Below are 72089 nucleotides of genomic sequence, written 5' to 3'. Positions count from 1 at the left end.
AAGACCAACGCTACTTACCAAACAACAAAAATACCCAGGACGCATCAGCGGATAGAAACAGAGTCTACAAACCTTGGTGTAACAAATATAAGCGTCCCAAGACAAAGAATGGCGCCCGAGGAACGACGATCAACACAGGAGCCCGTAATCCTCAAAATGTTGAGAGGGAGAAGAGACTTCAACATCTTAATCCAGGCCCCTCCAGCTTGAACCGCATACTTGACCGACCATGTCAAATCCATGGTACCCCAGGAGCAGCAGCCAATCATACAAATAGAGAATGCTGGGTCTTTAAACAAATCGACAGGACGGCACCAGATGGAGCGTGAAGAAGCCCGGATCATCAAGTCCAGGGACTAGTAACTTGAGGATCAGACTCACAAAATAACTCATTATAGAGTATCATAGATAGGCGCGATGGCCATCCAGGCCCCGCCACCCCGGAGCTGGTCTCCGGATAGCCAAAAGCGTCATACCCATTTTCGGTCTAACACCCCTAGGCAGGAGCTACTCAGCACCGCCAGGATACACTGCGACTCGACACATTACCACTCAAGACCCACGTGACGAAGTCACCAATGCGGCCAAGACCGAGCTTCACCTTGGTGCCGAAGAATATTCGGCTACTTTCATCACTGAAGCAGCGAGTCACGGTTTTTTCTCAATCGAACTTAGATTCGACAGCCGAACTCCCGGACACCGATAAGGGAGTCTGAACTACTTTAGGATACCCCAACATAATCATAGCTCATATAGACCCTTCAACATAAGCTGGATGGATCACATCCACGGCTCAGCTAATGCTCACACATGCCTCTTAAGCACTATTTGCAGGTTTACCCTGGCGCACAACCAGGCCGGCGGCTTGGAACCAGCTCGGACGCATATAGGGGGGATGCCCACCCCACCTGAACACAATCCGGATATTCCTCCGGACCCGTGCACATCCAACTGCCTCCCGACCCCAACAGGTTCTGCCGTCATGCCTCTCTTTTATAACATGCACCGTACCCATACACATAGACATATTACTTAAATACAGCATGTGGAGTCATTTGATGCTTATCTGCTATTTTTTAACGACATTTTGTCACAACGGCATCCGAACATCTTGTTATGCCTTCAAAACGTTAGGGGCTTCCTCGCACCCGTACTACGACGTTTAAAGTCCAAACACCTTCTCGGTCGTTCGACACCCCAAACTAATAGCATTATATGCATCAACTCCGAATCATGTCTTGGGTCATTGGTTGGGTTTGCCCGGCTCCCATGTTTTGGTACCTTACGTTCCACAATATCGGCTAAGGTAGCGCTGGGAGAACTACTGGGATTGTGTCCCGGTTTTGCCAGACGAACACCTCAGTAGAGAAAGCCGAAAACCGACTGTCATGATAAGGCGAGAGCTGGTCGGCTGTTCAAGAGGTTGTCAAATCTTTAAAGTTTCATTCCACATAATGCCATAATAAAATGCAGCATGCGAAGGATCGGTCCACCGATCAGGCGCTATTAGAGCTCCCGTGCGGTCTTCCGAACACCAGGGGTTGCACCGCCCATACTCGAAATCCTATGGCTAAGTGAGAGTAATAAAGCATTATAGTCCGATTGCCTGGTTCGTTGTGCTGAACACCTCCTTCATGGACCCAAGAATGGGGCAAAGAGTGTTCAGGTGTATCCCGAACACCCCCATAGTTCCTACGTGGGGGCAGAAGCCGACGACTAGCCAACTCTCAAGACTAACATGTTAAACGGCCGCACAGGAATGAAATTTACACATAACAGGCACCTACATACAAGTGACTCTGTTTTGCCTTACAAAGCTTAGCACAATTGCTTTGAGGGAAAAATAATGTCTTTCGTACATTCCTCGGCCACGAGGCGGGCGCCTTTCAGGACGCCATCATAATATAGTTCGGGCTTGCGGTGCTCCTTCCCCTCCGGCGGCCCCTCGGTCATCAGCTTCTCAGCATCAAGCTTCCCCCAGTGCACTTTTGCACGGGAAAATGCCATTTGTGCCCCTTCTATGCAAACTGACCGCTTAATAACGTCCAGCCGAGGGCACGCACCCCCAATCCGCTTCACGAGCGCAAAGAAACTGCTGGGTATGGGCTCGGCAGGCCACAGCCGGATAACTAAATCCTTCATGGCTAGTTTGGCCGCCTGATGCAGCCCGATCAGCTGTTTTAGCTGGTCGACAAATGACACTAGATAGTTCGGTGCCAAATACTGCGACCAGAAGAGCTTCTCCACAGTTTCCTTCTTCTCAGCTCGGCAGAATTGGGCAGCATCAGATATGCTGCGCGGCAAGTCCACAAATGCTCCTAAAAATTAGGATTCAATGGGTCACCATGAATCTTCCCTGTGAAAGCGCAAGGCACCTTAAAAACAACAACCCCCCTTACCAGCCGCAATCTTCTGCGCCTCCTGAATATCCTTCAGCGCGGCCTGGGCTTCCTCTCGAGCCTCACTCGCGGTCCGGAGAGCTTGGGCAAGTTCGGATTATTTCAATGATAGACTCTGCTCCAAGCTCTCGTTTCTCCCTACGGCCTCCTGAAGCTCTCGTTCAGCTTCCATGACCCTCGCCTCGTGTTTCTCACAGAGTGTCCGCTCCACGGCCGCATTCTTTTCGGCTAAGGCAACAACCTTCTTGAGCGCCTCAATTTCGGAATCCGCCCCTGGAGCGTGCAATAAACATACTTTAAGATAGTCACAACTACTTACTTGTGGCAAAACTTGCTATCATACATACCATGTTTCTCCTCCAGCCGCTTTCTCACTCGGCCGAGTTCTTCTTCGGCCTGCACCAGACTCTGCTTGAGTCTGGACACTTCTGCAGCATGGGAGGAAGCAGTCGCTGCAGATATCTGATTCACAAATATATATATATATATATATATATATATATGTCATTAGCTAAGTCTCCTGCGGACGGGAAGTTGATCCCCTGTCCGGTTCCTGTCCTCTCCGAACAGTGTATCAGGGGCTACTATCTATACTATGATAGTCTTTTACACATACCTCCAAGCCTTTTATAAGGCTGACGCAGGATTCATTCAGTCCGCTCTCGGCGGCCTGAATCTTTTCTATCACCACACCCATAAGGGCGCGGTGTTCATCAATAACGGACGCACTCTCTAGTGCTGTCGATAGGCCGCCTGACGCCTTCGGTTGGACGAAGGCCGTAGGCGGAGGAGGATCGCCCCCTCCAGTCAAGAGGGGCTGCTTGCCTGATCCCGGAGCCGTCTGGGTCTCCGGGACCATGTCCGGCTGTGGGCCGGATCCACGATCGCCCCCGCCATCGATATTCATGGGAACCGCCACTCCCGCGCGTTCGGCCTCCAAGGTGCGCCCCCCTGGCTCAGGTCCTTTTTCGATGACACCTCGGTGTCGCAGCCAGGCTTCGGGGAAGGGGCCCTAGGAGGGGTCTCACTTTGCAAAGCATCGGAACTCAACGAGTCCTCCGATGAGTCCTGTTGGGCCGGAGACCTCGCCGGACTGCAAAAGGTATGGTGCGAATTAAAAAACTACACTATAGTAAGTTCTGGATACATGGATGTGTCCGGATTTCGGGCACTTACGATTTTTCCCAGGGCTGGGCCCTGGGATCCCACTCCGGGCTGCGGTCGGTAGCCGTGGTGGATGCCTCAGGGACGGATGTTCTTCCCCTCTTAGGCGAATCTGCCTCTAAGGATGAGGAGGCTGCCCTTTTCTTCCTCCCCCTCGCAGGGGACTCGGGCTCTTCTTCCTCTTCCTCCTCATCCTCATCTTCCTCCTCCTCATTCTCTTTGGAGGAGGGAGGGTCGCTGGAGTCTTTGGACTTCGTATCCTAAGCGCCCCGATGACGGAGACCGCTCCTGGTCTCCTTGGCCTTCTTGTTGGCCTCTTTCTTCGGTGCCTTGTAAGGCGCTGGGACCAGCATCTTCGTCAGAAGAGGTCATGCCGGTTCTTCCAGCAGCAGGGCCGGACAATGAATCCGCTCCGTCACCTTCATCCATTCCTGAAGGCGATCGTGGAAAGACACGTTAAAAACAACTCCTTCGGGACGTATCAATGAAACATACGAATAACCAAGATGTGAGGGCGACTTACCGGACTGGCGGGGTGGGACAATTGATGCCCGCGGTTTGCGGCCGAGTCCGGCCATGGTTTGGCGGACTTAAAGAGTACCTTCCAAATGTCCTTGTGTGAGGAGCCAAAAAGCTCCCGCAGGGTCCGGTGTTCGGTCGGGTCATACTCCCACAAGTTGCAACCTCTGTGCTGACAAGAAGGATCAGGCAGACCAGCATCACCTGGACCACGTCAACAAGCCTGACGCCCTTGTCCTCCATACCTTTGACACGCGCCTGGATCACTGACAGTTCGTCGGACGACAACCAGTTTATGCCCTTCTTGGGCCAGGATGTGAGCCGCAAAGGGGCTCCAGATCGAAACTCAGGAGCAGCGGCCCACTTTTCGCCGCGCAGCTCGGTGATATAGAACGACTGTTGCTGCCACTCCTTGACGGAGTCGTTGAAAGTACTCGTCGGCCATGTGACCTTGGGCATCCTGCTCACCATTGCGCCTCCGCATTTGGCGTGTTCGCCGCTCACCACTTTGGGCTTCACATTGAAGATCTTGAGCCATAGCCCGAAGTGCGGCAAGATACAAAGAAAGGCCTCACACACGATGATAAATGTCGAGATATTGAGGAAAGAATTGGGAGATAAATCGTGGAAATCGATCCCATAGTAATACATGGTACCGCGAACAAAAGGGTGGAGGGGAAACCCGATCCCGCGGATGAAATGGGGGAGGAAAACAACTCTCTCATGGTGCCGTTGGAAGATGATGGCTGATTTTCTTGGCCAGATATCCGGCCGCTTGCAACTTTTTGATATCCTTCTCCTGGACGGAGGAGGCCATCCACTTGCCCCCTACTCCGGATCCGTACATTTTTGGAGGACCTTTTTTGGTGAGGAGGATGAATGCATGGGCGCTAGGGCTCAGACGAAAGGAAAGGGGCGAGCAGAAGTAGAAGAAGGCGTGGGTAGAAAGGAGGAGGCTTCTCCCCTTTATACAGGCGATAAACTTTACACCTCCCCGCTTGCCTAATGGAGCCTGCTCATTCCCCACTTACCGTAATTGATGGTACGGTTAGGCTACCCACGCTCGTATTGAAGAGGATCCCGCGATAAGGGGACACGATCTCCGCTTTGACAAGACGTGCCAAAGAAACCGCCTCGTGATGTGTGCAGGAGCAGGTTGTGGGAAACGGTTCGAATAAAAACCGGACCGCGGCGTGATGTCACTTCTCGAAGAATTGTCAGCATATTAGATTCGTGGATTATTAATCTCTCTACGGTAGTATGTGGAATGTTATCTCGCAGAGCCGGACACGGACCTTGTGTTTGGAATTAACTTTGGAGTATTCGGAGATGGAACCCACCTCGCAATGCCGAAGACAATCTACGCGCCGGACTCATCGTCATTGAAGCCTGGTTCAAGGGCTACTGAGGGAATCCTGGATAAGGGGGTATCTGGACTGCCGAACTATATACTTTGGCTGGACTGTTGGACTATGAAGATACAAGACAGAAGACTTCGTCCCGTGTCCGGATGGGACTCTCCTTGGCGTGGAAGGCAAGCTTGGCGATTTGGATGTAGATCTCCTTCTTTGTAAACCGACTCTATGTAACCCTAGCCCCCTCCAGTGTCTATATAAACTGGAGGGTTTAGTCCGTAGGACAAGGATCATCAATCATACCATAGGCTAGCTTCAAGGGTTTAGCCTCTCTGATCTCGTGGTAGATCAACTCTTGTAATATTCATATCATCAAGATCAATCAAGCAGGAAGTAGGGTATTACCTCCATCGAGAAGGCCCGAACCTGGGTAAACATCGTGTCCCCAGTCTCCTGTTACCATTAGCCTTAGACGCATAGTTCGGGACCCCCTACCCTAGATCCGCCGGTTTTGACACTGTCAACAGGGCCTTCTCTCCTAACCGGCTTATGAACCGACTTAGGGCAGCGATACGACCCGCCAAACGTTGAACGTCATTGATACATGCTGGTTTGGCCAGAGAAGTGATGGCTTTAATCTTCTCCGGGTTAGCCTTGATGCCCCTGTTAGAAACCAGAAAACCCAAAAGTTTGCCTGTAGGCACACCAGAAACACACTTGGACGGGTTAAGCATCATCTTGTAAACCCGAAGATTGTCAAAGGTTTCCTTGAGATCATCAATCAAGGTCTCCTTCTCTCGGGATTTAACCACTATGTCATCCACATAAGCATGAACATTGGGCCCAATTTGATTATGAAGACAATTCTGTACACATAGCTGGTAAGTCGCCTGGGCACTCTTAAGCCCAAAAGGCATTGAAACATAGCAGAAGGCTCCAAACGGAGTAATGAATGCCGTCTTCTCTTGGTCTTTAACCGCCATCTTGATCTGATGATAACCAGAGTAAGCATCCAAAAAGCTCAAACGCTCACAACCCGCTGTAGCATCAATGATTTGATCAATACAAGGGAAAGCAAAAGGATCAGCTGGACAAGCTTTATTTAAGTCCGTGTAATCCACACACATACGCCAAGTGCCGTTTTTCTTAAGCACAAGCACTGGGTTATCCAGCCACTCAGGGTGAAAGGCTTCGATGATAAATCCTGCTGCCAGGAGCCGGGCTACTTCTTCACCAATGGCCTTCCGCCTCTCTTCATTTAACCACCGTAGAAACTGCTTGACTGGCTTAAATTTTGGATCAATGTTAAGAGTGTGCTCAGCGAGTTATCTCAGTACACCCGGCATGTCAGAAGGTTTCCATGCAAAGATGTCCTGGTTCTCACGGATGAACTCGATGAGCGCGCCTTCCTATTTGGGATCCAAATTAGCATTGATACTGAACTGCTTAGAAGAGTTGCCAGGCACAAAATCAACGAGCTTAGTATCATCTGCCGACTTAACCTTCATGATCGGCTCATGCTCTGTGGTTGGCTTCTTTAAAGATGTCATGTCTTCCGGGTCGACATTGTCCTTGTAGAATTTTAACTCTTCCGTCGCACAGACCGACTCAACATAAGTCGCGTCACCTTCTTCACATTCCAGGGCTACCTTCCGGCTTCCGTGAACCGTAATGGTTCCCTTATGACCCGGCATCTTGAGCTGCAAGTACACATAACACGGCCGGGCCATGAATTTGGCGTAAGCCGGCCGCCCGAACAGAGCATGATACGGGCTCTGGATCTTGACCACTTCAAATGTCAATTTCTCAGCTCTGGAGTCATATTCATCCCCAAAGGCTACCTCCAATTCAATCTTGCCGACTGGATATGCCGACTTACCGGGCACAACTCCATGGAAGACAGTGTTGGACTGCTTAAGATTCTTATCAGTCAACCCCATGCGACGGAAGGTCTCATAGTAGAGGATATTGATGTTGTTGCCTCCATCCATAAGTACTTTAGTGAATTTGTATCCACCCACTTGAGGGGCCACTACCAGGGCTAAGTGATCCAGATTGTCAACCCGGGGAGGGTGATCCTCTCTGCTCCATACGATAGGCTGCTCAGACTACCTCAAATATCGAGGAATTGCCGGCTCAACTGTATTCACAAGCCTCTTATGAAGCTTCTGGTCTCGTTTACATAAATTGGTGGTGAACACATGATACTGCCCACTGTTCAGCTGCTTTAGATGGCTCTGGTATCCACCTTGCTGTTGTTGCTGACCGCCCTAGCCAAACTGCTGGTTATATCCACCTTGGTTGCCTTGGGAACCCTGGAAATTGGGATTTGACTCGCTGCCCGGGCCATGAAACCCACAGCCACCTGAGCCGCCGCCCTGCCCATTGTTACTATCATACATGTTGGAATTTTTAAACGCCTTCATGATCGTACAGTCCTTCCACAAGTGGGTAGCTGGCTTCTGCTGAGTGTCGTGTCTCGGACAGGGCTCATTCAACAATTGCTCAAGTGTGGGGCCTGACCCGCTAGATCGGGGAGGTGGCCTCCCTTTGCGCCGCTGGTTATTACACTGCGAGCTAGTGTTAGCCACGAAATCCAAGCTGTCGTCAACCTTACATTTATTACCTCCTTGATTTGCCGGGTTGTGCCGAGGGCCCTTGCCATTGCCGTTCTTCTTTCCCTTCCCTGCCATGTCATCATCAGACTCGGGATCCTTGGTACTATCAGAATCAACGTACTTAACTAGAGCCGCCATCAGCGTGCCCATATCATTACACTCACGTTTGAGCCGGCCCAGCTTTTGTTTCAGAGGCAAGAAACGACAATTTTTCTCCAACATTAAGACTGCAGAGCCGGCATCCATCTTATCAGATGAATGTATTATTGCTTTAACTCGGCGCACCCAATGGGTTGTAGACTTTCCCTCCTCTTGCTTGCAATTCGTTAGATCCACGATTGACTTGGGATGCTTGCACGTGTCTTTCAAGTTTTGGATGAACTGGGCCTTTAACTCCGCCCAAGAGCTGATTGAATTAGGTGGCAGGCCTTTCAACCAGGTGCGGGAAGTTCCATCCAACATCATGGTGAAGTATTTAGCCATTGCAGCATCACTAAACTCCAACAACTCCATAGCCATCTCATAACTCTCAATCCACGCCCCATGTTGTAAGTCAGCCGTGTAATTTGGCACCTTCCTAGGTCCCTTAAAATCCTTGGGCACACGCTCGTTACGTAGAGCCGGCACCAGACAAGGGACTCCTCCGGTCCTGGTGGCTATACCTGCCTCCAGAGAAGTCATCGGATAAACTGGATACGGCTGGTAAGCTGTCAGCTGAGCCGCCTGCTCAGCTGCCTGTTGAGCCGCCTGCTGAGCCGCCCGCTCGACCTCTTGCTATATTCTGTCTTGATCCACCAAGTTGACAGCCTCATGACGCGCCGGGTTAAGCCCACCTGGTTGGTCACGGCGTCTGACGTTTCTTGAAACGGCCACCGAATCCTTGTGCCTGCTGTAACTCGGGTTTCGGCTTGGACGAGGAGTCGAGTGGATCCTGTCCCGACTGTATGAGTACGCCTCCTACTGTGCCAAAGCTGTCTGAAGAAGTTCCCTGACCCGGCGGGTTTCAACCGCCGCCGGAGAGTCACCATCAATTGGGAGAGCCGCCAATCGTGTGGCTGCCGCTATCATGTTCTCCAACGGGTTAGAATAGTGACCCGGGGGTGCGGGTACATACTGAGGCGGTGCCATGTTTATGCGAGGGGGTCCCATCACCTGCGGTTGAACCGGTGCATCGTCTCCGGGTGTCGCAACATGATCTGCTCCTGCACGTGGAGAGAGCCACGGCGGGTTGCCTGTACGCGGAGAAAGCCATAGCAGGTTACTGGGCCCTGCCCCTGGCATGTGAAAAAGATTCCGAGGATCATAAACTGGGGGGAGTCTAGACTGAGTCTTCTGATGCCTCCTCCTCATGACCTCATTAGCCGCGTTCTGGTCCTGCGTAAGCCAGAAGGTATGTGCCTGGATCTGCTGAGCCTAGAGATCCAGAGCCGCCTTCTCTGCGGTGATCCTGACATCTTCCGCTGCTAGGTCTTCTTTAGCCTGTGCCATATCCAATTTTAGCTGTGCCACCTCTGCATCATGACGAGCCTGATCCACCGGGTTAACAACGGTGGTTAACAGGGTGGTCAGCTTGTCTGTGAGATCCATCAACACCTGAGCCGGTGAGCGCACAGGGCCTCCTGCCCCAGCTGCTGCTAACCCGGAGGTTATGGCTGCTGCAGCTGTGGAATCTTGGACAGGTTGGGTGCCGGCCATGAAGATCCCAACCCTGCTCGGCGGCTTGAGGCAGTCCGGAATACTGCTGCCATCGGAACAGCCCCCGAGCTCACCATCTTGTAGTTGATACAACGAACCCGTCTCACCTGTGGAAGATTCATCATCAGAGTAGATGGCCGTCTCACCACCAGAGGCAGATCCTTCAGAAGGTCCTCCATGGATGCATCCCACGAAGGCACGATTCACAGCCGGCGGAGCCCGGGCGGGTCTTGAACACTGAGCCGTCTCGACGAGGTCGGTGCAGATGTCCGGCTCAGGGTCTGGCTCGCCAATTTTGCTGATGAAGACATGGATTCCGCCAAAGGGGACCCGGTACCCGTACTCAATCGAGCCGGCATTGGGGCCCCAGCCTGCATCGTCAATGTAGAGCTTGCCGCGACGACTCTTGGTCATCCGGCCCACAGCATATCCCTTGAGCCCTTCAAAGCTGCCCTTCAAGAACTTGAATCCACCGTGCGCTGACCCCACGGTGGGCGCCAACTATCATGGAATTGTCACGTCCAATTTCCTAAGGAACGGACTTCATCGTGGAGCCATCGCAACCAGGAAGCTTAAAGGGGTTAATCGGGACAAGAGACACAAGAGTTTTATACTAGTTCGACCCCTTACGATGAAGGTAAAAGCCTACGTCTAGTTGTGATGGAATTATCGGGGTTTCGATGACCAGAGAGCAAATATGCTTGCCTGAGTCTCGAGTTATTGTTACTTGTCCTAAACCGCCGCCGGGTTGTCCCTTTATATAAGAGGTCGACGCCCAGCGACTCTACAGAGTCCCGACCGGCTTATAAACAATATCCGACTCGGTCTCTTAATCTTTCTTGTCTTACAATACAAGTCACATTTATACGGCGGTTTATCACTACGGGCCTTAAGTCGCCTCTGGGCCTTGGGCCCTTACTAAGCCGCCTTCTTCAACCTTGAGCATTGGGCTTCAAGAATGCTTATAGGTATAACCCGGCCCCTCATGGCGGGTCATACCTAATAGTTATATCCCCAACACCTTCCTTCCTTCTTCTCATAGTAGGAATGGGAAAGGGGGGAGTCCTACTCCTACTAGGAGGAGGATTCCTCCTCCTTGGCACGCCCTAGAGGGCCGGCCGGCCTTCCCCTTGCTCCTTTATATACGGGGGTAGGGGGCACCCTAGAACACACAAGTTGACAATTATTTTAGCCGTGTGTGGTGCCCCCTCTACAGTTACACACCTCGGTCATATTGTCGTAGTGCTTAGGCGAAGCCCTGCGTCGGTAGCTTCATCATAACCGTCACCACGCCGTCATGATGATGAAAATCTCCCTCGGCCTCAACTGGATCAAGAGTACGAGGGACTTCCCCAAGCTAAACGTGTGCTAAACGCGAAGGTGCCATATGTTTAGTACTTGGATCGGTTGGATCGCGAAGACGTTCGACTACATCAACCGTGTTAACTAAACGCTTCCGCTTTCGGTCTACGAGGGTACGTGGACACACTCTCCCCTCTCGTTGCTATGCATCACCTAGATAGATCTTGCGTGATCGTAGGATTTTTTTGAAATTACCGCGTTCCCCGATAGTGGTATCAAAGCCAGGTCTATGCGTAGATGTTATATGCACGAGTAGAACACAATTACACAAAGTGTTGTGGGCGATAATAGTCATACTGCTTACCAGCATGTCATACTTTGATTCGATGGTATTGTTGGATGAAGCGGCTCAGACCGACATTACGTGTACGCTTACATGAGACTGGTTTTACTGACATGCTTTGCACATAGGTGGCTGGTGAGTGTATGTTTCTCCAACTTTAGTTGAATTGAGTGTGTCTACGCCCGGTCCTTGCTGAAGGTTAAAACAACACACTTGACGAAAAATCATTGTGGTTTTGATGCGTAGGTAAGAACGGTTCTTGCTAGAAGCCCGTAGAAGCCACGTAAAACTTGCAACAACAAAGTAGAGGACGTCTAACTTGTTTTTGCAGGGCTTGCTGTGATGTGATATGGTCAAGCATGATGTGATATAAATGTTTGTATGAGATGACCATGTTTTGTAACAAAGTTATCAACAACTGGCAGGAGCCATATGGTTGTCGCTTTATTGTATGCAATGCAATCACCATGTAATTGTTTTACTTTATCTCTAAGCGGTAGCGATAGTCGTAGTAACAATAGTTGGCGAGATGACAACGATGCTACGATGGAGATCAAGGTGTCGCGCCAGTGATGTTGGAGATCATGACGATGCTTCGGTGATGGAGATCATGAGCACAACATGATGATGTCCATATCATGTCACATATTATGATTGCATGTGATGTTTATCCTTTATCATCTTATTTTGCTTAGAACGTCGGTATCATTATAAGATGATACCTTACTAAATTTCAAGGTACAAGTATTCTCCCTGAGTATGCACCATTTCTATAGTTTGTCGTGCCGAGACACCAAGTGATGATCGGGTGTGATAAGCTCTACGTTCACATACAACGGGTGCAAGCCAGTTACACATGCATAATACTCGGGTTAAACTTGACGAGCCTAGCATATGCAGATATGGCCTCGGAACACTGAGACCGAAAGGTCGAGCGTGAATCATATAGTAGATATGATCAACATAGTGATGTTCACCATTGAAAACTACTTCATCTCACGTGATGGTCGTACATGGTTTACTTGATTTGGATCACGTGATCACTTAGATGATTAGAGGGATGTCTATCTAAGTGGGAGTTCTTAAGTAATATGATTAATTGAACTTTAATTTATCATGAACTTAGTACCTGATAGTATTTTGCATGTCTATGTTGTTGTAGATCAATGGCCCGTGCTACCATTCCTTTGAATTTTAATGCGTTCCTAGAGAAAGCTAAGTTGAAAGAGGATGGCAGCAACTACATGGACTAGGTCCGTAACTTGAGGATTATCCTCATTGCTGCATAGAAGAATTACGTCCTGGAAGCACCATTGGGTGCCAGGCCTACTGCAGATGCTACTGATGACGTTAAGAATGTATGGCAGAGCAAAGCTGATGACTACTTGATAGTTCAGTGTGCCATGCTTTACGGCTTAGAATCGGGACTTCAAAGACGTTTTGAACGTCATGGAGCATATGAGACGTTCCAAGAGTTGAAGTTAATATTTCAAGCAAATGCCCAAGTTGAGAGATATGAAGTCTCCAACAAGTTCTATAGCTGCAAAATGGAGGAGAATAGTTCTGTTAGTGAACACATACTCAAAATGTTTGGGTATCATAATCACTTGACCCAACTGGGAGTTGATCTTCCAGTTGATTGTGTCATTGACAAAGTTCTTCAATCACTACCACCAAGCTATAAAGGCTTCGTGATGAACTATAATATGCAAGGGATGGATAAGACTATTCCCGAGCTCTTCGCGATGCTAAAGGCCGCGGAGGTAGAAATCAAAAAGGAGCATCAAGTGTTGATGGTCAATAAGACCACTAGTTTCAAGAAAAAGGGCAAAGGGAAGAAAGGGAACTTCAAGAAGAACAGCAAAAAGGTTGCTGCTCAAGAGAAGAAACCCAAGTCTGGACCTAATCCCAAAACTGAGTGCTTCTATTGCATAGGGACTGGTCACTAGAAGCAGAACTGCCCCAAGTATTTGGCAGATAAGAAGCATGGCAAAGTGAAAGGTATATTTGATATACATATTATTGATGTGTACTTAACTAATGCTCACAGTAGTGCATGGGTATTTGATACTAGTTCTATTGCTCATATTTGCAACTCGAAACAGGGGCTACAGATTAAGCGAAGATTGGCTAAGGACGAGGTGACGATGCGCGTGGGAAATGGTTCCAAAGTCGATGTGATCACGGTCGGCACACTACCTCTACATCTACCTTCGAGATTAGTTTTAGACCTGAATAATTGTTATTTGGTGCCAGCGTTGAGCATGAACATTATATCTGGATCTTTTTTGATACGAGACGGTTATTCATTTAAATCAGAGAATAATGGTTGTTCTATTTATATGAGTAATATCTTTTATGGTCATGCACCCCTGCTGAGTGGTCTATTTTTGTTGAATCTCGATAGTAGTGATACACATATTCATAGGGTTGAAGCCAAAATATTGAAGTTTAATAATGATAGTGCAACTTATTTGTGACACTGCCATGTAGGTCATATCGGTATAAAGCGCATGAAGAAACTCCATATTGATGGACTTTTGGAACACTTGGTGCTTGCGAACCGTACCTTATGGGCAAGATGACTAAAACTCCGTTCTCTAGAACAATGGAACGAGCTACTGACTTGTTGGAAATAATACATACTGATGTATGCGGTCCAATGAGTATTGATGCTCGTGGTGGGTATTGTTATTTTCTCACCTTCATAGATGATTTGAGCAGATATGGTTATATCTACTAAATGAAGCATAAGTCTGAAACATTTGAAAAGTTCAAAGAATTTCAGAGTGAAGTGAAAAATCATTGTAACAAGAAAATAAAGTTTCTATGATCTGATCGTGGAGGAGAATATTTGATTTACGAGTTTGGTCTTCATTTGAAACAACATGGGATAGTTTCACAATTAACGCCATCTAGAACACCACAGCGAAATGGTGTGTCCGAACGTCGTAACCATACTTTATTGGACATGGTGCGATCTATGATGTCTCTTACCGATTTACCGCTATCGTTTTGGGGTTATGCTTTAGAGACGGCTGCATTCACTTTAAATAGGGCACCATCAAAATCCGTTGATATGACGCCTTATGAATTGTGGTTTGGCAAGAAACCAAAGTTGTCGTTTCTTAAAGTTTGGGGCCGTGATGCTTATGTGAAAAAGCTTCAACCTGATAAGCTCGAACCCAAATCGGAGAAGTGCGTCTTCATAGGATACCCAAAGGAAACTGTTGGGTACACCTTCTATCACAGATCCGAAGGCAAAATCTTTGTTGCTAGAATGGATCCTTTCTAGAGAAGGAGTTTCTCTTGAAAGAAGTGAGTGGGACGAAAGTAGAAGTTGATGAGGTAACTATACCTTCTCCCTTATTGGAAAGTAGTTCATCATAGAAATCAGTTCCCGTGATTCCTACACCAATTAGTGAGGAAGCTAATTATGATGATCATGAAGCTTCAGATCAAGTTACTACTGAACCTTGTAGGTCTTCCAGAGTAAGATCCGCACTAGAGTGGTACGGTAATCCTGTTCTGGAAGTCATGTTACTAGACTATGATGAACCTACGAACTATGAGGAAGCAATGATGAGCCTAGATTCTGCAAAATGGCTTGAGGCCATGAAATCTGAGATGGGGTCCATGTATGAGAACAAAGTGTGGACTTTGGTGGACTTGCCCGATGATCGGCAAGCCATAGAAAATAAATGGATCTTTAAGAAGAAGACCGACGCAGACGGTAATGTTACTGTTTACAAAGCTCGACTTGTTGCGAAAGGTTTTCGACAAGTTCAAGGAGTTGACTACGACGAGACTTTCTCACCCGTAGCGATGCTTAAGTCTGTCTGAATCATGTTAGCAATTGCTGCATTTTATGATTATGAAATTTGGCAAATGGATGTCAAAACTGCATTCCTGAATGGATTTCTGGAAGAAGAGTTGTATATGATGCAACCGGAAGGTTTTGTCGATCCAAAGGGTGCTAGCAAAGTGTGCAAGCTCCAACGATCCATTTATGGACTGGTGCAAGCCTCTCGGAGTTGGAATAAACGCTTTGATAGTGTGATCAAAGCATATGGTTTTATACAGACTTTCGGAGAAGCCTGTATTTACAAGAAATTCAGTGGGAGCTCTGTAGCATTTCTAATCTTATATGTAGACGACATATTGTTGATTGGAAATGATATAGAATTTCTGGATAGCATAAAGGGATACCAGAATAAGAGTTTTTCTATGAAAGACCTTGGAGAAGCTGCTTACATATTGGGCATCAAGATCTATAGAGATAGATCAAGACGCTTAATTGGACTTTCACAAAGCACATACCTTGATAAAGTTTTGAAAAAGTTCAAAATGGATCAATCAAATAAAGGGTTCTTGTCTGTGTTACAAGGTGTGAAGTTGAGCCAGACTCAAAGCCCGACCACTGCAGAAGATAGAGAAAAAATGAAAGTCGTTCCCTATGCTTTAGGCATAGGTTCTATCATGTATGCAATGCTGTGTACCAGACCTGATGTATGTCTTGCTATAAGCATAGCAGGGAGGTACCAAAGTAATCCCGGAGTGGAGCACTGGACAGCGGTCAAGAACATCCTAAAATACCTGAAAAGGACTAAGGATATGTTTCTCATTTATGGAGGTGAAAAAGAGCTCGTCGTAAACGGTTGTGTCGATGCAAGCTTTGACACTGATCCGGATGACTCTAAGTCGCAAACCAGATACGTGTTTTTATTGAATGGAGGATCTGTCAGTTGGTGTAGTTCCAAGCAGAGCATCGTGGCGAGATCTACGTGTGAAGCGGAGTACATTGCTGCTTCGGAAGCAACAAATGAAGGAGTTTTGATGAAGGAGTTCATATCCAATCTAGGTGTCATACCTAGTGCATCGGGTCTAATGAAAATCTTTTGTGACAATACTGGTGCAATTGCCTTGACAAAGGAATCCAGATTTCACAAGAGAACCAAGCACATCAAGAGACACTTCAATTCCATCAGTCATCAAGTGTCGGAAGGGGACATAGAGATTTGCAAGATACACACGGATCTGAATGTTGCAGACCTGTTGACAAAGACTCTCTCATGAGCAAAACATGATCAGCACCAAAGCTCCATGGTTGTTAGAATCATTACTATGTAATCTAGATTATTGACTCTAGTGTAAGTGGGAGACTGAAGGAAATATGCCCTAGAGGCAATAATAAAGTTATTATTTATTTCCTTAATTCATGATAAATTTTTATTATTCATGCTAGAATTGTATTAACTGGAAACTTAGTACATGTGTGAATACATAGACAAAACAGATAGTCCCTAGTATGCCTCTACTTCACTAGCTCGTTAATCAAAGATGGTTATGTTTCCTAACCATAGACATGTGTTGTCACTTGATGAACGAGATCACATCATTAGGAGAATTATGTGATGGACATGACCCATCTGTTAGCTTAGCATTATGATCATATTAGTTTCATTGCTACTGCTTTCTTCATGACTTATACAAGTTCCTCAGACTATGAGATTATGCAACTCCCGTATACCTGAGGAACACTTTGTGTGCTACCAAACGTCACAACGTAAAAGGGTGGTTATAAAGGTGCTCTACAGGTGTCTCCGAAGGTGTTTGTTGGGTTGGCATAGATCGATATTAGGATTTGTCACTCCGTGTTTCAGAGAGGTATCTCTGGGCCCTCTCGGTAATACTCATCACTATAAGCCTTGCAAGCATTGTGACTAATGAGTTAGTTGCGGGATGAAGTATTATAGAACAAGTAAAGAGACTTGCCGGTAACAAGATTGAACTAGGTATTGAGATAACGACGGTCGAATCTCGGGTAAGTAACATACCGATGACAAAGGAAACAACGTATGTTGTTATGCGGTTTGACCAAAAAGATCTTCGTAGAATATGTAGGAACCAATATGAGCATCCAGGTTCCGCTATTGGTTATTGACCGGAGACGTGTCTCGGTCATGTCTACATAGTTCTCGAACCCGTAGGGTCCGCACGCTTAATGTTCGATGACGATTGGTATTATGAGTTTATGTGATATGTTGTACCGAAGATTGTTCGGAGTCCTGGATGTGATCACGGACATGACGAGGAGTCTTGAAATTCTTGAGACATAAAGATTGATATATTGAACGACTATATTCGGACACCAGAAGTGTTCCAGAGAAGTTTCAGAAATAATCGAAGTGCGGGAAGGGTTATCGGAACCACCGGAGAAGTAATGTGCCTTATTGGGCCCAAGGGAGAGAGAGAGAGAGGGGCGGCCAGGGGCTGGCTGCGTGCCCCCCATGGGCCTAGTCCAAATTGGACTAGGGGAAGTGGCGGCGACCCCTCCTTCCTTCTCCCCCCCCCTCCTTCCTTCTTCTCCTAGTAGGACTAGGAAAGGGGGGAGTCCTACTCCTACTAGGAGGAGGATTCCTCCCCCCTTGGCGCGCCCTAGAGGGCCGGTCGACCTTCCCCTTACTCCTTTATATACGGGGGCAGGGGGGAACCCTAGAACACACAAGTTGATAATGTTTTAGCCGTGTGCGGTGCCCCCTCCACAGTTAGACACCTCGGTCATATAGTTGTAGTGCTTAGGCGAAGCCCTGCGCCGGTAGCTTCATCATCACCGTCACCACGCCATCGTGCTGACAAAACACTCCCTCGGTCTCAACTAGATCAAGAGTACGAGGGACATCCCCGAGCTAAACGTGTGCTGAATGCGGAGGTGTCGTACGTTCGGTACTTGGATCGGTAGGATCACAAAGACATTCGACTACATCAACCGCGTTAACTAAACGCTTCCGCTTTCGGTCTACAAGGGTACGTGGACACACTCTCCCCTCTCGTTGATATGCATCACCTAGATAGATCTTGCGTGATCGTAGGATTTTTTTTGAAATTACCGCATTCCCCAACATCTGCAGTATTCAAAAAGGGTCTACCCAAGATGACCGACACACCGTCGTCTTTGGGAATATCAAGAATAACAAAGTCCGTTAAGATAGTAATGTTTGCAACCAGAACAGGGACATCCTCACAAATACCGATGGGTATAGCAGTTGATTTATCAGCCATTTGCAAAGAGATTTCAGCAGGTGTAAACTTATTCAAATCAAGTCTACGATATAAAGAGAAAGGCATAACACTAACACCGACTCCAAGATCACATAAAGTAGTTTTAACATAGTTTCTTTATTATGGAGCATGGTATAGTTGGTACTCCTGGATCTCCTAGTTTCTTTGGTATTCCACCCTTAAAAGTGTAATTAGCAAGCATGGTGGAAATTTCAGCTTCTGTTATATTTCTTTTATTAGTGACAATATCTTTCATATACTTAGCATAAGGAGGCATTTTAAGCATATCAGTCAAACGCATACGCAAAAGATATAGGTCTAATCATTTCAGCAAAGTGCTCAAAATCCTCATCATCCTTTTTCTTGGATGGCTTAGGAGGAAAAGGCATGGGTTTCTAAACCCATGGTTCTCTTTCTTGACCGTGCTTCCTAGCAACAAAGTCTCTCTTATTGTTGATTCTTTGATTGTGGGTTATGAAGATCAACAACAGGTTCAATCTCTACATCATTATCATTACTAGGTTAAGCATCAACATGAACATCATCATTAGCATTATCACTAGGTTCATGTTCATCACCAGATTGTGTCTCAGCATCAGAAATAGAAATATCATTGGGATTCTCAGGTGTGTCAATAACAGGTTCACTAGAAGCATGCAAAGTCCTATCAGTGTTCTTTTTTTTATTAGCGGGACTAGGCACATCAGAATTAGTTCTTTGAGAATCTTGCTCAACCCTCTTAGGATGGCCCTCAGGATACAAAGGTTTCTGGGTCATTTTACCACCTCTAGTCATAACCCTAATAGCATTATCATTGTTCTTATTATTTAGCTCATTAAGAAAATCATCTTGTGCCTTAAGTACTTGTTCTACTTGAGTTGTAACCACGGAAGCATGTTTACTAATGATCTTAAGATCACTTTTAACTCTAGACATATAATCACTCAAGTGTTCAACCATATAAGCATTATGTTTCAATTGTCTACCAACATAATCATTGAAGTTTTCTTGTTTAACAATAAAATTATCAAACTCATCCAAGCATTGACCAGCAGACTTATTATGAGGGATATCACCTTCATCAAATCTATAGAGAGATTTACCTTTACTACCTGTGTCGGGTTATCAAGACCATATATTTATTCAATAGGCAATAAATTCTTGACATCTTCAGTTTTAATACCTTTTTCTTTCATAGATTTCTTTGCCTCTTGCATATCTTCAGGACTGAGAAATAGAATACCTCTTTTCTTTGGAGTTGGCTTAGGAGTTGGTTCAGGAAGTGTCCCATCATTATCATTACTCAATATATTATTCAATAGCAATTTAGCTTGCTCAACAGTTCTTTCCCTGAAAACACAACCATCACAACTATCCAGGTGGTCTGTGGAAGCATCAGTTAGTCCATTATAAAAGATATCAAGTATTTCATTTTTCTTGAGAGGATGATCAGGCAAAGCATTAAGTAATTGGAGAAGCCTCCCCCAAGCTTGTGGGAGACTCTCTTCTTTAATTTCCACAAAGTTAAATATTTCGCTTAAGGCAGCTTGCTTCTTATGAGCAGGAAAATATTTTGCAGAGAAGTAGTAAATTATATCCTGGGGACTACGCACACAACTAGGAGCAAGAGAATTAAACCATATCTTAGAATCACCCTTTAACGAGAAAGGAAACAATTTAAGAACATATTAATAGCAAATTTTTTGCTCATGAGCAAATAGGGTGGATATATCATTCAATTTAGTAAGATGTGCCACAACAGTTTTAGATTCATAACCATGGAAAGGATCAGATTCAACCAAAGTAATTAACTCAGCATCGACAGAGAATTCATAATCCTTATCAGTAACACAGATAGGTGAAGTAGCAAACACAGGATCATATTGCATTCTAGCATTCAAAGATTTTTCTTTCAGCTTAGCTAACAGTTTTTAAGATTATCTCTATCATTTCTAGCAAATAAGTCTCTAGCAGTTTCTTCATCCATAATATAACCCTCAGGTACAATAGGTAATTCATATCTAGGGGGAGAATCATAATCTTTAGTTTCAATAATATCATCAGTTTCAGTAATTTCATTCTCTATAACCCTAGCAAGTTGTTTATCAAGAATTCACCTAGTGGCACGATATTATCAAGCAAAGAAGTAGTATCATCATAAGCATCATGCATAGCAGAAGTGGCATCATCAATAGCATGCGACATATCAAAATCAATAGCAGGTGTAGGTGTCGCAAGCTTACTCAAAACAGAAGGTGAATCAACTGTAGAGCTAGATGGCAGTACCTTACCTCCCCTCGTAGTTGAGGGATAGATCTTGGTTTTGTTGTCTTTCAGATTCCTCATAGTGATCAATAGATATAAATCCTAAGTGACTCGGAGAATAGAGCTATGCTCTCCGGCAACGGCGCCAGAAAAAGGTCTTGATAACCCACAAGTATAGGGGGTCGCAACAGTTTTCAAGGGTAGAGTATTGAACCCAAATTTATTAATTCGACACAAGGGGAGCCAAAGAATATTCTCAAGTATTAGCAGTTGAGTTGTCAATTCAACCAAACCGGAAAGACTTAATATCTGTAGCAAAGTATTTAGTAGCAAAGTAGTATGGAAGTAACGGTAACAGTGGCAAAAGTAACAATAGCAGTTTTGTAGCAATCATAACAGTGGCAATGGAAAAGTAACTTAGCAACGATCAATATGAAAAGAGCTCGTAGGCAATGGATCAATGATGGATAATTATGTCGGATGGCATTCGTCATGCAACAGTTATAACATAGGGTGACACAGAACTAGCTCCAATTCATCAATATAATGTAGGCATGTATTCCGAATATAGTCATACATGCTTATAGAAAAGAACTTGCATGGCATCTTTTGTCCTACCCTCCCGTGGCAGTGGGGTCCTATTGGAAACTAAGGGATATTAAGGCCACCTTTTAATAGAGAACCAGACCAAAGCATCAGCACTTAGTGAATACATGAACTCCTCAAACTACGGTCATCACCGGGAAGTGTCCCGACTATTGTCACTCTGGGGTTGCTGGATCATAACACGTAGTAGGTGACTATAAATTGCAAGATAGGATCAAGAACACACATATATTCATGAAAACATAATAGGTTTAGATCTGAAATCATGGCACTCGGGCCCTAGTGATAAGCATTAAGCATAGCAAAGTCATAACAACTTCAATATTAGGATATAATGGATACTAGGGACTAAACCCTAACAAAACTAACTCCATTACATGGTAAATCTCATTCAACCCATCACCGTCCAGCAAGCCTACGATGTGATTACTTATGCACGACGGTGAGCATCATTAAATTGGTGATGGAGGATGGTTGCTGATGACGATGGCGACGAATTCCCCTCTCTGGAGCCCCGAACGAACTCCAGATCTGCCCTCTCGAGGAAGAACAGGGCTTGGCGGTGGCTCCGTATCGTAAAACACAGTGAATCCTTCTCTTTGATTTTTTTCTCCCCGAACGTGAATATATGGAGTTGGAGTTGAGGTCAGTGGAGGTCCAGGGGGCCCACAAGATAGGGGGCGCGCCTAGGGGGTAGGGCACGCCCTCCGTCCTCATGGCCAGGGTGTGGGCCCCCTTGGTTGGTTCTTTCGCCAATATTTTTTATTTATTCCAAAAGTTATCTCCGTGCAGTTTCAGGTCATTCCGAGAACTTTTATTTCTGCACAAAAATAACACCCTAGCAGTTCTGCTGAAAACAGCGTCAGTCCGGGTTAGTTCCATTCAAATCATGCAAATTAGAGTCCAAACAAGGGCAAAAGAGTTTGGAAAAGTAGATACGATGGAGATGTATCAATGATAAAGCAAATGCAGGAAGAAAGTTAGGTGAACACTTTTTTGTTACTTTTCTACCGCTCATAAGTAGGATTAGTTGAATATGAATATATGATTGTATAGCGAAATGATAGTTGTGTGTTCCTTCATACTGTTCAGTTCGGCATGCAGGGCCTCCATATATTTTTGTTTCTTCCATATCATCGTATGGTCGGACTCAATGCTCTCTTTCAGTTCCTTGATTGATGACTTCAAAGCTTCCTTATCCTTCGTGCTTTCACGAGAGACACTAATTTTCTTGACCTTTTGCACCCCTCGCATAGAAAACAAATGCAACGAAGAGGTCGGGTGAATCATCTGGCGGATGCTTTGTTAGAATTATCTACAAAATATGACTCCAACGAGTCAATGACTATGTTTACATTCTTTTGTTTTGCATTTATATTTCGCCAGGGCACTCCGCTAGGCAACATTGCTGATTGGTGGCCGCATGTCGACTCAGGATACACCAAATCAGACAAAGCGATCACCAGGAGATCGACCCGAACAAACCGAAAACCAGACTCCCCAACGACCTCCTAACCATCTATTGGTCGTACACAAAAAGTGGCTAGCAACATGGAGACGAAAAGCAACGACTCCCCGACGACACGACAACACGCAAAAGAGGTGCCAGACATGATCAAACCCAATGCACTCCAATAGATGAATAAGATGTGGTTCGGCTACTCAGGGATCAATGACATGTTGGCCGAAGTTACACGATGCTGGTACGACCATGTCTCATAAGAGGAACAAGGATGAAGCTACTACAGAGAATGAATGTTTCTGTGCAAACAAAAGGGACACTAGAAGCACGACTGTAAGAAAAACTTGGTGGATAAGAAGAAGAAGGGTTCTTCCGGTAAAGGTATGAAAGTTATACAAAGTTAATGTTATTCTACTTGTTAATTTCCAGTAAGTCACGACTATTTGATATTGATCGGTTGCTCTCGTTTGCAAACCAATGCAGGGACTACTGAAAGCTCGCAAGTTGAAAAGCAATAAAGTCATGATGCAAGTCGGGAATGGGATAGGATCGCTGCTAAAGACTGTCGAAGTCATGTGTTTTATTTTATCTTCAAGATTTATCTTAGAACCGAATAATTGTTATTTCGTTCAGAAGTTGAGAAGAACATTACCTTTGGATTATGTTTAATAAGTGAAGGTTATTCTTACGAGACTAAAAAAAATAGTTGCTCAAATTACTATGAGAATATTTTTTTGATTTAACTCTATTGTTGGTGGTTTATTCATGATGAATCTTGAATATAATTGAATACCCATAACATTAATACTAAACGTCTTGAGAAGACTGATAACACCACTTAAAAGTGGAACTACTGTCTTAGTCATATCAAAAAAACTTTATAAAGATAAAGTACTAACGTCTTTTTGATTTTGAATCAATTGACAAAATACATAGTGATGTATGTGGCCCAGGACACAGTGAATACTTATACTTCATAAATTTCACTGTTGATTCGAGTAGATATGATTTACTTGATGAAACTTAAGTCTAAAATATTTGAAAAGTTCAAGGGAATTCAAAATGAAGTTAAGAATCATCATGACAAACTATAAATGGTTATATGAGTCACGAGTTTAGCAAACGTCTAAATAATTGTGAGTTGTTTCATAACTTACCGATCTGCTTTTAATTTCTCTAGGGTTATGCACATAAAACAACAACAGATACATTAAACAGAGCATCGTCTAAAAGTCTGGCAATACGACGCCATATGAGTTATGGAATACTCAATCCAGACAAATGCTACTTTGTGGATTATCCCAAAGAGACAATTTGGTATCCCTTCTACCAAAAGGTCTAAAGACAAAGTGTTTGTCGCAAAGAATGGACACTTCCTCGAGAAGGAGTTTTCTCACTAAAGTAAGTTGGAGAACAGTACAACTTGGCGAGATTACTGAATCTTCGGCAAAAGTAAATTGGACTAACAAACCGGAATTTGTTCGAGAAATTGTCCGCGCAACTGAACGGGAAGCTGCTACACTAGCTATAGAAACTCCAGTTAAGGTTGTAACTGAATCGTGCAGGTTAGGAAGATTTATCGAACCTCCTTAATGGTTTCACAATGAAATATTCATCTATGAACCTACACACTACAGAGAAGTGATGGCAGCGCCCGGCTTGAAAGAATGTCTTAAGGCCATACAATCTGGAATGGAGTCCATGTACGAGAATCAAGTTTGGAACTTGGTTGATCATCTAGAGAGTGTGAAACTCATACAATGTAAATTGATTTTCAAGAGAAAAACAAGGTATGTTAATCCTACTATCTATAAAGCAAGACTAGTTGCAAAAGGGTTTTCGCAGGTTGAGGGAGTCGATTATGAACTTTCTCACCAGTAGCCTTGCTAAAGTGTGTGCGGGTTCTGATGGAAACTGCAACATATTTCAACTACGAGAAATGGCATGTCAAAACTGCTTTCCTAAATGGAAATCCCAAAGAGGTTGTGTATATGATACAACCAGAAGGTTTTGTCGATCCTAAGGATGTCGAAAAAGTGTGCAATCTTCAAAGATCTATCTATGGTTTGAAGCAAGCATGAAGCAGCTGGAATCAACATTTTGATGAAGTGGTTAAAGAGTTTGGCTTCATTAAAATTATGAAGAAGCTAGTGTATGCAAGAAGTTTAGTGGGAGCTCTTTAGGTTTTTTAATCTTACATATAGATGATATATTGTTGATTAGAAATTATGTAAAGTTTCTTAGCACAATAAAAGACTCATTAAAGAGTGTGTTTTCAATGAAAGACTTGGGCGAAGCAGCTTATATATTGGGCATTAAGATCTATAGAGATAGATCAAGAAGTCTAATTGCACTAAGCCAAAGCATGTACATTGGCAAGGTTTTAAAGAGGTTTAAAATGGAGAATGCAAAGCAAGGTTTTCTCCCAATGTCACATGGCACAACACTTGGGGCTATTTTGGTAGCAAGGTGAACAAAACAGGGGCAACAAACTCCCGTCGGGGGATTTTTCTCGGGTAGATGAGATCCCCTTCCACCACCTAGGAGATTTCCTTAACTCATTTGGTGGCTAGATTATAGGGCGCCACGATCCAGGCCGCTAGCTGGAGGTTGAGTGCGAAAGAGAAGCAGCGGCGTGGATTTCCTGCCCGACCCCTTAGGTTGTGGATTACTCTCCCGGGGAAGCGATGTGGATTGGGTCGGGCCAGAAAGCCTCCAGGGGGCGAGCAGCCAAATGGTGCATTAAGTTTTTCACGGACTGATTTGCCGCGTGGTCCATGAGCCCTGGATTTTGACAGGGATACCTGTTGGGTTTCGTAGTAATTTCAAAAAATTTCCTACGCGCACACAGGATCATGTGATGCATAGCAACGAGAGGAGAGTGTTGTCTACGTACCCAACGCAGACCGACTGCGGAAGCGATGACACGACGTAGAGGAAGTAGTCGTACGTCTTCACGATCCAACCGATCAAGCACCGAAACTACGGCACCTCCGAGTTCGAGCACACGTTCAGCTCGATGACGATCCCCGGACTCCGATCCAGCAAAGTGTCGGGGAAGAGTTCCGTCAGCACGACGGCGTGGTGACGATCTTGATGAACTACAGCAGCAGGGCTTCGCCTAAACTCCGCTACAGTATTATCGAGGAATATGGTGGCAGGGGGCACCGCACACGGCTAAGGAATCGATCACGTGGATCAACTTGTGTCAACTTGTGTGTTTAGAGGTGCCCCTGCCTCCGTATATAAAGGAGTAGAGGGGGGGAGGCTGGCCGGCCATAGAGGGAGGCGCAGGAGAGTCCTACTCCCTCTGGGAGTAGGATTCCTCCCCCCAATCCTAGTCCAACTAGGATTCCTCGGAGGGGAAGGGAGAGAGGGGGGCCGGCCACCTTCTCCTAGTCCTAATAGGACTAGGGGAGGGGGAAGAGGCGCAGCCACCTTGGGCTGCCCCTTTCTCCTTTCCACTAAGGCCCATGAAGGCCCATATAGCTCCCGGGGGGTTCCGGTAACCTCCCGGTAACCCGGTAAAATCCCGATTTCACCCGGAACACTTCCGATATCCAAATATAGGCTTCCAATATATCAATCTTTACGTCTCGACCATTTCGAGACTCCTCGTCATGTCCGTGATCACATCCGGGACTCCGAACAACCTTCGGTACATCAAAATGCATAAACTCATAATATAACTGTCATCGTAACCTTAAGCGTGCGGACCCTACGGGTTCGAGAACAATGTAGACATGACCGAGACACGTCTCCGGTCAATAACCAATAGCGGGACCTGGATGCCCATATTGGCTCCTACATATTCTACGAAGATCTTTATCGGTCAGACCGCATAACGACATACGTTGTTCCCTTTGTCATCGGTATGTTACTTGCCCGAGATTTGATCGTCGGTATCCAATACCTAGTTCAATCTCGTTACCGGCAAGTCTCTTTACTCGTTCCGTAATACATCATCTCACAACTAACATATTAGTTGCAGTGCTTGCAAGGCTTTATGTGATGTGCATTACCGAGAGGGCCCAGAGATACCTCTCCAACAATCGGAGTGACAAATCCTAATCTCGAAATACGCCAACCCAACATCGACCATTGGAGACACCTGTAGTACTCCTTTATAATCACCCAGTTACGTTGTGACGTTTGGTAGTACCCAAAGTGTTCCTCCGGTAAACGGGAGTTGCATAATCTCATAGTCATAGGAACATGTATAAGTCATGAAGAAAGCAATAGCAACACACTAAACGATCGGGTGCTAAGCTAATGGAATGGGTCATGTCAATCAGATCATTCTACTAATGATGTGACCTCGGTAATCAAATAACAACTCATTGTTCATGGTTAGGAAACATAACCATCTTTGATTAACGAGCTAGTCAAGTAGAGGCATACTAGTGACACTATGTTTGTCTATGTATTCACACATGTATTATGTTTCCGGTAAATACAATTCTAGCATGAATAATAAACATTTATCATGATTATAAGGAAATAAATAATAACTTTATTATTGCCTCTAGGGCATATTTCCTTCAGTCTCCCACTTGCACTAGAGTCAATAATCTAGTTCACATCACCATGTGATTTAACACCAATATTCATATCTGTATATGATTAACACCCATAGTTCACATCGTCATGTGACCAACACCCAAAGGGTTTTACTAGAGTCAATAATCTAGTTCACATCGCTTATGTGATTAATACCCAAAGAGTACTAAGGTGTGATCATGTTTTGCTCGTGAGAGAAGCTTAGTCAACGGGTCTGTCACATTCAGAGCCGTATGTATTTTGCAAATATTCTATGTCTACAATGCTCTGTACGGAGCTACTCTAGCTTATCGCTCCCACTTTCAATATGTATACAGATTGAGACTTAGAGTCATCTGGATCAGTGTAAAAGTTTGCACTGATGTAACTTTTACAACAAACTCTTTTATCACCTCCATAATCGAGAAACATTTCCTTAGTCTTTACTAAGGATATTCTTGACCAATGTCCAGTGATCTATTCCTAGATCACTATTGTACTCCCTTGCCAAATACAGAGCAAGGTATACAATAGGTCTGGTTCACAACATAGCATACTTTATAGAACCTATGACTGAGGTATAGGGAATGACTTTTCATTCTCTTTCTATTTTCTGCCATGGTCGGGTCTTGAGTCTTACTCAATTTCACACCTTGCAACACAGGCAAGAACTCCTTCTTTGACTGTTCCATTTTGAACTATTTCAAAAATTTATCAAGGTATGAATTCATTGAAAATCTTATCAAGCGTCTTGATCTATCTATATAGATCTTGATGCTCAATGTGTAAGTAGCTTCACCGAGGTCTTTCTTTGAAAAACTCTTATTCAAGTATCCTTTCATGCTTTGCAGAATAATTCTACATTATTTCCGATCAACAATATGTTATACACATATACTTATCAGAAATGCTGTAGTGCTCCCACTCACTTTCTTGTAAATACAGGCTTCATCATAAGTCTGTACAAAACTATATGCTTTGATCAACTTATCAAAGCGTATATTCCAACTCCGAGATGCTTGCACCAGTCCATAGATGGATTGCTGGAGCTTGCACATTTTGTTAGCACCTTTAGGATTGACAAAACCTTCTGGTTGCATCATATACAACTCTTCTTTAATAAATCCATTAAGGAATGCAGTTTTGACATCCATTTGCCAGATTTCATAAAATGCGGCAATTACTAACATGATTCAGACAGACTCAAGCATAGATACGAGTGAGAAGCTCTCATCGTAGTCAACACCTTGAACTTGTCGAAAAACCTTTTGCGACAATTCTAGCTTTGTAGATAGTAACACTACTATCAGCGTCCGTCTTCCTCTTGAAAATCCATTTATTCTCAATTGCTTGCCGATCATCGGGCAAGTCAACCAAAGTCCAAACTTTGTTCTCATACATGGATCCCATCTCAGATTTCATGGCTTCAAGCCACTTTGCGGAATCTGGGCTCACCATCGCTTCTTCATAGTTCGTAGGTTCATCATGATCTAGTAGCATGACTTCCAGAACAGGATTACCGTACCACTCTGGCGCGGATCTTACTCTGGTTGATCTACGTGGTTCAGTAGTATCTTGATCTGAAGTTTCATGATCATTATCATTGGCTTCCTCACTAACCGGTGTAGGTGTCACTGAAACAGTTTTCTGTGATGTACTACTTTCCAATAAGGGAGCAGGTACAGTTACCTCGTCAAGTTCTACTTTCCTCCCACTCACTTCTTTCGAGAGAAACTCCTTCTCCAGAAAGTTTCCGAATTTAGCAACAAAAGTCTTGCCTTTCGGATCTGTGATAGAAGGTGTATCCAATAGTTTCCTTTGGATATCCTATGAAGACGCACTTCTCCGATTTGAGTTTGAGCTTTATCAGGATGAAACTTTTTCATATAAGCATCGCAACCCCAAATTTAAGAAACGACATCTTAGGTTTCTTGCCAAACCATAGTTCACACGGTGTCGTCTCAACGGATTTAGATGGTGCCCTATTTAACGTGAATGCAGCTGTCTCTAATGCATAACCCCAAAACGATAGTGGTAGATCGGTAAGACACATCATAGATCGCACCATATCTAATAAAGTACGATTATGACGTTCGGACACACCATTACATTGTGGTGTTCTAGGTGGCATGAGTAGTGAAACTATTTCACATTGTTTTTAACTGAAGGCCAAACTCGTAACTCAAATACTCTTCTCTACGATCAGATCGTAGAAACTTTATTTTCTTGTTACGATGATTTTTCACTTCACTCTGAAATTCTTTGAACTTTTCAAATGTTTCAGACTTATGTTTCATCAAGTAGATATACTCATATCTGCTCAAATCATCTGTGAAGATCAGAAAATAATGATACCTGTCGCGAGCCTCAATATTCATTGGATCACATACATCAGTATGTATGATTTTCAACAAATCTATTGCTCGCTCCATTGTTCCGAAGAACAGAGTCTTAGTCATCTTGCCCATGAGGCATGGTTCGCAAGCATCAACTGATTCATAATCAAGTGATTCCAAAAGCCCATCAGTATGGAGTTTCTTCATGCGCTTTACACCAATATGACCTAAACGGCAGTGTTACAAACAAGTTGCACTTATCATTATTAACTTTGCATCTTTTGGTTTCAATATTATGATTATGTGTATCACTATGATCGAGATCCAACGAACTATTTTCATTGGGTGTGTAACCATATAAGGTTTCATTCATGTAAACAGAACAACAATTTATTCTCTTACTTAAATGAATAACCGTATTACAATAAACATGATCAAATCATATTCATGCTCAACGCCAACACCAAATAACACTTATTCAGGTTCAACACTAATCCCGAAAGTATAGGGAGTGTGCGACGATGATCATATCAATCTTGGAACCACTTCCAACATACATCGTCACTTCACCCTTAACTAGTCTCTGTTTATTCTGCAACTCCCGTTTTGAGTTACTAATCTTAGCAACTGAACTAGTATCAAATACTGAGGGGTTGCTATAAACACTAGTAAAGTACACATCAATAACATGTATATCAAATATACTTATGTTCACTTTGCCATCCTTCTTTTCCGCCAATCACTTGGGGTAGATCCGCTTCCAGTGACCAGTCCCTTTGCAGTAGAAGCACTTATTCTCAGGCTTAGGACCAGACTTGGGCTTCTTCACTTGAGCAGCAACTTGCTTGCTGTTCTTCTTGAAGTTCCCCTTCTTCCCTTTGCCCTTTTCTTGAAACTAGTGGTCTTGTCAATCATCAACACTTGATGCTCTTTCTTGATTTCTACCTTCGTCGATTTCAATATCACGAAGAGCTCGGGAATCGTTTTCGTCATCCCTTGCATACTATAGTTCATCATGAAGTTCAGTAACTTAGTGATGGTGACTAGAGAATTCTGTCAATCACTATCTTATCTGGAAGATTAACTCCCACTTGATTCAAGCAATTGAAGTACCCAGACAATCTGAGCACATGCTCACTAGTTGAGCGATTCTCCTCCATCTTTTAGCTATAGAACTTGTTGGAGACTTCATATCTCTCAACTCGGGTATTTGCTTGAAATATTAACTTCAATTACTGGAACATCTCATATGGTCCATGATGTTCAAACATCTTTGAAGTCCCGATTCTAAGCCGTTAAGCATGGTGCACTTAAACTATCAAGTAGTCATCATATTGAGCTAGCCAAACGTTCATAACGTCTGCATCTGCTCCTGCAATAGGTCCGTCACCTAGCGGTGCATCAAGGACATAATTCTTCTGTGCAGCAATGAGGATAAACCTCAGATCGCGGATCAAATCCGCAACATTGCTACTAACATTTTCAACATAATTTTCTCTAGGAACATATTAAAATAAACACAGGGAAGCAACAACGCGAGCTATTGATCTACAACATGATTTGCAAAATACTACCAGGACTAAGTTCATGATAAATTTAAGTTCAATTTAATCATATTACTTAAGAACTCCCACTTAGACAGACATCCCTCTAATCCTCTAAGTGATCACGTGATCCAAATCAACTAAACCATGTCCGATCATCACGTGAGATGGAGTAGTTTCAATGGTGAACATCACTATGTTGATCATATCTACTATATGATTCACGCTCGACCTTTCGGTCTCCGTGTTCCGAGGCCATATCTGTATATGCTAGGCTCGTCAAGTATAACCTGAGTATTCCGCATGTGCAACTGTTTTGCACCCGTTGTATTTGAACGTAGAGCCTATCACACCCGATCATCACGTGGTGTCTCAGCACGAAGAACTTTCGCAACGGTGCATACTCAGGGAGAACACTTCTTGATAATTTAGTGAGAGATCATCTTATAATGCTACCGTCAATCAAAGCAAGATAAGATGCATAAAAAGATAAACATCACATGCAATCAATATAAGTGATATGATATGGTCATCATCATCTTGTGCTTGTGATCTCCATCTCCGAAGCACCGTCATGATCACCATCGTCACCGGCGCGACACCTTGATCTCCATCGTAGCATCGTTGTCGTCTCGCCAATCTTATGCTTTCACGACTATCACTACCGTTTAGTAATAAAGTAAAGCATTACATCGCGATTGCATTGCATACAATAAAGCGACAACCATATGGCTCCTGCCAGTTGCCGATAACTTTGTTACAAAACATGATCATCTCATACAATAAAATTCAGCATCATGCCTTGACCATATCACATCACAACATGCCCTGCAAAAACAAGTTAGACGTCCTCTACTTTGTTGTTGCATGTTTTACGTGGCTGCTACGGGCTTAAGTAAGAACCAATCTCACCTACGCATCAAAACCACAACGATAGTTTGTCAAATAGACTCCGTTTTAACCTTCGCAAGGACCGGGCGTAGCCATACTTGGTTCAACTAAAGTTGGAGAGGCAGTCGCCCGCAAGCCATCTCTGTGCAAAGCACGTCGAGGGAACCGGTCTCGCGTAAGCGTACGCGTAAGGTTGGTCCGGGTCGTCTCGTCCAACAATACCGCCGAACCAAAATATGACATGCTGGTAGGCAGTATGACTTGTATCGTCCACAACTTACTTGTGTTCTACTCGTGCATATAACATCAACATCAATAACCTAGGCTCGGATGCCACTGTTGGGTTTCGTAGTAATTTCAAAATTTTTCCTACGCGCACACAGGATCATGTGATGCATAGCAACGAGAGGAGAGTGTTGTCTACGTACCCAACGCAGACCGACTGCGGAAGCGATGACACGACGTAGAGGAAGTAGTCGTACGTCTTCACGATCCAACCGATCAAGCACCGAAACTACGGCACCTCCGAGTTCGAGCACACGTTCAGCTCGATGACGATCCCCGGACTCCGATCCAGCAAAGTGTCGGGGAAGAGTTCGGTCAGCACGACGGCGTGGTGACGATCTTGATGAACTACAGCATCAGGGCTTCGCCTAAACTCCGCTACAGTATTATCGAGGAATATGGTGGCAGGGGGCACCGCACACGGCTAAGGAATCGATCACGTGGATCAACTTGTGTCAACTTGGGTGTTTAGAGGTGCCCCTGCCTCCGTATATAAAGGAGTAGAGGGGGGAGGCTGGCCGGCCATAGAGGGAGGCGCAGGAGAGTCCTACTCCCTCTGGGAGTAGGATTCCTCCCCCCAATCCTAGTCCAACTAGGATTCCTCGGAGGGGAAGGGAGAGAGGGGGGCCGGCCACCTTCTCCTAGTCCTAATAGGACTAGGGGAGGGGGAAGAGGCGCAGCCACCTTGGGCTGCCCCTTTCTCCTTTCCACTAAGGCCCATGAAGGCCCATATAGCTCCCGGGGGGTTCCGGTAACCTCCCGGTAACCCGGTAAAATCCCGATTTCACCCGGAACACTTCCGATATCCAAATATAGGCTTCCAATATATCAATCTTTACGTCTCGACCATTTCGAGACTCCTCGTCATGTCCGTGATCACATCCGGGACTCCGAACAACCTTCGGTACATCAAAATGCATAAACTCATAATATAACTGTCATCGTAACCTTAAGCGTGCGGACCCTACGGGTTCGAGAACAATGTAGACATGACCGAGACACGTCTCCGGTCAATAACCAATAGCGGGACCTGGATGCCCATATTGGCTCCTACATATTCTACGAAGATCTTTACCGGTCAGACCGCATAACGACATACGTTGTTCCCTTTGTCATCGGTATGTTACTTGCCCGAGATTTGATCGTCGGTATCCAATACCTAGTTCAATCTCGTTACCGGCAAGTCTCTTTACTCGTTCCGTAATACATCATCTCACAACTAACATATTAGTTGCAGTGCTTGCAAGGCTTTATGTGATGTGCATTACCGAGAGGGCCCAGAGATACCTCTCCAACAATCAGAGTGACAAATCCTAATCTCGAAATACGCCAACCCAACATCGACCATTGGAGACACCTGTAGTACTCCTTTATAATCACCCAGTTACGTTGTGACGTTTGGTAGTACCCAAAGTGTTCCTCCGGTAAACGGGAGTTGCATAATCTCATAGTCATAGGAACATGTATAAGTCATGAAGAAAGCAATAGCAACACACTAAACGATCGGGTGCTAAGCTAATGGAATGGGTCATGTCAATCAGATCATTCTACTAATGATGTGACCTCGTTAATCAAATAACAACTCATTGTTCATGGTTAGGAAACATAACCATCTTTGATTAACGAGCTAGTCAAGTAGAGGCATACTAGTGACACTATGTTTGTCTATGTATTCACACATGTATTATGTTTCCGGTAAATACAATTCTAGCATGAATAATAAACATTTATCATGATTATAAGGAAATAAATAATAACTTTATTATTGCCTCTAGGGCATATTTCCTTCAATACCGGGGTGACCCCCGGTAACCAAATGAGGCCTGAGTAGAAATCAATGCCCCAAGACAGTTGATGAGTGTGTGTAGATGAGTGAAGTTCCATATGCCTCGACAATTGGATCCAACATGTAAGATATGATATGTACAAGACGAGATGTTTCTTATGTGCTAAGAGTTAGCAGTGTTGGAAATATGCCCTAGAGGCAATAATATTTGTATTATTATATTTATGTGTTCATAATTAAAGAGTTTATATTCTATGCTATAACTATTAAGATACTGGAATATGCGATTCAATGGAAAACTCATATGCACGTGTGGAATAATAAATGGTTAGATAAAAGGTTCATAGTCTTGCCTCTAGGACTAGCTCAAGTGTTGTTGGTGATCACATTTTTCGGATCTTAGAATATCATTAAGTCCTAAAACAACACTGAGATTATAGCGTTGGAAGAACGATCATATTGAATCGACCCAAACTAGTATGTTATGAATTGAGTTTATATCGTCAGTAATCAATTGTAATAACACGGAGTGTTAACATATGTTTTTTCTCCTTAGACCATGAGAGTATCATAGTCACTTCTTACCGTATGGTGGACTTTGGGGTTGCTCAAACATCACCTGTAACACGGTGATCACAACAACAACTTATAGACTCATCGGAAAGTTTAACAAGGCATTAGATAGCTCGAGAGCGGGATTTTCTCCTCCGATGATGGAGAGATATTCTTAGGGCCTTCTCGATGTACCGAAATCCATCATCGTCTGGCCAGACATAGGTGACTACGTCATGGGGATGCCGAAACACGACAACGAGAAAGAAGAACAAAACTAGTAACGAGGATAACAGTATAGTGAGCATGTGATGACTCAGGAGGATACCGAAATATCCCGAGTTTTGTGAAGTATCTCAAAGCAAAGGGAACATCACATGATAACCAAAGGTTCACTTGAATTTCTTTGGTTTGCTCATAGGGATCGATATGGACGTCTGCGGTTCCGCTATCGATCATAGAACGAAGGGGTTTCATTCATGTCTATGAGTTACCAAACCTACGGGGTCACAAGCTTAAGGAAATACTGATTTGCTGAGTGTTAGTAAGACGGGAGTGATAAGAATATATTTGTGGAATTGTTTCATAAACAATGAAAATAGTTTTGAGAGGATCCGGAAGCGTTTCGGGGTCACTAGAAGTTTCGGAGAGTATCGGGTAATACCGGATATTACCGATAAATAATATATAGGTGAAAAATGTTTCCGGGGCTATTAAATTATATATAAAAGGGTCTAATATTTATTAGAAGGGTTTTATATTAAATTTAATACCAGCGGGGCTTAAAAGGCCAAAGCGGGGAAGGAGCATTGGGCCAATAGGAAGTTCCCCTTCCTTTTGTGTGTGTGGGGGGGGGGGCAGGGTGAATTGGAGTGGGGGAGGAGTCCAACTCCTCTTCCCAAGGCCGATGCCCCAAGGAGGGACTTTCCCTCCTTGTTGGTTGTCCTCTACCTCCCTAAGGGGGCTTTGTTGTATGAGAGATACATGTTTTGGAGCCTCCTCTAGTTCTTTTAGTTTTAGTTCTAGTTGGTCCAAGTTGACTAATTAGAGCAAGGTATAGTTCCTCCAATCCTCATAATTAGAAGCCCGGTGCGGTTCTAATCCCCTCCCTTTAATTATCCAATGATGATTAGCTCTGGACGGCGAAGCGCTACCGGATTGTGAAGGTTGCACGCTTGCAACCAAGTAGAGAGGTTGTGCTTTCGGACTTCGGTTCGAGGGACTGTTCTTGGGCAGATCGCAGGATCGTTCATCGACGGTTTGAGGGACTCCAAGTATGATCTACATCGACACGTTCTTCTTCCGCTGCAACTCGGTGATGATAACGATCGTGATCCCAACTCATTATGCATATTTATATTGATCTTGGGTGTGCGTAGGTGCAATTTTTTGTTTTATGCTATGTTTCCCGACAAGCAGCAGGTTCCAAAGTGATTCCGGAGTGGCTCAATGCACAACTTTTAGAAACATTCTTAGGTTCCTCAGATGGACAAAGGATTTGCACCTCGTCTATGGAGGATATGAAGAGCTCGTTGCAAATGGTTACACAAACACTAACTTCATGACTGATATAGATGACTATCAGGCTATGTTAGGATAATAGTTTGGAATAGTTTCAAGCAAGAACGCTATTGTGGATTCTACAGCGGAAGCTAAATATATTGAGGCTTCAGAAGCTTCGAAGGAGCAAGTCTGGATCAAGAAGTTTCTTGGTAAAGATAGTGCGACCCCAAGTGCAATGAACTCAAATGGCACTATATTGTGATATAGTGGTACCATTGACCAAGCAAAGGATCCAAAATCACACATGAAGACTAGACATAGCAAGCACAAGTATCACACTGATTTGAATGTGTCAGACCCGATGACGAAGGCTCTACCACAAGCAAAGCATGAGCCACACCGGATAGATATATGTGTTAAAGAAACTATGTAACTAGATTACTGACTCTAGTGCAAGTGGGAGTCTGTTGGAAGTATATCCTAGAGGCAATAATATTGTATTATTATATTTCCATATGCATAATTAAGAGTTTATATTCTATGCTATAATTGATATGATTCTGAGATGTGCAATTTAGTGGAAAACTCATATGCACATGTGGAATGCTAAATGATATAATAAAGATTCCTAGTCTCACCTCTAAGACTAGTTCAAATGTTGTTGGTGATCATGTTTTCTAGATCTTAGGATATCATTAATTGTAATGGTAGTCCTAAAAAACTTTGAGAATATGACGTTAGAAGAACGATTGTATTAAATTGACCCAAACTTGTTTGTTATACTTTGAGATACAATCGTCAGAAGTCAACTGCTATAACATGGAGTGTTAATGTGTGATGTAGGTCCTTATACCATGAGAGTATTGTAGTCGCTTCTTACTATACGATGAACTTTGGGGTTGCTCAAACATCATCTATAACACGGTGATCATAACAACAACTTACAGGTTCAGTGGAAAGTTTGACAAGGGACTAGATAGCTCAAGAGTGGGATTTGCTTCTTCGACAATGAAGAGATATTCTTGGGTCCCTCTCGGTGTGAAGGCATCCATCATCGTCTGGCCAGGCACAGGTGACTAGCTCATGGGGATGCCGAAACATGTCAACGAGAAAGAAGAACAAAACCAGTAACGGGGAGATCGGTATAATGAGCATGCACATGACTCAAGAGCATAGCAATATATCTCACCTCGGGTTTTGTGAAGTATCACGAAGCAAAGGGAATAACACATGATAACCAAAGGTTCACAGTTCCGCTATCGGTCATTGAACAAAAGGGGTTTTGTTCATGTCTATGTTTTACCAAACTTACATGGTCACTTTTTCACGTAATCACGATCTGCTGAGTGTTAGTAGGACATGAGTAATGAGAAAATATTTGTGAAATAGTTTCATTAATATTTGAAATAGTTTCCAGAGGAACCGGAAGCGTTTTGGGGTCACCGGTTTCGAGGTTTATCGGGCAATACCGGATAATACAATAAATAATATATAGGTGAGAAATGTTTCTAGTGATGTTAAATTAATATTAAAAGGTTCTAGTAGTAGTTAGGAGGATTTTATATTTAATTTAATATCAACGGGCCTTAAAAGGCCAAGTGGTGGAAAGCATATTGGGCCACTTGGGCCCAATAGGGGTGGCGCCCCCTTTTCCTCACGGAGAAGGAAGGGGGATGCCAAATTGGAGGGGGACTTCCCCTCCTCATGGATGGCGCAAGAGGAGGAGATCCTTTCGCCTTGTGGCGCCCCCTCCTCTCCCCCCAACCTATATATACTAGAGGTTTTGGCACTTTTGGACCCACAATTTTTGGAGCCTCCTCTTGTTCTCTAGTTCTAGTTCTAGTTGTTTTAGTTAGAGATAGATCTAGATCCTCTATAATCCTCATAACTAGAAGCCCAATGTGGTTCTAATATCTTCCTTGTAAATCTCCAGCAACGATTGGCTCTGGACGATGAAGCGATGACGGATCGTGAAGACCATACGCTTGCAATCTGTGGAGAGTTCATATTTTTAGTCTTCCGTTCGAGGAATCGTTCATCTATGGTTTGAGGGACTTAAGTACGATCTACACCGACTCTTCTTTCACTGCAACTCGGAGTTGGTAATGATCCAATCCAAACCACATCTTCATAGTGTTCCTGGTTGATCGTAGGGAGAATTTTTTGTTCTACTACGTTTCCCAACAGTAAATGCAACCGATATTTTGGAGGATTTTTTTCATCCACTCAAACCACTGGTAGCAATTCTTTTTCTTACCTTCCATATCAAACACGTTTTTATGCAAATTATTATAGGATTCAATACGATACGAGACTCTAATCTTGTTTTGCTTTTCATTCTTGTGTTTTGAGGAACACTCGAACCAACAAAGGCTCTAGAAGTTCATTAACACTCAAACAAACTGGTGTTCACTAAAAAGGAAGAGATCATGTCTTTATATAATAAAAATGATGTAGTGAAAAGTAGGAAAATATTGCTCGGTATTGCTACGTTTACAAAGCCAAAATATGTGCTAACCTTGTCCAAAAAGAGATTGACGAAATTAAAATGCTCTTGTTGAAAGTTAACCCATTCTCATCAGATGACTTATTAATTGCATGATCATGAAGAAGATTGAAGTTCAATGATGACAATTCACAGTGCCTAGGTTCCTGCATGGATGACAAAAAGCGAACGAAGAAGCCCATCGGTTGGCTGGAGTGGCAAACTCTTCCGAGGTTTGACACTATGTTTGGTTCACAAACCCTCTAAACAATCTTTGTATTCCTCATTTTGTAACTGATCAGTAATTCATGTTGTTATCTCGAAAAAAGCGAGATTGCAACATCGAGAAAGCATCATGTTACAAATATGAGCTCAACATAGTTAGGGCTTCTTTGATTCAAAGAAAAAAATAAGGAAATTTTTGGAGGATTTGAATCTTTCGCTTTTTCATCATATGCACATAATTTGATTCACGTGATGAAATCTTTATGAGTTTTTATTCTCAGGGAGGCATTGCATTATGTTTTGGAGGAAAATTTCCATCCACTCAAATATCCTGTTACAATTCTTTTGTTTTTCTTGTGTTATTAAACACTCTTCAATGCAAATTCATGAGGGATTAGACACGAGATGACACTCTAATCTTGGGGTTTGTTCTTCATGTGTTCTGCAGGTCACGTGGATCAAAGGGACCATGGAAGTCCATGAAAAAGATGAGAGACATTGTCTTTCTAGAATAGAAATAATGCAGTGATAAAAATAGAGAAGTTTTTATCCTAAGGAAGGCATTGCATTCTGTTTTGGAGGAATATTTCCATCCACTCAGACATCTTGTTAAAATTCTATTGTTTTTCTCGTGATATTGAACACTCTCCAATGCAAATTCATGTAGGATTCGATGGGAGATGACACTCTAATCTTGGTGTTTTGCTATTCGTGTGTTCTACAGATCACGTGAATCAAAAGAGACCCTAGAAGTTCATGAAAAAATGAGAGACGTTGCCTTTCTAGAATAGAAACGATGCTGTGATAGAAATATGAAAATATTGCTGAGTACGTCTAGGAAGCCAAAATCTGTGATAACTTAGTCAAAAACATATGAAGCAAACAAAACTGCTTTCATTGAGAGTTGAACTCAAGACCTCCCGCTTACTAAACGGGTGCTCTAACCAACTGAGCTATGAAAGCACTGCGGTTGTGTATTTTAAAATAAGCTATATTAGTTACTGGGTGAACTAATTGCTCTTGGATTGTTGTTGTTTCATCACGTAATGGTCGCTCTATCTAAATATGATGGGTCTGATAACTCGTTTCAACAAATTAGAGGTGTTCAAACACATAACGAGCACATGATATATGAATTGAACATAGGAAAATACAACTTTTTCATGGAAAGAAGAAGGTGCGCAATCCATTTCAGAAGTTTCATGTTCGTAGTTCAAGCGAACTGCGTGTTTGCGTGAGCGATTTTTGACTAAAAAGACTTCCAGTAAAGCTCTCGGCATATCATCAGTAGATTACCAAGGATAAGAACATCGCAAAGGTATTATCAAATGAATCAAAGAACAGCAACCCGTCTTGCCATTACAAGTTTAAAACTTATCAAGAAGGCCTAAAATGACAGTAGCATTGTTATTTGGCATTTGCTAAGCGCTAGAAGAGTTCGCTGATGCAGTACGAACATCGGATCGCGCGACGCCGCCGCCGCCCCGATGAGCACCGCGCCCGAGCTGAGCACTGCCGTCAGAGCCCAACCACGCACGGCCACCGGACTCCTGCTTGCTCTGCCAAGACTGTTCGAGTGTGCCGACCGTGCCGCCGCTGCGCTGCTCGGCATCGTCGCTGTTGGACTGCGAGGCCGTCCACGTCCGGTCGGTGGAGTCGACGGAATTGGGCTCCCACGAGCACGTCCACGGGTTGCCGGCGAAGCTGTTGCTCCCGGCGGACTCCTGCAGCTCGGCCTCGCCGCGGATGTCCCGCACGGACACGTACTTGTGCAGGCTCGGCTCCATGAGGTCGTCCTTGACAACGACCTCGGACTCGACGACGTGCGTGCCCGCCGCCGCCGCCTTCCCGGCGCTGTAGCAGCTCACGTTGGCCGACCCCTTGTCGTCGGCCGACCGGTCCAGCTCAAAGCTCCTGTTCTCCGACGGCGAGGAGTTGAGGTCCGCGACCGCTTCAAGGATGGAGCAGGCTTTGGACACGCACGCCGGGAGCGAGAACGCCGGCGCCGCCACGGCCGTGTCGCTGGCGTTCTGCTGGTGATAGCTCTGGATGTCTTCGAGGAGCAGGGAGGCATAGGAGTTGCCGTTGTGATCGAAGTCGCGGGATGACCGCCTCGACGACCGGCCTGCCGGCCCGGCTTTCTGGCTGGCAACGCTCTCCGACACGATGCTCACCGTGTGCGTCGCGTTCATCCTGGACGACGGTGCTTTTGTCTCCGACGCCATGGCCTCATTCAGGAAGGCGTGGTCGAAGTCTCGGGACGACCTCCTCGACGACCGCCCCGCCTTTGTGCTCCCGACGCTCTCGGCCACAATGTTCACCGAGTGCGTCGCGTTGATCTTGGAAGACGGCGCTCTGGTGTCTGGCGCAACGGAATCCTCCACGAAGGCGAAAGAACTGCCGCTGTGGTCGAAGTCCCGCGAGGACCGCCGCGACGACCGGCACCCAGGCCCCGCCCTCATGTTGTTGACGACGCTCTCGGCCACAATGCTCACCGTGTGCGTCGCGTTCATCCTCGCGGACGGTGCCTTGGTGTCCGGCGCCACGGCCTCCTCCGTGATCTCCGTCTTGTCCTTCGCAGTCTGGCAGCGCTCCCCCAACCTCTGTGAAACGGCGGCGACACTCTCGATGGGTTTCTGCGCGCATAATTGAAGGATTTGAGCAATTTAGTGGACAAAAATGATGGCTAAAATTCTCTAAATACTGAAGATTTTATATTTTTATTGATCCGTACCTTTTGATTTTGGGGCTTGCCGTTGTTGGTGGTGTGGTGGTTGTTGGCCAGTGCGTTCTCGTCGAGCTCCGACATGGGGTTGCGACGGTACGGCGAGTTATCGGCCTTCCTCGACGAGCTTCGGCTCAGCGACGGCCCGTGCGTCGGTTGCACCCCGGCGTTCTCATTCGCGACGGCCACCGCCCTTGCGGGGGAGTTGGACCTCAGGGTTGGCGACGCGTACCTCTTCCCAGACGGCGCAGCCTTCACCGGCGACGGCGCGCGCCCTTTCTCTCGGGCCGGGACCGACACCAACTTCCCGGGCTGCCGCGCAAACCGCTCGACGCCCACGGAGCTCGCCGCCGCGGTTGCACCCTCGCCGCGCCGTCCGGGCGAGCGGCTCACTCTCCTGCTCCCGCTCCCGGCACCGCTTCGGCTCTCGTGGCTGGCCGACCGCTTACGGTCCGGCGTCCTCCGGCGCGGCGAGGGCCTCGACGCGGCGGCGCCTCCGCCCAGCCTGTCCCAGTCGCACTCGTCGTCGACGCCCCCAGCCCTCCTCTCCAGGTCGAAGTCGTAGCTCCTCTTAGATCCAGAGTACCTCCTATGGCCCCCGCCGCTCTCGCCCGATGCAGCCGCCTTCCCCGACGCCGACGAGCTCCGGCTGAGCCGGCCGCACTGGATCAGAATCGCGTCCACCTCCTCCTTGGTGCAGCTGGAGGTCCGCACCGGCACCCTGCTAACGACCGCCGGCTTCGCTGCCTCCTCGACCGGTGCGGCCGGAGCGGGGGGCGCCCTCTTCACCCCGTCGCTCTCCCCGCCGCTCGCCACCTCGGCAGCCGCGGCGGCGGCCGCAGCCTTGACCACGAACACCGTCCGCTTGTCCGCCGCCGGCTCCTCCGCCCTGGGCGCAGTGGCCTTCCTGGACGGCGCCGGCTTGGCCGTCGTCGGCGCCCTCTTCTCCTCCGTGGCTAGCGGGGCGGCGTCCTTGCCGCTCCTCTTGGCCGCATTGCGCGGCTGCTCCTCTTGCCGCCGCTGCTGCTTCTTGCTGAGGCAGAGACCCATTGGCTCAGTGACGGATCCGGGACCTGGGGCTTGAGGGTGGAGCGGGGGCGGTGGTGAGGGTGGGGGTGGGCCGGAGTTGAGCTGAGGTGGTGTCCGGCGTTTGAGCGCACACAGGACACGGCTTTGGGGCGAGTGGATTACAGTAAAGTGCGCCTCGGAGAGTGTGTTTTGTACTAGTGGCTGCTGGCAGTGGTGTCTGTGAGCGAGAGAGAGCTCGAGGGGATTTCAAAATTTTGGGGCTGTTCCGAGCGTCGGGGACGGTGCGCGGCCCGAGCGGCGCACGGTGCGCACAGGAGAAAGCCGTTGTGGGCACGCCGAATGGTTCCGCCCACTACCTCTGGTTGTAGGCGTCTCGATTCAAATTGAGACCGGACATTTGTATATGTGGAGTATTTTTTGAACGCAAAGAATCGACCGTTGTGTTGGGAGCACGTCCAAAGCTATGTGTCATGATGATTCGAGTTTGGCTGCAGCAGCGGTAGCAGCGTCGTCATTCTTCCTTGGCCTCAACGGGGAGAGAATCTCGTCTTCACGTGTCATGGAGAATTGAACTGCAGCTGGTGAGTACGATTTGAATCTCGTCATTCGTTTTCGAATCACATCTGGATAGGATGGACCATATGCGTCCGTCACCCTTGATCCGTTGACCCTGGCTCAACATTTGACCGCGCATGCCACCGTCGCAACGCAAACGTCACCTCCATCTCGTACCCAACGGTAAAGCCTCGCACTGGCGACCAGGGCGGTTTGAGATTCAAAATACGCGGTATTTTCGACCAGCGGAATCCAAAGTTCAGAGCACGCAGCAAAGACAAAAGTACGTGGTATTTGATCAGTGCGACTGCAGCGGGGGGCCTACCGCACTGTCACGGAACAACCAAAGCTGGAAAGCTGGAGTAACAGCGAACGAACAAAAGGCCCTCAGCAGTCGGCACAGGAGCCAAAGGGAGCTGTCTCGTGTCCCAGCCCTTTGCATCTCTACTACCTTGATTTTCATTTTTAACACGAACGGTAATGGCCGAAACAGTGACAATAATGTATGGCTGGAACTCTTTTAAACCGGTGTCTGACGATTTTTTGTTGTTCAAACAAATTGGTATCTTTTTTTGCCATGTTTTATCATTGATCAAGGAGAAGAGGTTTAATTACAGACAAATACTGACCGTAGCCATACAAAGGGGTACTGCTTGACCAGTCGGAGAAAGGGCGATTGGCCGTGATGCGCTTGCCCTTCCACACACCGACATACTGCTTGACCACACCTTCCATGCCGCGGAGGTCCAGGTTCGGCGCCTTGGGGACGTGGTAGACGCGGACCGGCGTCATGACGCGCACGCGCTTGCCGAGCTTGGGCGCGGCCGTGGCCTCCTCATCCGCCACGTCGGGGGACGGGGATGGGGATGGGGACACGCTGCTGACGGCAACCTGGCGCGCGGTGCGGAGGCACGCGCGGCACCGTGGTGGCGCGAGGCAGTACGCGGCTGTGGAATTTGGAGGGAGGGGTCGGCAGAGGAGGAGTGACGAGGAGGTGGAAGGGGCGGTTGCGGCGGTGGCGGTTGCCATCGGGGAGGTTGGTGAGTTCGCGGGCGTGTGGGGAATTGCGTCGAGCAGGCGGTGTGCACGTGAAGGTGAGATACTTGGCGCCGAACGTGGAAGTTTACTCACCTGGGATTATGACTCTAAGGTGATATGCCCCTACTTCAATACAAAAGTGTGTGCTTCTTTCTTGATGTTGGAGAAGGCAGTGGTGGGCATCGTGAAGGTGTTCCGAGACCCTAGCATTTTGTTTGTTCCAAACTTTTCAAGAGGCATGAGGATTAGAGCGGTGGATTTTGAAAGGTTGTCATTGCGGTATGAGACCACCTAACACCACTCAATGGCGGGATAGAAGCATTGCCGGGAAACAGTGTTGAGGTCGTGTCAACCGAGCCAAAATTTGATCATATTCTAAATCCATGTGGAGAAGTGGCATTTGAGAAGACGGTAAGCCACCGTCTCCAGACCACGCTTGCAAAGTTGACAAACCTCACAAATTTGGCTAACCCTACTTGGCTAACATGTCCGCTCTCCAGACCCGGTTTTGGAGATTAGCCACATAGATAGCTTGCGTTTCACGGGTGCCCAAGGCTACCACATGGCAGATTTGAATATAGTCGACGTGGTACCGACAAATTGGGTGCGGTAGGCCGAATTAGCAGAATGGGACAAGTTGGCAGTGGGTTTCCAAGCAATGGAGTCCTCAACCCCTTCATGAAGGTTGAAATGTTGGAGAAGTGTTCAAAGTTTGAAGAATTTGTTGATGTGCTCGGTCGTCATGCCATTGGAAGTGTCGACTTGGTCTATCCAATAGTTATGTTGAAGGCTGAGCTTTACATTCCAATTTTTCTTCTTGGAAATCTCGTGAATAAGCGAAGCCATGTTTCCCGAGCATTGATCGTCAAGCATGGAGAGTCCCAAAATTCTATCTTATCAATTTCAATGGTAACCTTGGCCAGGGAGTGGAAAAGAAGCATGTCCTCCCTATTGCATGTGTTCCCAAGCTCCACCAAGATTTTTTTCAGCGATGTCCACTTTAACCACAACCATTACAATCTCAGAGCATGAGAAAACTTGTCTAGGTGGAGAACCCCAACCCACCCAGATTAGTGGGCTTGCACACGGTCTCCCATTCGACCTTGCATCATACACTTTTTTCTACATGAACATTAGAGCAAGTGGTCTACTGTATTTTTCATATATGCAACAAAAATACCATATTACATTAGGTAGATCAGGTCACATCTCCACGAAAGTCTTCTTTCTCCTCTCTTTCAACCCAGGCAAATAGGTGACGACCGATATCCCCACTCCCCCATGAGACCGAGGGTCCTCCCTGTAAGAGCATCTTTTGCCTTAGGGTTTTGGTGATGATGACAACACACGTGGACTAATCATGCACCATAGTTTTCTCAGGTACACTTTGTGTGGCGCAAGACGGTTAGGTTTCCCTCTGTGCAGAAAAGATCGAAGACGGAGTCTCCGACATTTTATTTCCTTTGGTCGTAGGATATCCGTACTATTAAGAGAGAATCCGCATCGGAAAGTATTGGGTGAATCCTTCACGTACACATATTCTGCACCCACCATATACCCTCCGTTCGAGGAGAGAGAGGTTCCCCATCCTTTGTTCTGTGCAGTCCTGCTCTTGACGGTTGTACCGGTTCCTTGAGCGGTTGTACTGCGGCCGGTAGTTCCGGTCTTACCATCGCCTGTTGTACCGCTCTAGGGTGACTCCCTTCTGTACTGGGTGCGGTTGTAGACCGATGGTGGAACGGTAGTTCCGGTTTTCCTTGATAAACAAGTACTACCGGTGTTCACGGCGGTTGTACCACCTCAGACCCCACCGCCCAGGAACAGTTGGCGCAGCGGTAGTTCCGGTCCAACCTCCGCTCCAACTACCGGCATGTGGAGTTTACTTTGTGTATATGGCCCGGTAGTTGAGCGGTGGTTGTGCGGTAGTTCCGGTTTGTTTTGATAAACCGGTACTACCGGGTGCGCCACCGGAAGTTCCGCTCCCATGCGTTTCTGCACATAACGGTTGGATCTTGGGGGGCCTATTTAAGGAGGTGCTTCTCCTACCTCCCACCTACCTCTTGCCTCTCTCTCTCCTCCATTATTGCCATTAAAGCTCTCTTGCCCGATCTCTCTCTCTCTAGCTACTCAAACTCGTTGATTTGCTAGGGATTGAAGGAGGAGACCGAGATCTACACTTCCACCAAAGGATATTTGATTCCCCCATACTTTCTTGTGTGGATTTTGTTACTCTTGAGTGCTTGGGCGCCCTAGATGGAAGAGGTCACTTCGGAGCCACATTCCATTGTGGTGAAGCTCTGGGGTTTCGTTGGGAGCCTCCAATTAAATTGTGGAGAGAGCCTCAACCTTGTTTGTAAAGGTACGGTTGCCGCCTTCAAGGGCACCAATAGTGGAATCAAGGCATCTCGCATTGTGTGAGGGCGTGAGGAGAGTACGGTGGCCCTAGTGGCTTCTTGGGGAGCATTGTGCCTCCACACCGCTCCAACGTAGACGTACTTCCCTTCAAAAGGAAGGAACTTCGGTAACACATCCTCGTATTCACCGGCTCCACTCTTGGTTATCTTATGCCTTTACTTGTGCAAGCTTATCTGTGTTATATCCCTTTCTTGCTTGTGTGCTTGTTGTTGTTGCATCATATAGGTTGCTCACCTAGTTGCATATCTAGACAACCTACTTTGATGCAAAGTTTAATTTGGTAAAGAAAAGCTAAAAATTGTTAGTTACCTATTCACCCCCCTCTAGTCAACTATATTGATCCTTTCAATTGGTATCAGAGCCTCATCTCTTTATTAAGGACTTTGCCGTATGAAGAGTATGGTTAACACCGTAGATGGTGGGGAGGAGCACTCCGGTGTGAATCCGAGCTCGTCTATGGTCGATGGGGGAACCGCGGTCTCTCGTGAGGAATTCAGTGTGGCTTTGGACACATTGAAAACCTCCATGACGACCGACGTTGAAAGCATGTTTAATAAATTCTTAGAAGGGCTTAAATTATCCACTGCACCGTTGAAAGTGGGTGATACCACTAACAAGGTGACAGATCTAACTCCGACAAGGGGAAGCTACTAGTGAAAAGGCTCCTTATTCTAGTGGTAAAAATGGCGCCGACATCTTTGCCCATGTGGAACCTCCACTTGTTTATGGTGGACCGATTCCTTCCACCCATTTGAATCATGCCGGTCCTCCCCCTAAGATTGTGAAAAATGAGGACTTTGATTCTTGGGTTTATCCCTTCAAGCGTCATTTAAATCATGTGAATACTAATCTTTGGAGAATCATTGAAGAAGGTTTCTATCCACATGACCGAAGCAACTTCACCCCTAGAGAAGCCGCGGATAATCAATTCAATGAGAATGCTCTATTCATCATCCAAGATGCAATTCCACTCGAAGATCTCCCTCATCTTCGACCCTTCGCCATGGCCAAAGACGCATGACATTGTGTTGTTTCCCTCTACAGGGGAAGCGTAAGCATTCAACGCTCTAACTATGAAGTGGTGCAAGATGAAGCCGATGAGTTTGCAATGAAAGAAGATGAAGAACCCCGTGAGCTCTTTCGGAGAGTAACCAAACTCGCGGTTGCACTCTGAGATCATGGGAGCAAGGACACGGATGACAATTGGATCAAGCGCAAATTCCTCAAGGCAATGATGCCTTGCCACAAGGCCATGTCCTCAGTCATTCGTCAAAGGCCGGACTTCCACACCCTGTCCTCAAGTGAAGTGTTGGATGAGTTTGTGGCTATGAGCATCTTGGACAAGACCGCCGACAATGCGGTGTTACGCTCTCAAAGATCAAAGAAGCCCAACCTTGCCTTGAAGGCCAAGGTTAGTGTGGAAGAAGAGGATGATGAGGAAGAAGATGAGAGCAATCCCGAAGATACAAAGTATGATTATCATGAACACATGGCTCTTGCTTCAAGGCAATTTTGGAGCAATAGGAACTCAAGGCCAAGCTTCAACAAGAATAACTCAAGTAGCTTCAAGGGCAAGCAACGTGTGAGAACATGTTACAATTGTGGCAATGTGAGCCATTTTGTTGCGGAGTGCCCTTATGAGAAGAGGGAAGACAATGGTGGCAAGCTCATCCGAAAAGACAAAGGCAAGTCTTTCCCCAACAAGAACAACATCACCAAGAAGACTCCAACTAGAGGGTTGGTGATTCAAGAAGAATACCATGAGGACGACGATGATGATGAAGATAGTGAAGCCATGTCCATGGCCTTCGTTGCCATTGCCACAACTCCTCGGGTGTCCCTCTTCGACTCATCCAACGAGAACATCACCGCCAAGTGCCTCATGGCTAAAGCTACCAACAAGGTAACCCCAACATCAAAACCACCATCATCACTAATCCCTCCTTGACGGATTGCATTGATGAAAGTGAGGGGTCTAATGAGGAAGTGAATGAATATGAGTCTTTTATGAGTAAGCTCAAGGGAAAATCCAAGAAGCACTTTATTGCTCTCTTGGAACAACTTGGTGAAGCCAATGACATGATCGAGGCTCATGAAGAAACCATCTCTAAGATGGAAGGTCATAGTCGTGACTATGCCGATGAGATAGCGGATCTCTCTAATGCTCTTGAGGAAGAGCGTGTGCATCGTTTGGCTCTTGAGGAGTCACACAACGATGACCATGCTAAATTAAATAAAGATCTTGATCACGCGCTTGTTGTATCTCATGTGCTAAATTCCGAGAAGGCTAAACTTGGGTTGACCATGCTAAACTCAAGGAGGAGTTTGATATACTCGACAAGGCCCACAAGGTCTTGAAGGGTGCTCATGCTAGACTCAAGGAGTCTCATGATCAACTCCAAGTGAAGCTAACCAAGGAAAAAGCCACCTTTCCTCATATGGTATTAATTGATAATGCAAATGCTACTAACCCATGTTGTGAGCATGTGCACCTTGTGGAGGAGAATGCCAAGTTGAAGGAGCAACTTGAGAAAGGCCTTGTAACGTGCATACAAGGTGAGAAGAACCTCAATGACCTTTTGAGCAATCAAAATGAAGTTGTGGCCAAGGAGGGAGTTGGGTTCACACCTAAGTCCAAGAACAAGAAGAAGAACAACAAGACCAAACGACCTCCCCCTCTCAAGCAAACTTTTGTGAAGGAGGGAGAGGGTGCTCCTAAGGAGAAGAAGAACAATGTGAAAGGTGGTGATATCAAAAAGGGAAATGCCACCCCTTCCAACAAAGACGGCGACTTTAATCCATCTTATGTGTTGTGCCGTGCTAGTGATGGGCATGTTTATGCTAAATTTGTTGGTTCTCCTTATGAATACATTGAATGGTCTATTTGGGTTCCTAAGACCCTTGTTACTAACATCAAAGGACCCATTACAAAATGGGTACCTAAAGCCAAGCATTGATCTTGTGTAGGTATTTGCTTCCGGTGGGGGATCATGGTTGCTCGATACTAGAGCCATAAATCATATGACCGGAAGCAAGGACTTGGTGGTGGACGTGCACAAAATCCCTTCTATGCCCACCAACGTCGAGTGGGGTGATGCCTCATCTTCTAAGGTATTGGGTCTTGGCAAGGTTGTCATTTCTCATGATCTAATGATCGAGAAAGTCATGCTTGTTGAGTCCCTTGCTTACAATCTACTTTCCGTTCGTCAACTTGCACTCATGGGCTTTGCCACTTTATTTGATATTGATACCGTGGCCCTCTTGTGGAGCAAGACTCCTAAAGTAGCCTTTGTTGGGCATGTCGAGAATGGTCTTCATGTGATTAACTTTTCGGAGCGACCCACTAAGACCGCAACATGCCTAATGGCTAAAGTTGATGTGGGATGGCTTTGGCATCGCCGTTTAGCCCACGTCAATATGAGATCTTTTCAAAGTCTTCTCAAGGGGGACCATGTCCGTGGACTAACAAATGTTAGTTTTGCAAAGATCGTGCTTGCAGTGCTTGTATCGAAGGAAAGCTACATGAGAAGGCTCACCCTCCCACGACTATCATCTACTCGAAGAGACCCTTGGAGCTCCTTCACATGGATCTCTTTGGGCCTCCATCCTTTGATAGTATTGGAGGTAGAAAGTATTGCTTGGTGATTGTGGATGATTTTTCAAGATACACTTGGGTATATTTATTCAAGAGGAAGAGTGAGACTCAACAAACCGTCATCGACTTTGCAAATGAAGCTCAACATCAACATGATGCAAAGATCTTGACAATAAGGAGTGACAACGGCACCGAGTTCAAGAACTACACCTTGGATGAGTTTCTTAGTGATGAGGGGATCAAGCATCAATATTCTGCACCTTATACCCCTCAACAAAATGGTGTCGCAGAGAGGAAGAACCAGACGTTGATGGATGCGGCAAGGACCATGATGGCGGAGTTCAAGTCTCCATACAACTTTTGGGCCAAAGCCATCAACACCGCGTGTCATGCATCAAATCGACTCTATCTCCGCAAAGGCTTGAACAAGACTCCATATGAGATACTCACCGGTAACAAGCCCAACCTCAAGTACTTTCGGGTGTTTGGGTGTAAGTGCTTCATTCTCAAGAAAGGTGTTCGTTTGTCTAAATTTGAGGCTAGAGCTTATGAGGGCATATTTGTTGGTTATGCTACAAACTCTCATGCTTACCGTGTCCTCAATAAGTCCACGAGACTTATTGAGGAGACATGTAACATGGAGTTTGATGAGAATAACGGCTCCCAAGTGGAGCAAAGTGGTACTTGTGATGTAGGTGATGAAATTCCTCCCCAAGCCATAAGAAGAATGGGTGTTGGTCATATACTACCCATTGAGGAACCCCTTGTGGCCGAAGGAGAAGGACAATGCTCTACTCAAGTGGAGCCATCACCAACCCAAGATCCACACGCTTCCGAAGAACAAAGTGAAGGCCCTCAACCTCGTGAACAAGATCAAGGGCAAGATCAACCTCAAGATGGTGGTGAACCACCAAATGATGCCCAAGGTCAAGTTCTCCCCTTCGAGCAAGTTCAAGATCAAGAGCAAGCTCAAGATCAAGAACAAGCTCAAGACGGCGCTCAATATGATCAAGTTACCCCTCCTCTTTTCACATCGGAGGAGGAATTAGAGCGTCGTGCCGCGAAGATTTCTTCCAATCACACTACCAAAGGTAATCTCATGGAGAATGTGGTTGGAAGCCTAAGAAAGGGGGTAAGCACTCGTAGAAAATTAGCAAACTATTGTGAGTATCACGCGCTTGTCTCTTGTGTTGAACCCCAAAAGGTCTATGAGGCGCTCGAAGATCCGGATTGGATCAATGCCATGCATGAAGAACTCAACAACTTCGAGTACAACAAGGTGTGGAGATTGGTGCCAAGGCCATAGGTGGACCACAGTGTCATTGGAACCAAGTGGATATTCAAGAACAAGCAAGATACTCATGGGACCATCGTTCGCAACAAGGCAAGGTTGGTAGCACAAGGCTACACTACAAAAAAAGACACATCCGTGACATTTTGGGCTGAACGAATTTTTTTTCTATCATACATATGACACTTCTATGACGATAATTGTGACAAAACCCTGTATCATCATAGATGTGGTGGGCTCCTACTTCTACGACAAAAAATCATGACCGAAAATGGGCCGTTCGTCCTGGGCGGGCCGGAGAAGCAGCTGCATGACATTCTTTGGGCCGTCCATGACGGATAAAACTGTGGTACAAGTGAGGGCGAGGAAAATTTCAGGGAGTTCCCGGTTACGGTGGGTGGTCGGGGGCTGAGCGGTGCGTGTTTCTCTCGTACACGTACACGTGTGTGTGCGAGGCGTTGGCTCTAACTGAACCCGAGCGAGGCGTTGGGCTCTAACTGAACCCGAGCGATTGCACTGCAGGCTACGCGTTACTAAACCCGAGCGATCGATCGATGGCTGTTAACTGAACCCGATCGAGCGATTCCTTCGCTACTGCTGCTAACTGAAGCCGATCGATGCTGCCTCTCTGGATGAATAGTGAGTGTTGCGGGGGGGGGGGGTTTGGATGAACAGTGAGCAGTGGGAGTGGATGAACAGGACCCGTGGTGTTGCCTCTGGATGAATAGGACCCCGATTGATCGAGCCGGTTGGGGCTGGATGAACAGGACCCCGTGGAGGGCTGGATGAACAGGACGACCCCGTGGAGGGCCGGATGAACAGTAGACGGTGGAGGGGTGGACGAACAGTAGCCCGTGGAGGGGTGGTTGAACAGGAGCCCGTGGAGAGTGGTGGTTGAACAGTAGCCGGTGGAGTAGCGCGCGGTGGAGGCTGGATGAACAGGAGCCCGTGGATGAACAGTCGCAGGTGGAGGCTGGAGGAGGTCGACGGTGGATGAACAGTAGCCCGTGGAGGCTGGAGGAGGTCGACGGTGGAGATGAACAATATCCCTTGGAGTCCCGTTTTGCGGTACGCCACACCCCTCCTGATGAACAGGACCCCCGTTTTGACCGTAGCGCTCCAACACAAGTCTGTTTCGTCCGTTTTGCGGTACGCCACACCCCTCCCGATCAATAGGACCCCCGTTTCGACCGTAGGAGGTCCGTTTCGTCCGTTTTGCGGTACGCCATGATACGTCTCCAACGTATCTATAATTTTTGATTGCTCCATGCTACTTTATCTACTGTTTTGGACTATATTGGGCTTTATTTTCCACTTTCATATTATTTTTGGGACTAACCTATTAACCGGAGGCCCAGCCCAGAATTGCTATTTTTTTTGCCTATTTCAGTATTTCGAAGAAACAGAATATCAAACGAAGTCCAAACGAAATAAAACCTTCGGGAACATGATTTTCTCATCAAACATGATCCAGGAGACTTGGACCCTGCTCCAAGGAACAGCCGTGGAGGTCATGAGGGTGGAGGGCGTGCCCCCCTAGGCGCGCCCCCCTGCCTTGTGGGCCCCCTGTTGCTCCACCGACGTACTCCTTCCTCCTATATATACCTATGAACCTCCGTCAGATCGAATACGGAGCCAAAAACCTAATTCCACCGCCGCAACTTTCTGTATCCGCGAGATCCCATCTTGGGGCCTGTTCCGGAGCTCCGCCGGAGAGGGCATCTACCACGGAGGGCTTCTACATCAACACCATAGCCTCTCCGATGAAGTGTGAGTAGTTTACTTCAGACCTTCGGGTCCATAGCTAGTAGCTAGATGGCTTCTTCTCTCTTTTTGGATCTCAATACAATGTTCTCCCCCTCTCTTCTGGAGATCTATTCGATGTAATCTTCCTTTTTTGCGATGTGTTTGTTGAGACCGATGAATTGTGGGTTTATGATCCAGCTTATCTATGAATAATATTTGATTCTTCTCTGAATTCTTTTATGTATGATTGAGTTATCTTTGCAAGTCTCTTCGAATTATCCGTTTGGTTTGGCCAACTAGATTGGTAGTTCTTGCAATGGGAGAAGTGTTTAGCTTTGGGTTCAATCTTGCGGTGTCCTTACCCAGTGACAGAAAGGGTTGCAAGGCATGTATTGTATTGTTGCCATCGAGGATAACAAGATGGGGTTTTTATCATATTGCATGAATTTATCCCTCTACATCATGTCATCTTGCTTAAGGCGTTACTCTGTTTTTAACTTAATACTCTAGATGCATGCTAGATAGCGGTCGATGAGTGGAGTAATAGTAGTAGATGCAGAATCGTTTCGATCTACTTGTTTTGGACGTGATGCCTATATACATGATCATACCTAGATAATCTCATAATTATTCGCTTTTCTATCAATTGCTCAACAGTAATTTGTTCACCCACCGTAGAATACTTATGCTCTTGAGAGAAGCCACTAGTGAAACCTATGGCCCCCGGGTCTATTCTCATCATATCAATCTCCATTACTTTATTACTTGCTTTGTTTTACTTTGCCTTTTACTTTTTACTTTGCATCTCTATATCAAAAATACCAAAAATATTATTTATCATCTCTATCAGATCTCACCCTCGTAAGTGACCTGAAGGGATTGACAACCCCTAATCGCGTTGGTTGCGAGTAGCTATCGTTTTGTGTAGGTACGAGGGACTCGTGCGTGATGTCCTACTGGATTGATACCTTGGTTCTCAAAAACTGAGGGAAATAATTACGCTACTTTACTGCATCATCCTCTCCTCTTCGGGGAAATCCAACGCAGTGGTCAAGAGGTAGCAAGAAGAATTTCTAGCGCCGTTGTCGGGGAGTTTGCGCAAAAGTCAACCATACCAAGTACCCATCACAATCCCTATCTCTCGCATTACATTATTTGCCTCTCGTTTTCCTCTCCCCCACTTCACCCTTGCCGTTTTATTCGCCCTCTCTTTCCCAATCTCCTCCTCTCTTTCTCTTTTGCCTTTTTCTCGTTTGTCTTTTTGTTGCTTGTGTGTTGGATTACTTGTTGCCATGGCACAAGATAATACCAAGTTGTGTGATTTCTCGAATACCAATAATAATGATTTGCTTAGTACTCCGATTGCTCCTCTTAATAATGATGAGTCTTGTGAAATCAATACCGCTTTTCTGAATCTTGTTATGAAAGATCAATTCGCCGGCCTTCCTAGTGAAGATGCCGCTACTCATCTAAACAATTTTGTTGATTTGTGTGATATGCAAAAGAAGAAAGATACGGATAACAATATTGTCAAATTGAAGTTATTTCCGTTTTCACTTAGAGATCATGCTAAAATTTGGGTTTTGTCTTTGCCTAAAAATAGTATTGATTCTTGGAACAAGTGCAAAGATGCTTTTATCTCTAAGTATTTTCCTCCCGCTAAGATCATCACTCTTAGGAACGATATTATGAATTTTAAACAACTTGATCATGAGCATGTTGCCCAATCTTGGGAAAGAATGAAATTGATGCTTCGCAATTGCCCTACTCATGGTTTAAATTTATGGATGATCATACAAAATTTTTATGCTGGATTAAATTTTGCTTCTAGAAATCTTTTAGATTCGGCCGCAGGAGGCACATTTATGGAAATTACATTAGGGGATGCTACAAAATTTCTTGACAATATTATGGCTAATTATTCTCAATGGCATACCGAAAGATCTTCTAGTAAAAAGTGCATGCTATAGAAGAAATCAATGTTTTGAGTGAAAAGATGGATGAACTTATGAAGATGTTTGCTACTAAAAATACTTCTCTTGATCCCAATGATATGCCTTTATCTACTTTGATTGAGAATAATAATGAATCTAGGGATGTGAATTTTGTTGGTAGGAATAGTTTTGGAAATAACGCGTATAGAGGGAATTTTAATCCTAGGCCTTATCCTAGTAATCCTTCTAATAATTATGGAAATTCCTACAACAACTCTTATGGAAATTTTAATAAGATGCCCTCTGAATTTGAGAGTAGTGTTAAAGAGTTTATGAATTCACAAAAGAATTTTAATGCTTTGCTTGAAGAGAAATTGCTTAAAGTTGATGATTTGGCTAGGAACGTTGATAGAATTTCTCTTGAAATTGATTCTTTAAAGCTTAGATCTATTCCTCCTAAGCATGATATCAATGAGTCTCTCAAAGCTATGAGAATTTCCATTGATGAGTGCAAGGAAAGAACCGCTAGGATGCGTGCTTCCAAAGATGCCTTTATTAAAGCGTGTTCTTCCGATTCCTATGAAAATCAAGATGAAGATCTAAAAGTTATTGATGTGTCCCCCATTAAATCTTTGTTTTGCAATATGAATCTTGATGAAACTGAATATGATCTTCCTTTACCTAGAAGGCGTTCTAAGAATTCGGAGTTTCTAGATCTTGATGATGAAATTGATGAAAGTGGGATTGAAAGAAATAAAAATCTTGATGTTGCTAAACCCACTATTTTGGATCTCAAGGAATTTAATTATGAAAATTGATCTTTGATTGGTTGTATTTCCTTGTTGCAAGCCATGCTAGATTCTCCTCATGCTTATAGTCAAAATAAGGCCTTTACCGAACACATTGTTGATGCCTTGATGCAATCTTATGAAGAAAAACTTGAGTTGAAAGTTTCTATCCCTAGAAAACTCTATGATGAGTGGGAACCTACTATCAAAATTAAAATTAAAGATTATGAGTTTCATGCCTTGTGTGATTTGGGTGCTAGTGTCTCCACTATTCCCAAAACTTTGTGTGATTTGCTAGATTTCCGTGACCTTAAAGATTGCTCTCTAAACTTGCATCTTGCGGATTCCACTATTAAAAAGCCTATGGGAAGAATTAATGATGTTCTTATTATTGCAAATATGAATTATGTGCCTGTAGATTTTATCGTTCTTGATAAAGATTGCAATCCTTCATGTCCTATTATTCTTGGTAGACCTTTCCTTAGAACGATTGGTGCGATTATTGATATGAAGGAAGGGAATATTAGATTCCAATTTCCCTTAAAAAAGGGTATGGAACACTTCCCTAGAAAGAAATAAAATTACCATATGAATCTATCATGAGAGCCACTTATGGATTGCCTACCAAAGATGGCAAAACCTAGATCTATCTTCGCTTTTATGCCTAGCTAGGGGCGTTAAACGATAGCGCTTGTTGGGAGGCAACCCAATTTTATTTTGTGTTTTTTTGCTTCTGTTTAGGAATAAATAATCCATCTAATTTTTGTTTAGATGTGGTTTTATGTTTTAATTAGTGTTTGTGCCAAGTAGAACCTATAGGATAAGCTATGATGATAGTTGATTTGATTCTGCTGAAAAACAGAAACTTTGCGCTCACGAGAAAAAGTTCAATAAATCACAGGAACGATTTTTTGCATTGATTCTTTTTGCTGCTGATCAATAAACAAATTTTCCAGTACGTCCTATTTTGGTAGAAGTTTTAGAGTTCCAGAAGTTTGCGTTAGTTACAGATTACTACAGAATGTTCTGTTTTTGACAGATTCTGTTTTTTGTGTGTTGTTTGCTTATTTCAATGCATCTATGGCTAATCAATTAGTTTATAAACCATAAGGAAGTTGGAATACAGTAGGTTTAACACCAATATAAATAGAGAATGAGTTCATTACAGTACCTTAAAGTAGTCTTTTGTTTTCTTTCACTAACGGAGCTCACGAGATTTCTATTGAGTTTTGTGTTGTGAAGTTTTCAAGTTTTGGGTGAATTCTTTTGATGGATTATGGAACAAAGAGCGGCAAGAGCGTAAGCTTGGGGATGCCCATGGCACCCCCAAGATAATCCAAGGACACCAAAAATTCAAAGCTTGGGGATGCCCCGGAAGGCATCCCCTCTTTCGTCTACTTCCATCGGTAATTTACTTGGAGCTATATTTTTATTCACCACATGTCATGTGTTTTGCTTGGAGCGTCTTGTATTATTTGCGTCTTTGCTTGTTAGTTTGCCACAATCATCCTTTATGTACACACCTTTTGATAGAGCCATACATGATTTAGAATTTGCTAGAATACTTTATGTGCTTCACTTATATCTTTTGAGCTTGATAGTTTGCTCATAGTGCTTCACTTATATATTTTGAGCGTAATAATTTTTTGCTCTAGTGCTTCATTTAGATCTTTTAGAGCGCGGTGGTGGATTTGTTTTAAATAAACTATTGATCTCTCATGTTTCACTTAGATTATTTTGAGAGTTGTTGATAGCATGGTAATTTGCTTAATGTTAATATACTTGGTATTCAAGATTTGTGAAACTTTCTTTTGAGTGCGTTGAATACTAAGATAAGTTTGATGCTTTATAATTGTTTTGAGATTTGGAGGTGATAATATCAAAGCAATGCTAGTTGGGGTGATTACAAATTTAAAGAATGCTTGTGTTGAAGGTTGTGATTCCCGTAGCATGCACGTATGGTGAACCGCTTTATGATGAAGTCGGCGCACAATTTTATTTATTGATTGTCTTCCTTATGAGTGGCAGTCGGGGACGAGTGATGGTCTTTTCCTACCAATCTATCCCCCTAGGAGTATGCATTTAATGCTTTTGTTTTTGATGACTTCTAAATTTTTGCAACAAGTGCATGAGTTCTTTTTATTAATGTTGAGTCCATGGATTATACACACTCTCACCCTTCCACCATTGCTAGCCTCTCTAATACCACGCACTTTTCTCCGGTATCATACACCTACCATATACCTTCCTCAAAACAGCCACCATACCTACCTATCATGGCATTTCCATAGCCATTCCGAGATATATTGCCATGCAACTATCCACCGTTCCGTTCATATGACATGCATTACTTTTGTCATATTGCTTTTTGCATGAACATGTAGTTGACATTGTATTTGTGGCAAGACCACCTTCATAATTTTCATACATGTCACTCATGATTCATTGCATATCCCGGTACACCGCCGGAGGCATTCATATAGAGTCATACTTTGTTCTAAGTATCGAGTTGTAATTGTTGAGTTGTAAGAAAATAAAAGTGTGATGATCATCATTATTAGAGCATTGTCCTAGTGAGGAAAGGATGATGGAGACTATGATTCCCCCATAAGTCGGGATGAGACTCCGGACTTTATGAAAAATAAAAGAGGCCAAAGAAGCCCAAATAAAAAAAAAGGAATGGCCATAAAAAAAGAAAAAAAGAGAAAGGCCAAATAAAAAAATGAGAGAAAAAGAGAGAAGGGACAATGCTACTATCCTTTTTCCACACTTGTGCTTCAAAGTAGCACCATGATCTTCATGATAGAGAGTCTCATATGTTGTCACTTTCATATACTAGTGGGAATTTTCATTATAGAACTTGGCTTGTATATTCCAATGATGGGCTTCCTCAAAAGTGCCCTAGGTCTTCGTGAGCAAGCAAGTTGGATGCACACCCACTTAGTTTCTTTTTGAGCTCTCATATACTTATAGCTCTAGTGCATCCGTTGCATGGCAATCCCTACTCACTCACATTGATATCTATTGATGGGCATCTCCATAGCCCATTGATACGCCTAGTTGATGTGAGACTATCTTCTCCTTTTTGTCTTCTCCACAACCACCATTCTATTCCACCTATAGTGCTATGTCCATGGCTCACGCTCATGTATTGCGTGAAAGTTGAAAAAGTTTGAGATTTCTAAAGTATGAAACAATTGCTTGGCTCGTCATCGGGGTTGTGCATGATTAAATACTTTGTGTGATGAAGATAGAGCATAGGCAGACTATATGATTTGGTAGGGATAACTTTCTTTAACCATGCTATTTTGAGAAGACATGATTGCTTTAATTTGTATGCTTGAAGTATTATTACTTTTATGTCAGTATGAACTTTTGTCCTGAATCTTTCGGATCTGAATATTCATTTCACAATTAAGAAGATTTATATTGAAATTATACCAAAGTATCACTCCACATCAAAAATTCTTTTTTATCATTTACCTACTCGAGGATGAGAAGGAATTAAGCTTGGGGATGCTTGATACGTTTAACGTATCTATAATTTTTGATTACTCCATGCTACTTTATCTACTGTTTTGGACTATATTGGGCTTTATTTTCCACTTTCAAATTATTTTTGGGACTAACCTATTAACCGGAGGCCCAACCCAGAATTGCTATTTTTTTTTTGCCTATTTCAGTATTTCGAAGAAACAAAATATCAAACGGAGTCCAAACGGAATAAAACCTTCGGGAACGTGATTTTCTCACCGGACGTGATCCAGGAGACTTGGACCCTGCTCCAAGGAACAGCCGTGGAGGTCACGAGGGTGGAGGGCGCCCCCTGGGCGCCCCCTGCCTCGTGGGCCCCCTGTTGCTCCACCGACGTACTCCTTCCTCCTATATATACCTACGTACCTCCGTCAGATTGAATACGAAGCCAAAAACCTAATTCCATCGCCGCAACTTTCTGTATCCGCGAGATCCCATCTTGGGGCCTGTTCCGGAGCTCCGCCGGAGAGGGCATCTACCACGGAGGGCTTCTACATCAACCATAGCCTCTCCGATGAAGTGTGAGTAGTTTACTTCAGACCTTCGGGTCCATAGCTAGTAGCTAGATGGCTTCTTCTCTCTTTTTGGATCTCAATACAATGTTCTCCCCCTCTCTTGTGGAGATCTATTCGATGTAATCTTCTTTTTGCGGTGTGTTTGTTGAGACCGATGAATTGTGGGTTTATGATCCAGCTTATCTATGAACAATATTTGATTCTTCTCTGAATTCTTTTATGTATGATTGAGTTATCTTTGCAAGTCTCTTCGAATTATCCGTTTGGTTTGGCCAACTAGATTGGTAGTTCTTGCAATGGGAGAAGTGTTTAGCTTTGGGTTCAATCTTGTGGTGTCCTTACCCAGTGACAGAAAGGGTTGCAAGGCACATATTGTATTGTTGCCATCGAGGATAACAAGATGGGGTTTTTATCATATTGCATAAATTTATCCCTCTACCTCATGTCATCTTGCTTAAGGCGTTACTCTGTTTTTAACTTAATACTCTAGATGCATGCTGGATAGCGGTCGATGAGTGGAGTAATAGTAGTAGATGCAAAATCGTTTCGGTCTACTTGTTTCGGATGTGATGCCTATATACATGATCATACCTAGATAATCTCATAATTATTCGCTTTTCTATCAATTGCTCAACAGTAATTTGTTCACCCACCGTAGAATACTTATGCTCTTGAGAGAAGCCACTAGTGAAACCTATGGCCCCCGGGTCTATTCTCATCATATCAATCTCCATTACTTTATTATTTGCTTTGTTTTCACTTTGCCTTTTACTTTTTTTACTTTGCATCTCTATATCAAAAATACCAAAAATATTATTTATCATCTCTATCAGATCTCACCCTCGTAAGTGACCGTGAAGGGATTGACAACCCCTAATCGCGTTGGTTGTGAGTAGCTATCGTTTTGTGTAGGTACGAGGGACCCGTGCGTGATCTCCTACTGGATTGATACCTTGGTTCTCAAAAACTGAGGGAAATACTTACGCTACTTTACTGCATCATCCTCTCCTCTTCGGGAAATCCAATGCAGTGCTCAAGAGGTAGCACGCCACACCCCTCCCGATCAATAGGACCCCCGTTTCGGCCGTAGGAGGTCCATTTCATCCGTTTTGCAGTACGCCACACCCTCCCGATCAACAGGACCCCCGTTTCGACCGTAGGAGGTCTGTTTCCTCCGTTTTGCAGTACGCCAGACCCCTCCCAATGAACAGGATCCTGTTTCGAACGTGGCCGGTCGAACACAAGGCTGTTTCCTCCGTTCTGCGGTACGCCAGGCCTCGTTTCCATCGCCTGTTCCGTCCAAGACCTCCCGATGAACACGACGACGCATTCCGTTCCGACCCAGCCGGTTGGCTCCCCATGAACACGACGACGACGTTGTTTTTCTCTGTTCTGACCCAGCCAATGTACACGAGCCATGGTCGTAGGTATATATGCGCGAGTAGGTGTTCAAGACCCCGCCTGTATGTACACATACGTGGCCGTATTTTCTTTCTTGCACACTGGCCGTTGTATGTATGTATACATGCTACGTGCGCGCCTCTACTACGACACATGCGCGCCTCTACATCAACCAGTATATATGTACGTACACATTCGCGACCAGAATGACAATGCTACGTACTCTTCGACCAGGTGGGTCCCGACTGTCAGGCACTTCCTTGCGTGCGAAGATGTAGCTGGTGGGTCCCAGCAGTCAGGGGGCGAATCATTTTGTTTTTTTCCCGGACGCACTTCCTTGCGTGCGAAGGTGTAGCTGGTGGGTCCCAGCAGTCAGGGGCGAATCGTTTTTTTGCCCGGACGCACTTCCTTGCGTGCGAAGGTGTAGCTGGTGGGTCCCAGCAGTCAGGGGGGAAACATTTTTTAGCAAAATACGGTGGCCCGTCCGGTGGGTCCCCGCTGTAAGGTGGAGGAATAATTATTTTGCACGTAATATGGAGGCACTTCCTTGCTGCGGCCGTGGACCCAGCTGTCAGCCTCTCCACGTACAGTCCACGTCTGATGGAAGCCGTTCCTTGGCCATGTTGACCACGCCGCGCCGAGAGCACCAGGGCGGTGGACGACGGCGAGGCCTAGGAAGGGGACGACACGGAGCCGGGGAAGACGCGGCAGTAGATGCCCATGCATAGAGGAGTACGAGGGTTCACTGGTTCGTTGTGGTGTGAGGCTGCCGTCGCCGCAGAATAATAGGGGGTGTGGGTGAGTAGAGGGATGGCCTGGCCAGCTGTGGGAGTAGTAGGCGGCGGTGAGGCCTCCGCCGCATCACAGCCGGCCATGGGAGGCAGGAGCACGAGGCACGACCGGCGCTGGTTTGGGCGGCTGGAGCAAGAAGACCAGAGGTTGAAGAAGCACTACGGTCGTTGGATGGACATCGTACGGTCACTGGAGCTAGAATCGTGCATATTGACTAAGTTGACAAAGCCCTCTGTCCCCGTCAACTTAGTAGGCCCACAAGTCAGCCTGCCACCAAGGTGAGTCCTAGCTAGCAGGGGGAGTATTCATTTTTTATGCGTAATAAGGAGGCACTTTGTTGCGTGCGAAGATATAGCTGGTGGGTCTGAGCTGTCAGCGGTGGTAATGTTTTTTTCGCAAAATACAGAGGCCCTTTCGGTGGGTCCCTGATGTCAGGTGGAGGAATCATTATTTTGCGCGTAATAAGGAGGCATTTCCTTGCGTGCGGCCGTGGACCCAGCGGTCGGCCTCTCCACGTACAGTCCACTTCAGATGCATGTCGGTCGTTGATCACGTTGACCAGGCCGAGAGCACTAGGGTGGTGGACGACGGCGAGGCCTAGGAAGGGAACGACACGGAGGCAAGGAAGACTCGGCTGTTGTTTCCCACGCGGAGGGGAGTACGACTGTACGAGGGTTTACTGGTTCGTCTGTCGTCGCCGGAGAATAACAATAGGTGTGGGTGAGTAGAGGGATGGCTAGGCCAGAGATGGGAGTACGGTGGGGCAGTGAGGCCTACGCGGCAGCACAGCCGGCCGCGGGGAGGAGGGAGCAGGCAGTCTCGCCGGCGCTTGTTTGAGCGGCTGGAGCATGAAGAGCAGAGATTGAAGAAGCACGACGGCCATTGGATGGACATCCAACAGTCACTGATCTCGTGTATTGACTAAGTTCACAGGGCGTTGCGTGTGCGTCAACCTTTTTTTATGAAAGCATACGCGTCAACCTGTAGTAGGCGCACAAGTTAGCCTCAAATCTGTGGAAAACAACAGACATCCCATCTGCCATTATTTCTAATAATGTACAGCCCATTTGCTAATTCTTAAGAATTTTTTTGGAGCCCATCTTCTTTTTGTTAGCATTACACCCCATATTGTGGCCACGGTTAAAAAGTATAAGAAATTTTGCATATTTCGGTGCGGTCAACTGTTTTTAATCCAGAAATATCGATTCACATTCAAACTACTTTGAAAAATAATTTATATAAATATAAAATCCAAATAATTGTCCACGCATAAAAATCAATGGAACTAAAATCTTGTAATGAAAAAAATTGAAACTAATTCCCGGTTTGATGTGTTTTAAAAATGTACAGCCCATTTCTAGGCAAACTGAATGAAACTCTCGTCATCTTGAAAGATTTGCAGCCCAGCAGGGCCGATAAAGCAAGTAGGCCCTTTTTGGGTATTTCTTTTAAAAAATAGAACTGGGCTAGCCATTTTCAGCAAGAAAAAAACACAACTGGGCTCATGATGTGGTAAACATAAATAAAACCCTGGCTAGACGGGCCACGGCCCCCGCACAACCCCATTGTTACACTGACCCGTCGCTAAAACTAGTATAAATAACAACTGCTTGTTCCTAAAAAAACTGCGCGACCTACTGGGTCCCTGGTGTCAGCCGCTCGTAGTGTAATTCTCTCGTTTATTGGCTACATTGACAATGGCGTGAGCCCAAGATGTCCAACCATTAGGAGGAACCATATTTTTGGGCTTGTAATACATAGGCACTTGCTTGCGTACTGCCATGACGCTGGTGGGTCCCTACTGTCATCCTCTCCACGTACAGTCATCTCCTTGTTCCTCTCGGTTGTTGACGACGTTGACAACGCAAGAGGGCGGCGCACCGTGCACGACGAGCGAACCAAGGCCGCAAGGCGGAGGACGATGGCGAGGCCTTGGACGGAACGAATAGGAGCCATAGAACGGTCCAGTCGCAAGCGGAGGAGAGTACGAGGGTTGACTAGTTCGGGTGCGGGTGCGTGTTGGGGCTGACATCATCGAAGAATAACAGGACGTGTGGGGGAATAGAGGGAGGGACTGGCCAACGTTGGAGGGTACGTACGGTAGGGCGGAGGAGGCACAACCAGCCATGGGATGCGGGAGCAGGCGGAGCCGACGGGGTGGTTCGGTTTGGGCGGCTGGAGGAAGAAGACAAGAGATAGAAGATACACGACAGATGTTGGATGTCAATCCAACGGCTAGTAGGCAGAATCGTTTGTTGACTGGCTAGGCTATTTCCTCGCGGGTCCCAAATGTCAGAATCCAAATATGTCATGGTCATGCAGCCTTTCCTATGAAAATTTACAGCCCATTTGATGTGCTAGTTCGAAATAAGTTTGTGGGTGCTGGTGGGGGCTAATCACTTGGCTTCTGTAATGCATAGTGAGCTCAAGCAGCCGGCAAGAGTGATGTTATGTCCCTTGGTTGGGATTTGTTACAATATTTCACTCTAAATTAAACGAATGGCAAGCCATGCCTTGTTTCAAAGAAAATATAACAGTCACAGCCGAGTTGAAAAGGGCAGGAACATCTAACTCCAGCTTACAAACTGTACAAAAGCACAAGGGTTAATTGTTCATCAGGTTTACGAAAAAACCCAGGTTGAAAAGGGCAACAACATCTAACTCCAGCACTGTTTTCGGCAGTCACAGTCAAATGGATCGGTCAGGTCCATAGAATGAACATCTTGGGTCGTAAAATTTACTGGATTATGACCACAATATGTTGTAAATAGAAGCCCGACATGTTCAGATGCTCTTTTGCCCACCTGAAACTCCTTTTTTTGCTCTTCGACATACCCATCCGTCAAAACCATGCTGCTGATAAACTTAAGCCTAATGGACAATAGTAACCTTGCATTCAGCAGGAAGAATGTGACAAATCTAGTGTTTGCACGGTTGGCTACATATCGTTCTAGCGTTATTGTCTTTAACCGAATCTCATGAGAAGGGAGAAAACCCCGATGCTTACGAATCCACCGATTGGTTATAACTTTCTTACCCCGTCCTGTTGCCTAAATAGACATGAAGATTGAAAACAGTTAAGGTCTAAAAAAAGAGTGTCAAAAGAGCAACAGCTGAACGGTTAATTCTAGTACACTATATGCGGGCTTCCAATGTGCGTGTGAAATTATCACCTTTATATACAACTTCTCCAGACATGGAAAGCATTGCAGCAAGCCAATAATCTTGTCCAGATCAAAACTAATCATTTGGATATATAAGATCTTGACAGAATCCAGCACCATTGATAGGCCATCCATGGAGAAACTCTTCATTGAGCATAGAACATAATATTAGTACAAAATGTGTACTCCAAGATGATATATAACTTATGGGCAGAAATTTAAAATGCAGCTTATGGTTACAAGTGTAGATGATAATATAAAGTACCTGAAGAACTGTGGAGCCAAACACCATATTGAAATGAGCACAGAGATCATGTATTACACCCAAGGTCTCCAGTTTAGGCGCAGAGAGGACGGTTATTTGCAATGGTGAATAACTAGAATCAAGGATCAACCTTTGAAGTGAAGGGGCATCTTGGATGACGAGCTTCCTTCCATCAAAAGAAATTCCAATTCTTACAAGTTTAGGCGACTTTATTTGGAGATAACCAATTCTAATTGTGAAAATAAGCACCAAACACTTCAGGGCGGGGCAACTGGAGTGGATGATGCTGTGCAATGAGGCCTCTGATATACGAACCCACACAAGTGAAAGTTTCTTGAGAAATGGGAGTCGAAGGCTTAGTATCAGATTGTCTGGTAGGTAGCACAGTGCAAAGGTGGCGGTGTGGAGAGAGGAGGAAAACTGCGAGATGGACATCGGTGCTGAGGGCACAAGTTCATGGCGTTCGGTATGTGGTATGTGATTTCCAGGGGAATAGTAGAACTCAAGCAGCTGTAGTTCTGTGAATTCAGGGGATTTCAGCCAGGCGTCCAGCGTGCAGGGCATGGTATGCTTGCTCAGGTAGCATGACGGGATGCAGAGGCTTTGAACGGAGCCCTGGTGGGAGGAGATGATGGCTCTGGGGATTTCAAAATCATTGAAGAGAGATAGCTGACGACAGTCGAGATTAAGGGGCACGACACGCCATAGAGGGCGCCACCGAATTGAGAGGACTTGGGTGCGGCAGCAATCCTTGGTGGGGAGAAGCGAGATGATCTCCCCAAGGACGGCGTCTGGGAGATCGCTGATGCGGTCCACCCGAGATTCTACGGGTTCCTGGGATCCGGTGGGGGCAGGGTCGCCGCTTCTCCCCGTGCTGCCACATGCGGGATCTACAACAGGCGTCGCCGTTGGTGGGAGCCTCATCTTCTTGGCGCTGGGGTCAGGCGACTCCATTTTCCTCGAGGCGTCGCGTCGCACTCATGGATTTGAGCAGAGTAACGAATGACGAGCCTAGTTGTAGTGCGAGTGAAGAAGAAGGGGAGCTGAGGTTTTTTCTGTAGTATTGAGGAAGAAGGGGAGCTGGGGTTTTCTGTAGGAGTGAGGTGAGGAATTTGGGGGTACGAGTGGAGCGAGCTGACGTGAGGTGGGTGGGAGCGAGGAGGAAGAAGAGCACCCAGGTTTTTTTGGGGGGCGGTGTGCTGGGTGCGGGTAGCGGCTCTCATTCAGTAAATATAGGGCTTTTAAATTGATTCTACTATTTACTAGTGTGGATGGGCTGTTTTGTCTTGGGCCCAGAGAAACAATTACTACTAGTACAGTGGAGACACTCTACAGCTACCCAGGAAAACAATTACTACTAGTATAGTGGAGACACTCTACCGCTTCTGGCTCCTCCTAGGTCATTGAAACGTCTCCCTCTACTGAATGCCATTATACTTTTGTTCACCGACATGCGGGACATGCAGTGCGCGGGCCCAAATGCCATCCACCAAATTAGAAGGCAGTATGCAGGCGAAGAGTCACCCCGGTCGTAGCGCGGTAGTAACGAGCCGTCGTATCACAACCCCCCCCCCCCCCCCCCCCGCAGTCTAAGTTTGACGGACGAAGCAACCATCATTTCACTCTTCGCTGAATCCCCTTCTCCCTCACCGTCTTCAAGAAAGGCAACACTCGCATCTGCCACTGTTCTTGTCTCCCAACGAAGGGAAGGTAAGCAGATCCGTGATGTTGGTATATTTTCGTTCAGAGAAAAAAAAAGAACTTTTGCAAAGCAGTAACCGATCCTCACTCTCTTTTTTGTTTCATTATCATTGCGATTGTGTTTTCCTTTTAGTGGTCTCATAGTATTCGTCAGTTTCATGATGGACCAAGGAGAACCAGGCAAAGATCTGCCGATATTGGAGCAGACGCGGGAGGCTGATCCCCACGAGACAGAGAGCTCCAAGAAGATGGAGGTAGCCACCGAGCCGACCCCAGATACGCTCACGGCCACTAGTGAGATGGTCAACGCCCCGTTTGAGGTTACAACCCCCGTGGCACTGCAGGAGCAGTTTTCCCCCTTCGAGGATGTGTCCCCCTCCCCCGCTGAGCTGCCCAAGGTGATTTTCTTCTTTGCCGATCTCGATTGTGGTGTTTCATCTAAGTATGTGGTGATTAATAATGCAAAATTTTATTAGTTTCGATGCCATGCTATACATAGTGGTTTAAATAACTTGTGTTCTTATACTGAAAAGTAATTCAGAATTTGTTTCTGTTTCAATTAGAACCCTGATGCAGACAAGGATTGTGTGGTTGTACATGTCACTCGCTATGAGGCGGATGACCTGAATATACGCACTGGGAAAACAAAGTTCTTAGGCCGTTGGATCCTGGAAGCCATTTGCGGTTATACCAATGAAGAGTTGTATTCCATCCTCACTGTTGTCAGGCGTGTTGTTCAGGGTGTACTGAAGCACAAGAAGTTCAAAGCTACTCCTTTGTTTGTGAGGCATATTGTTCTTGCCAAGCTTACGCAGGAAGATGACGTGGCATGCCTCCACAAACAAGTTTATCAGTGGCAAGGCCACAAGGTTGTGTTCATGAAGGTTCACAGGATTGAGCTACTGCGGGACGTCCTCAATGATGTTCATGGCAAGGTCCGTCTTGTGTCCAGCCCAAATTAGATCCAGGCATGAAATAGTTTCCCCAGCTAGTGTTTAATAGTAGTTTGGATTGTGTCTAATTATCCGAACCTTGCCTGTTATCGACCCCTCTGGGGCTAGTACTCTGTTTGAATCCGTCTATGGGAACTGCTGCTACTTTTGTGTGCCTGTGAATCATGTGAGAACCATCGTAATTGTTGCCGAAACAGATGCGTCCTCACTAGTTTTTTCATGAATATGGCATGGTAAGACATAAGTTTTCACGGTTTATCATACGAGCAGTGTGTGTTTTGATGAAATAGAGCACTCGTTCGAGAAATGTGCGCCGATGTATACATAAGTACTTGTAAACACTATTGGTGCTACCCCACTTGTAAGCAGTTGTGCAAAACACGACACATTGGCTCAGCTCGCTTCAACACTAGGCTATCGACCAGCTAACAATCAACAATCTGCTGTCTGACATATAAGCAACTATGTATCTTGTTACAATGGTTCATGCAGTTAATTGAGGCCATAATGTAATAAATTCCAAACGTTCACACGCTAGTCCAGCGCTCATGTGGAACACTCACATTAAACTCGTCTTCATAAAAAACTTGAAAATCATAAGTTAAGCAATTTTATACATCTCAATGATTCATAGAACATAACAAACATATACTAGTTCACAACAAAAGACAAAGTTGTGAGAAGGTTTACAAATCAGGAAAAAACAAGCAAGGCTTATCTGAGCAAAGGGCCTCCCAGCAGGCTTAAATTTCCTGGAGTTCACTCTGGTTTTTTCTTGTTACCACCATCCAGGGTTAGGTTCTCTCATTCCAGAAGAACCAAATATAATTGTGGTCTCAGCTGGAATGCTGAACTGAACCATGCAGTGTACTGACCAGTTGAAATGCTTGTGCATTCCACTAAATTTAAGCACCGTTATTTGCAGAAATAAGCAGAACACAATGCCTCTTGTCCGCACACCTGTCCAAAAAATCACCATGCAGCCATGCCAGCTAGTCCTCGGTCCATGGATGAACTGGTAGAAAGTGCATTCTGGATTAGGATGCAGTTGTTTTTTCTCGTCCCTACAATGCAATCAGGAAGTAAAATGTTCGAATCAGCTTCTTTTGGATTGTGTTGGTCATTCTACCTTAGTTACTACCAATGTAGGAATACCTTGAAGACTGGAGGTTAGACGACGACAACGAGGGATAGCCATCTCATTTTGCGCAGTTGTACTAAAACTGAGGTGTGTGCTTTTGATTGCGCGGATAGAAAGGATACGGAGACAGACATCCCAAAATGATATGGAGACAGACATCCCTGTTTGCGCAAATACGAAATACGGTTATTTAAACAGTGACAGATATTTGCAGTGGCGTATGATTAACATCAGCATCTATTGTGTTATAATTGGCACTAGATTGACATTATAAAGAGTCCTTAAGTAAGTAGCATCACATCACATCAACAATGCCACTAGATTAACATGCAGAACAATAGCATTAGTATTACTGTCATGAGAATAGCACATGGTCAGTAAATGTGCAATCAAATTTGTGTAGTTCCACTGGGATGAAGCAATGTTAGTGGTGTGAGAGTTAAGTGTAACTGCAAAAACACAATTCATGGGAAATAAAGCAAGACAGAAGCACTTCATAAAATGGTGGTGGCATCGCTTCAATTTATTGACGGCACTAGACCATTACTTATAGTGACATTAGGTGGCATTGCTTAATGCTTCATGTGATTTTATGTTAACGGTAGCGATATGGGCATATGGACAGCAGGGGCATAAAGTGGTGAGGCAGATGTGGCTGCCGAGAGCGGCAAATACTCAGGCAGCATGTCTGCATTTGTCCCATTTTTTATCTCCTCGGTGACATTTTCCTATGTGAGCACAGGAAATCTAGACCTGCTCATTCTCATTTGCGTTGTCCCCCAACACCCGTCACTTTCTTTCCTTTTTCAACCAAGAGATAGGCCCACTTCCCCCCACCCTTCGCCATCCACCATGCTTTCTTCGTCTTTTCAACCAAGAGACCAGTTGGGTAGCCAGTATCTACTACTTTCCCGCGTTTCCTCTTAGAACCAAGTCCTAGATTCATGCTACAGCTTTTCCACTTTCTTCCCTGTTTGAACCAACTCTTAGAGTCGACTGTATGAACTAGCTTTACCTCTAATAATAGTAGAAGTCTAGGTGGCTTTGGAACAGCGGACAGAAGTAGAAAAAGATCCACATGAAGGGAGCTGGGGCAGTAGAGCAAGACAGGTTTCGAAGGAATATATACCTAAGGGTCGTCGACATGTGGCAAAGACGGCGTCGGGAGGCCGCATCTTGGCCACTATACCGCAGGGAGGAAGAAGGGGTCGGAGGCACTCCCGAGCCGGCGCTCTCTCAGAGAGAACGGCAAGGCCGCCGATCAGGACACGCGGGCAGCCGTTGTTGGGGATATACATAACAGGTAGGCCCATGAAGGGTCGAAATATCATGAAGCATGGGGTCCACACAACATGTGGGTCCAGGTCAATTTCATACAGACACACTATCCACTCAGACGAGCAGCATACTATCCACTCGACCAAGCAACATACCATCCACTCGGATGACGGTTCACCACTCGACCGTACGACTCACTTGGATATACGAAGACCAGTAGGCAGCAAGGCAGTCGGCATCTTTCTAATAGTGAGGGCTTAATAGCGGGCTGGAATTATGGCATTCATACCCCACTTTGTAACATAGGAGGTGAGGGGGTGGCGCACTCTATATAAGCCACCCCCACCACTAGACTTGGGGGGTCTTTTTCTTCCACCCCTCTCTCTTTTCACCATTAGTCTCAGGACTTAGCTCAGGCATGGGGATCCGTTCCTCTCTCTCACACACACATTGTAATCTCCGGATATATACTCAGATAAAACAAAGCCTCTCCGGAGCACGAGACGTAGGGTTGTTATCTCCACCGTGAGAGGCCCGAACTCGCTAAAACCACCGTGTCACCCATATGCATCTCGATAGATCATGCTCCGTTATCCTACCCCTCTCTTACTGTCGGAGTCGTTCCCACGACAGTTGGCGCCCACCATGGGGCATGGCGTCTATCGAGCCATGATGCAAATGGTTTTATTTCTTCGATCTTCGTCCGTCGATCAACAATCCTCAATGGAGGGTTTGATCCAGGATGTTGCGGACATCACTCCATTTACAGGAGGATAAAATACTCCTAATCATACAAAAGGATCAGGGAGTTGCTCATCTCAAACTTATCCTCTTTACAATCAAACATTACAATGATCTAACAATGGTTTATTCTTCTTATGTATGCACACGAGCTTATACAAAAGGACGCCTCCTTTTGTTTCGATTGGTGGCTCGGCTCCTGGACGATAAAGCGTCGTCGTCCGCCCATCATCATCTGCAAACTCATCTGCGACGCCATCGCCGAGTGCCCGCACACGCACAACCGCTAAAGCTCGGCCTGGTTCCCTGACCGGTTGAGCACGACGGCCGGCGGTCGACCCAGTTCCTCGGGCAACAAGGCGCTGCTGCCGGCAATCCGCCAAATTCCGCGGGTGTCGAAGCACGACTCAGACCGGCGCACGGCTCCGGCTCCCTGAGCAGTGAAGCACGATCACCAGCGCTCGCGTCAGCCTCTCCCATGGCTGCGTCGACCCGCGACTGGACTGCGGCCAGCTGCTCATCCTCCCTCGTCAGCTTCTCCAGCGTGGTGGC

At 45.5% G+C, this 72089-nt stretch overlaps 2 protein-coding genes and 1 non-coding gene across 3 annotated transcripts; all 3 read right to left on the bottom strand.

Moving 5' to 3' along the window:
* Nucleotides 1–39825: 39825 nt before the first annotated feature.
* Nucleotides 39826–39899, bottom strand: TRNAT-AGU (transfer RNA threonine (anticodon AGU)). Its single transcript has one exon. It is a non-coding gene; the product is annotated as a tRNA-Thr (tRNA).
* A 336-nt stretch (nt 39900–40235) lies between these two features.
* LOC123046048 (uncharacterized) lies at nt 40236–42858 on the bottom strand. Its single transcript, XM_044469335.1, has 2 exons — nt 41671–42858; nt 40236–41572 (listed from the first exon to the last, which is right to left on the bottom strand). Exons 1-2 carry the CDS (start codon nt 42709–42711, stop codon nt 40358–40360), a joined length of 2256 nt encoding a protein of 751 aa, XP_044325270.1. The 5' UTR covers nt 42712–42858; the 3' UTR covers nt 40236–40357.
* Nucleotides 42859–43830: 972 nt separating this feature from the next.
* On the bottom strand, nt 43831–44280 carry LOC123039300 (ferredoxin-thioredoxin reductase, variable chain, chloroplastic-like). The gene has a single exon (XM_044462519.1). It carries the CDS (start codon nt 44272–44274, stop codon nt 43831–43833), a length of 444 nt encoding a protein of 147 aa, XP_044318454.1. The 5' UTR covers nt 44275–44280.
* Nucleotides 44281–72089: the final 27809 nt, after the last annotated feature.

This window comes from Triticum aestivum, chromosome 2B (genome assembly GCF_018294505.1).
Source record: "Triticum aestivum cultivar Chinese Spring chromosome 2B, IWGSC CS RefSeq v2.1, whole genome shotgun sequence".
In the NCBI taxonomy this organism is placed as follows: Eukaryota; Viridiplantae; Streptophyta; class Magnoliopsida; order Poales; family Poaceae; genus Triticum; species Triticum aestivum.
Note: the sequence above shows the minus strand (reverse complement) of the source record. Positions and strands in the feature narration are given on the sequence as shown.

Bases quoted from the DNA above. Each gene is read 5' to 3' on its own strand.
- LOC123046048 (XM_044469335.1), bottom strand. From the start codon at position 42,711: ATGGGTCTCTGCCTCAGCAAGAAGCAGCAGCGGCGGCAAGAGGAGCAG. The intron at 41,573-41,670 runs GTACGGATCAAT...TTATGCGCGCAG, and splicing joins GCAAGCCCCAAAATCAAAAG to AAACCCATCGAGAGTGTCGC.
- LOC123039300 (XM_044462519.1), bottom strand. From the start codon at position 44,274: ATGGCAACCGCCACCGCCGCAACCGCCCCTTCCACCTCCTCGTCACTC.